We start from the raw sequence: 60,948 nt of genomic DNA, 5'->3' as shown, positions 1-60,948 counted from the left end.
GGCAGCGGGCAGCAGTCGGACAGCGCGTGCGCACTGTACAGCGGCAAGCGGCGATGACTCACAGCGAGTGAGCGAGATGGCAGCAGGATGGCGCGATGGCAGGAGCAGACGTCCGCACAGGTCGGCAGTCGGGCGCAGAGTGAATGTGTCGGGCGCAGAGTGAATGTGTCGGGCGCAGAGTGAATGTGTCGGGCGCAGAGTGAATGTGTCGGGCGCAGAGTGAATGAATGAGAGCAGCTTGGAGTACTGTTCCTTCTACTTCAGCGTATTGAGCGAAGAGTGATTCCATATGTCGAAGACCAGTCACTTTCCGAGTGGCTTTATTCTTTGACGGCGAAGAGATGTGCGGTCCTACTGCATCTTCTTTCTTGTGGTGTTCGAATTAATACCTGGTGCTGAGTTTTATCAGCAGACATCGAGACAGAACACGAAAATCCACCCGTATTACCTTGACGACCGTGGTTCCACAACTGAGCGTTAGTTCGGCGGCTGCACCACTATGTGGAACCAGCTACCCACTGAAGCATTTTCGAACTAATTCGACTTAGGAAGAAGAAAAGAGCGTACACATTTGTAAAAGGCCGGCAACGCACTCGCGAGCCCTCTCGCATTGAGAGTGTCCATGCCTATCACTAGGTCGCTATCACTTAAAATCAGGTGAGCCTTTAGCTTGGGTTAGATATGAGTTCGTATATATATGGTGAACCGATTCAATCTTTACTAGACGGTTTAAAAGTCGTTAGTGAATTCAAGTTAGCCATTTTTTTCTTTAGGTTTTTAACGTTGAGGTATTTGCTACCGCGGCTAATAAATGGTCTACCCAATCAGATTTAATGGCGGATCCACACATGCCGGGCGGCACGGCCGGCGGCCAGGCCGCCGGCCATGCCGCCGGCACATGCATTCTTTACCTGCGGCACGCGCGGCTTTAGGTTGCCGGCGGCAGTTTGCTTGCGGCTTTGATACCGAGTGGTAGTGTTGTTCATTTCATAAAAATAACGAAATGACAGAATTTAACTGGGATGATAGTGCAGTACTTTTATTAATAGAAAAGTATCAAGAAAATAAACTATTGTGGAACCCAAGGCACATGGATTTCAAGAATCGCAACAAAAGAAATGATGCTATTAGGGATATTGCTTCTGTGTTTTACATAGCATCATCAGAAATTGAGAGAAAACTGAAGAATTTATCCAGCCATTATTTTCGAGAAAAACGCAAATATGAAGAATCTAAAAGGAGTGGATCTGGACGGGATGATGTTCAATTGCCGAAATGGTTTGCTTATAAGGCGTTATCATTTCTTAATGACAAGAATGCACCGGTACCAACAGCCACACACCTAGTGTAAGTACCCATCAAATTCTTATTATAATTAAGTACACTAGTTGGTCGAAATTCGACCATAATTAATTTAAAATAAGTACCTACATATTTCATTAAGTAATATTTTCGTTACAAAGTTTTAGCTTCGCGTATTAATATTAGATACCTACAACCCGGTAACCATACATAATACCACGGAGCGCGGGCGAGCATACTCTCGTATTTGAACCTTATGTAGTCGGCATAACGCTCATAGTACGAGATCCCGCTACGTTTATAACCAATTTTTATTAATTATATGTCAAATTGAAGCTATTTTTTTTCTATTAATTATCATATTATAAAGTTGCTTAATTAAATCTAGCCGCAAATAAGGGTTACTGGCTGTTAAAGATAATAAATATTTAAGGTAGAGTGAAAGAGTCTACCGTCTACAGTCTGTCAGACGAGGACAGCGATTGCCGGCTGTGCGACGCTTTTAAGCCATTGCGCATGCGTCGAATGTTAGCAGCATTTTTATTCTAACATAAAAACCACGCTGTTTTGGAGTTCGTAATAAACAACGTTTTATATTTACATTGTTATTTTATTTGTGCATCTAAAAATTATTATATTAATTAACGTAAAATAAAATTGATAAAGATGAAGTCGTGTTTTTGTGTAACGAAAAAAGCAATGTACTCGACTTTAATAATGCACCCTAGTAAATATATATTCTCTTAATTATAAATAAATTTAAAAATTTGGTTTTAAACAAAAAGTCGATGAGCACACCAATCCTGCAGTGGGATCTTAGACTATCACCAAATGCGTAGTATTCGGGAATAAGCGCTCGGGAATAAGTTATAACAAACGGTTGCTAAGCAACGGAAACCAAAGATTAAGTAATATAATAATATGGAAGTAGAATTATTACATTATAAGACACAGGTTTATTTACAGCGGGTAGGTAGCATAGTCTATATACAATAAAAATCAATTGCTGTTCGTTAGTCTCGCTCAAACTCGAGAACGGCTGTACCGATTTGGCTAATTTTCATCTCGAAATATTTGTAGAAGTTCAGGGAAGGTTTAAACAATGAGAAACATAAATAATAAGTAGCGGAAAATATATATATACAGTAGGGATTTACATACTGATTAGATATATTCAAAGTATAATGTTGAAGCTTGTTTGCAATTATTTATAAGATTTCCTTTTTATTTTCAGTCTTCTCAAGATAATATCACTCCCCAGACTAAAAGGACTTCACGAAAGGAAATTTAGAGAGAGAACCTGAAGTTGATGAAGCTTTGCAATTACTGAGGGAGATTACGTCTAATGCAAGGCCACGCGATGATGCTGCTATATTTGCAGACTATATAAGTAGCAAGTTGAGGAAGATGGGTCAATACACGATGTGTACAGTACAACATCAAATCCAGAATATTGTCTATGAAGCAGAAATGAGAATGGGTTCGATGAATTTTGATACCAATAATACTACTCAGCCTCTTCGTTATCAAAATGTTCGTGAAGGATACTTCACAGGCCAACCTACAACGCCATCAATGTCACCATCGCCTTCAACTTCGCGCTCTTACTCTGTTCAATCAGACTATGAAATGCAAAATAGCCTAGATGTCAACACAAGTGACAGTCTGTTACAAGTCTTGAAAAATAATTTAACCGAAAATAGTGTAATAGAAAAAGGAAAATTAATTATTGATAAATGTTCATGATTCCTAAATAAAACAATTATTTGAATAATCATATTTTATTTCCTTCAAACATTATATTTCATATTGCCAAGGAAGCTGACCTTGTTCCGATAGATAATAACATTTTAGCTCATTTCTAATTACACTTGGTTCTACATTTAGAGCGATCTGGGGAATATTTTGTTGTTCTTCGTTCAAAACTTCACCGGTAATTCTTTCATTTCTCCTTATAAAATTATGCAGATGCACACAAGCCATCACGACAATTTTTGCTTTCTCATTTTGTAAATCAATGCGTGAATGCAAAATTCTGAATTTATTAGATAAAATGCCAAACGCGTCTTCTACAACCATGCGCCCGCGACTAATTCTATAATTAAAAACCCTCTCAGGTGATCCTTTTGCATGATATCCAGAAAATGGTTTTATTATATTCTGTGAGATGGGGAAAGCATCGTCACCGATGAAATAAAAAGGTACAGGTGTATTTCTCCCTTGTAATGGAATCGCTTGTGGCAGATTTAAAGTTCCATCTCGTATCATATCAAATAAAGTTGAATTTCGTAGTACTCCACCATCAGATATTCTGCCCTGACATCCAATGTCCACGTATAAAAATTTATAATTGGCATCGATTAAAGCTAGCAAAACAATACTGAAATATGACTTATAATTAAAAAACTCAGAACCGCTATTATTTGGACATAGTATACGTATATGTTTCCCATCGAGGGCACCTACGCAATTAGGTACATTCCATTTCTGCATGAAACTCCGAGCCACTGATAGCCATTCTCCCTGTGTATTCGGCATCTGTAAAATAATTTTTTTTATGATATTTGTGTGTGTAGTTCTAGTTGAATGTATGTAAAATATGTGTGATATTCCAGGTACAGTATTAAATCATAGATATTATAATAAATTCTACTAGGAATAGATACGTCACTTTGGAAATCGTTGTCCTGGGAACTCTCCTGGCAAGAATCTTTTTGTTCAAATGTTTGTGTCTTGTAGGTACATGCCATAACTGTGTGAATTTATGTGGTCTGTTTTGTTTTCTAATATAGGCGTTCAGTTTTTAAGTACCTAATATGTTACGGATATTTGTATAATAATAATAATATAATAATAAGCCTCTTATCCTGAACTGTTTCTTTGACTTTGTGGTTGACTCTTATCTTGAAGTTATAAAATATCTGTGAGTTCAGTGTGCCTCTTGGCAAAGGCCTCCTCTAACAATTTCCATTGTACTCTGTCTCTTGCAACCCTTCTCCATTTTGAGCCTGCTGTTAATTTTAATTCGTCTTCCCATCTCTTGCTTTGTCTTCCTCTGTTCCTTTTCCCATCTCTAGGGTACCAGTCAGTTATGATGTTGCTCCACTTTTCTTGTTTATCACGTATCATGTGCCCAGTCCATCTCCACTTCAAACTATCTATTCTAGTGAGTATGTCTGTGACTTTTGTCTTACTACTTATGACAGTGTTTCGTATCTTATCTTGTTTCTTAATACCTATATTATTATATACGGATATTTGTACTTACCCTTAAATAATTGGATAATGTAGATACCAAAGCTTGACAAACCTCTGGAATTATTAAAGAAATAGCTTGTGGAGACACTTTAAACAGTGCACCGAGTGAAAAATAAGAGTCTCCTGTAGCCAGGTATCTCAAAGTAATTGCTAGTCGATCGGAAGCTGACACAGCATTTCTCCAGCGGGTGTCAGTTTTTGATATCATGGGTCCAATTAAATTCAGTAATATTTCAAATTCTTCACTAGATATCCTTAGAAAAGTGTTAAATTTCGAACGAATATTTCTTCGGTTTATGTCGTCCTTTCTTAAATCTTCAAGTATCGGGGACACATTAGGCCTATTTCGTAGACTGGTCTGACCCAATATCTTCGTTTGATTTTGCGGTTCTTTTTACGAATAACATACAACACTACACTTACGATACACGCAACTATATCATAGTCCAACATCTTCCAATCCTACGGACACTACTGACTTCGACGAAAGTCACAACACTACTGCGAAAATTTGCAACCGCATCTGCAGGCCGGCGGTAAAGCCGGCGGCAAATTCAGCGGCAAGGCGGTCTGTAAGCCGGCGGCATAAGCCGGCGGCATGTGTGGATACACCATAAGATTGCCTAACGCCAACCAACATATACAGCAAATTAAAAAACTACTTTTATATGCATTTGTCGCGCTCCTTAACAAGACTGCTATAGTTACATTAATACAAACCACGGCGGTATTCTAATGTAACTTATTATGATTGTATTATTTTTTTTTTGTAAAATAAAGAAATTTAAAAAAAAACCTGTAATAAATTATGCTATCGTAAATGCATTACGGTATCATGTTTTTCAATTTTAATTATAGATACACATGCTTCATGTTGGTGGCATGAATATGATCGATTTAGTTTACTAAAATTCTTAAAGATAAAGGTTTTACACGTCGGGTCATCGTGATTAATAACATAATCCTCACATATAGTATAGATAGTGATTATGGACGAAATGGTTATGTAATGCACATATGTGTTTCGTTTTATAATAAAATAATCTCTGAAAATTAGGTTTAACATGAACACAAATATCTGCGATTTTCCGATATAATAAAAATTCGTAGATTTTATTGGTATAATTGAAAAGTTTAAATACTAACGGGTGGCGCAAAAGTAATGGCACTAAAGAAAATTTGTTTATTTTTTTTATATGACGATAGTTTTCATTCTGTTGTTGAAAATTGTGTAGTGAACAAATGTAAAATACACTGAAAATAAACATGGACCGTTTTACTACCCAAGAACGTGGAATAATCGTGTCAATGTTCTTACGGAATAATTCATCAGTGATAAAAACACAACGTGAATTTCGTCGACGATTTCCTGCAAAATCACCCGATCTGACGAGTCCAGACTTCTTTCTTTGGGGTTTTTTGAAATCTCGGGTGTATGTGAACAAGCCACAGACTCTCGCAGATCTAAAAGAAAACATTCATCAAGAAATAAGGAACATATCGCAGGAAGTATTACGGCAAGTTATGCAAAATGTCATAAATAGGGCTCAAATGTGCATCAACTCTGGAGGTCACCATTTAAAAGACATCATCTTTAAATCCTAATGGTACGAAATTGAATGGCACAAATATACATTTTAAAAAACCTAAATCTAATTTTCTACTTTAGAAAAAAAAATTATAGCTGAACCAAATAGGGTCTTTACTTTTGCGCCACCCAGTTTAATATACCTACTGGGACGTATATTTTTTAAACGTTGCGGCAATATGTCCTAAAGAAATTATTCATAAATCCTATTATCGCCCATTCTCTATGTTCTATTCTTATATACAATAACATAATATTTCGCAATAACTTACTCATATCAGTAAGCGATTTAGAAGACAGTTATAATTAATTGTCAATAGATTGACTTTCGCTTATCAAACATTTCCAATGCATTCTGTTGTGTCTATTGCATAAATATTTACTACTTTGAGAGCGGAGAATTCCACGATAAGCGGAGAAAAGGCACGTGTTCAAAGATAGCATTCATCAATAACACTTTAAAAATAGTTCTAGTAGTCTCGTGCGTGATAGAGGTTATCAATTATTGTGGGAAGATTCCACTGCAAACAAGGCTAAATAATTATTAACGATGTTATAATAACAATGTACAAGTTTTTGTTATGTTTTATATAAAAAAACGAAAGAATAATTATATCTATTTATATCTTCTTAGTATTAGATACAAAATTCAATCTGAGTCAATGATTGATAATTGTGCAATAATACTTCAGTATTTTATCGTAATAAATTGTTCTGACGATTCACGTACCAAAAAACAGCGGAACAGTTTATAATGTGTTACAGATTTTAATATTAATTATGACGTTTTTAGCTCAATTAAATTTAATAAGAGTTTGTAATGAAGTAGTGTGTGACATATTGATCGAGAAATGTGATTGAGCTTGTTAAACATTATAACGAATAATTTGTAATTTTGAGTTTTTTCTAGTGTAAGAGTTGTTTTGACTTCTCACATATAAATTTCCACATAGGAAATATAAAGTGTTTACTTGCTCCAGTTCACCTTTGACTTACTGTTATGATCACGGGTTTTCTTATCATGTTGTTAATGTGCACTAAACGTGCACTGATACAGTATTTCTTTTTTTTTAATTTTTGTTCTTTTGATTACTTTTTTGAAGTTAACCCTGCTCAGTGTCTGGGTTTGTTCTGCTCAGGCCCTTAGAGGCCCTAATACCGTCTACGTTAAGTATTCGAATGTCATCAAATGAAATCTATTTGCGAAAATCTTGGTAGGCTTACGTATTTAAGAATAGGAAAGACATTTCCCAATATTTGGTATCGAATATTCATATACGATTAAACTTAAATTATTAAATAAAATATGTCGAAAAATATGCAATATTATTTTTTCTTTAATATGGGGAAAATAAAAAGGCTTTACAGACATGGAAGAATAAACTACGAATTCAAATTTGATGTGTTAAGTAGTTATTAAAGTATATTTCATTCGAAAACAGAATGGTTTCCTTACTTTTGATTATTAATTAATTTTAAACATTGGAGATAAAGAAGAATTGCTATGATTTCGCTGATATAAGGTCAAAAGGGTGCTTGACAACATTATTTCTGTTACCGTTACATATTACATGAATCGTAAACGATGATATGATAAAAATTCAAGTTCACTTATTTGCGTGTTGCTGGGCGAGACAATACTTAAAAAATTACTTCGGAGACTTAACTCGTGCAACATTTTAATAATAACATATAAATATTTTTAAATGTTGCAAGTAAATAAAAGAAATATAAAAAAACTTTATCCTTTTTTTTCTTTACTACATTAGATTACATTAAGTCCATGTCATTATGTTTATTAGTACTTGACCTCCGACGGAGTGAAGGCCTCCTCCAAATTCTTCCACATGTCTCTCTTCCTCTCCACAATTTTCCAATCATTCCCCGCTATCCCTTTTATTCCATCTTGCCTGGTTTTTCGTGGATGTTCTCTCTTTTTTCTTCCATTGGGCCATTCCAACTGAAGGTCTTTTTGACCCATCTGTCATCAATCGTGAAACATTTTATTTTAGCAATAAAATATAAGTATAAATGTTGTAAGTACTAATATATTGTGTAAATGTTGTAAGTACTAATATAATGTATATATTAATAATAATAAAAAATCCTTGAAAGATAAATATAAGATATAAGTAGGTATATAACGTTTGAATATAATAGATTCGTTCTACTGATTCATAGCCTAAATAACGGTTAGATTTTTCCAGTGAATTAAGTATATTATTATTTAACTATTGACTCAGATGAATATTTCGAAATACGCTTAAATGGGCAATATAAAGGTTGACAGTTGTATGAGAATTCCACAGTTTTAATGTTAAAATGTGACATTATAATTAAAAAATAAATAAGTATTTGTTTCTGATTTTTTAATAACAAAAAAATACGTTTTTACATTGATGGCGGACGAAATGTTCTATTGCTGTATTTTTGACTACTTGTTATTGTTTATCTACGAGTACATGTCTAAAATCCACAATGGAAGATATTTCGTAGGCATTTGAATCTAAATTCGACTTAATAATTCGACTAATTTGCAAATAAAATATTACGTCAATTGTTTTCTCACAATCATTCGGCTCAATTTGATGAGACAGAGCCCAGAGGTCATTTGTTGTTAGGAATAATTTATATTTCCACCAATAATAAAAGAATATTAATAGCACTCGTCATGATACCGTAAAGTAAACCGATTCAGGTAAAAAAAGTTGTTTCATTATTTACGTGAGTATATTTTAACATTTTAAATATATTGTTTGATACAGTAAAAAGCCAAGTCGGGCTAATCGAAAGGTTCGAACTTTGCATTAACTCAAGGCAGAATTTTAACTGCATCAATCAATTCTATAATAATATGTAGTTTTTATTATTTAACCGTGAAAATACGTATACAGTTTTAACTTGAGAACTTGGAATTTTTACATTTTTATCAGGCGCAAAGGGCTGATCACCTACTTGCCTATTACAGATTACTAAGGAAAAGAACACGAATCTGAGGCCCAGACTTAGAAGTTTGTAGCGCCACTGTATTTTTACAGAATGTTAAAGGAAATAATGGAATGAAGCAATGATATTTTATAAAATCATCTAACTAACAGATTGCGCTATTATTTTGCTTTAATTAAATAAGAAATGAACAAAAACAATCGTTGTTATTTTTTACTTACTATTTTTATTAAGAATGTTCTTGTTTATGGTCAAATAGTGACTAACAAGAAACAATTTAACAATCAAGTTGAATGGTTTCGAATTCAGAGCGAAGCTTATCGTTACGTCTGGACTGAATAAGACCTTCGTGTTGAAATAGTTTTACTAAGCCAAAAGTGGTGTAAATAATTTACCCACTAACCTATTAAATACTCTAATATAATTTCTATATAGGAAATCCAATAGATATAAAGGTATTAATATATAAGTAGTGTTCGTGATAATATTTTCAAGATTAATATATAATACGATTAATCTTATTTGTGTAAAATTATCAGCTTTTAAGGTGTGCACACCTTCACATTCAATGATAACTTATCAAATGTATTAGGGAATCCAAAACTTTTTATTTATCTATTATAATGCAGTAAAACTAGATAGATAGCTGAATGTTGCTTACAGTAATAACATCATGAAGGTTAGAAAAGGATTTTTTTTTCTTAATAGAAAAGTGTTAAGACAATGTCACTTCTGCGTGACACATATTGTCGGTTTTTATGTCTAAGGCATTTCATCACACGCGAGTGTTTATTTTAAGAACAAAAATAAATTCTGATAAGACTCCTACAATAACTTATCTTTATCCAATATCATTGTAACATCAGAATATAGCACGTGGAGCATTTACCTGATAAGGGCCGAAACACTCCCTCTTCAGGACGTCAACACACTGTTTTTAAGTGCCTCATTGACGTTTGTCGAAGAAAATCGATAATTTTGCGGCACTAACGCACGTAACCGTGTTCACAGACTTTTCAACGGCAGGTTGTTTAAATAATTAAACAACTGATTAGGTGTCTATGGGCGGCGGTATCACTTAACATCAGGTGAGCCAAATGCCCGTTTGCCCCTTGTTACATAAAAAAAAAACATATATAAGCTTTGCTCATCGAATTAGTAATCCTTATCATGGTTTTTTACAACAGAAAATGTTTCACCAACCAAACAATATACAATCGACTAAAGGCTTTGTGTCAATGAATCAGTCAGAACAGTATAGGAGTAATAAAGTCAGTGAACTTGGATGAATTATCAAAATCGCATGATTGTTAATCGCATAATCAGACATCAGATTTAATACTGCGAATTTATGTTTAATTTTTCGTTTGTGTAATAATACACAAGCTATTATAACCTTTTTAGCTAATAAAAATAAATGTTGAATTTGTAACCTGATTTTGGGTTTTTAACATGGTTAAAACAATAGCAATATCATCTAAAACTATTCATTTGTGTAATACATACTAATGGCGCTATAAGCTTTTGGTCATGGCCTGAGATCTTGGTTTACCTTTTTCTTTGATTATACTCTGTACAGACAAGGAGTTGATCTGCATTCTGTGCCTACACAGTCTAAATTTTGTGGTTCTCCCCATCTCCAAAATGTGTCGGCTTTCTCACGACGTTCATCGTATGAGCAAACATCAAGTTCTTGTTCAAATAAATGATTCTCCATAGATTATACTACTGTGCTACTCTATGGTTTAAGTTATATAATAATGACGACGGCTTTGTAAATTAAAGGAAGCAATGAATAATTATTAATCACCCTTATTTGTTTAATTTATATTCGCAGTATACAATGTAAAAGGTAAACGTTAGTACATGCATTGTCAACATCTTGTATATATAACCACAGTATTGCGTCTGTCATCTTTCCAATTGACCAATCCTAATCAAACGAAGCGCGCCATCGTTTTAATTGGTTATCATGTTCTCTACTATAGACAATAATTTTAGCAAATTGATGCGATTGTATCGAAAAAATACCATTGTATAATTAATTAACCGATCATTTATTGAACAGTGAACTGATTTATGACGTGTGCTAATGAGTCTTTAGTAGGTAATTAAAGTTTTATCTTCATGAGGAACTTTCCATCATCGCTGTATTTTTCTTTAAAGTAAACATTCTTATCGAATAAGGAATACGATGTAAAATTAAACATGATTTAATTTTGCGTTTATAAACGGTACAAATAATAAAATATTAAAATAAATTCGATATTTGAGCGAGTATTACATAATTAGAGGAAACAATTGTTTTGTAGTGTTGGTGTAGTGGCTTCAGCGTGCGACTCTCATCCCTGAGGTCGAGGTAAGACAATCTATCGGAATTTTTTTCTTAATTACTTTTATCTAGGTAAATAATATTTAGTAAAGTTGTGGTAAAATTAGGCAAGTATAGAGATTTTATTATTTAAAAACTGCTTGTTAATTACAATACATACATAAGAAACCAATAATCAAATACAAATTAAGTCAAGAAAACACATAAAAATGTTTTTTGGCTCTCTATTACCTATATGTAGAATGTGAATTCATTTAACAGGGCCAGTTTTTTCGTTGCAACATATTTGGTTGGTTGGTTGGTTTGTGGACTCGTTTTTCGCACTTAGACGCTCACTAGGTCCCTTGTACGTGAGCCCTGGCTAACTAAGCCAGCCTAACTCCTTCCAGAAGCACAGAAGCTTCCTGGGTACTTCGCAGGCTTCACGGAGCGACGTCACTGTTCCGAGGATTTCTGTACGTTGTTTAGCCACAGCCTCGCATTCCAGGACTACGTGGGTGACTTTTTCCTCTGTTGCAACATATTGCAAAATTGTTTAAATTAACAACAATAACTCCTGTTAGATTAACACAAGTTATTATTGAGTTTTAGGCTCCTATGAAATTATCGTCACTATAATAAGATATGTATTCCGGTTTAAATTACTAATAATTGTACTAATCATATACATAATTGGTTTATTCAGAGTTTACATTTGTCAACTAATTCTATATCAACATTTCGACCTCTGGCCACGTCATTGTGATGCAAGAGGAAGAATTTATTAATAAGCCGATAAGGGGAATATAAACAAAATAATACGTTATTATAAGCAGTTATGAAATTTTGAATTCTAATGTGTTTATCGAATCGAAAATGAATGTTAACTCTTTATAATTTACGTACCGTTCGTTGGAGATCGTAGATTCGATTTCGAGAAAATATCCAATACTTTACTTTGTTTTTAAAAATAGTTATTTAATTATCTGCACATAATATTATATTATAAAAACAACGGTTTTGCAAAAACGATTCTTGAAACGTTCTAACACGCAGCATAAGAGGTTTTTAAACCTTAGTGATACCATAGCTTATAGACAGATGTCACTTTACTCAGAGCTTTTCAAAAGCTCTCAAGTTATATGTTATGGTGGCAGAGAGGGCGCCACTATGATGACAAGTTGACAAGTTTCCAAATAAAAATATTTAAATATCCCAATTGAATGTTACCAAAAGTAGTCTTTTAAAATGAATATACTATTAGTAAGTAAAAAAAACAAGATTTATATTCTAAATTTTCGCTATGTTCTATACAAAATTAATACATATTAATACATACAAAATAAATTTTTCATTTGTGATTTTCAAAACCTTATAACAACACAACAACTAGACCCTTTCACGGCGAGATATATACATAGTATTTATTAATTAAATACGCCAATTAATCTATTCCATATTATAATATAATATAAATTTAAGGCTGACATTTGTTTCACTAACTACTCGTAAACTAATGTTGCTAATATATGTATGTCACAGATAACAATCACTTATGCAATGATAACAAATATTTCTTATTGACTGTCGTCATCGTGTCTTTACTATGTATGTTCTAGTTGCGCTTCTCGTAATGTTTGTTTGAATATAAACAGGAAAGTTACCGAGCACGCGTCAAGCCACTATGTCAGAGGTCTGAGCCCTTAACCTCTTTAAAAATTATCAGTCTTGTGCCTGTTGTTTATTCATAGTTCCGTAGCCTCTAATCTTAGCTTTAATTTAGCCTTGTTATTTAATCGGAGTGTTTTTTACAAAAACATGAGAAACTTGACTAATAAGTAATGACGCACGTTAAACTGTTTTTTTGCGAGCGAGAATTTTTCATGCTACGTAAACACTTTGAAATAATTTTGGCGCTAAGCTAAGTTTCTGATTAAGTTATTAGGTGTTTTAAAAAAATTTTAATGCTTAAGTTCTAGGTTATTCGGGGATAGAAGTAAAATGCAGAAATATAATTGAAAAATATTTTTTATTAAATTGTTTCTTCATTGTTCACGTTTCTGTGAAATCTTTTTAACGATAATAAAATAACAATCCGAACCCACTCTAAGTCTGTCGGGCTCGATACATCTATACAATAAAATTAAACTTTAATATCACAATATTCTTAAAAACTATTCTGTTTAAAGCTTTGAGTTCAACTTACGAACTAAAAGGTTTTAAAACCTACACTAATAAGATGTGAGATCTAAGTTATCAAGTCACGTAGCACTAAGTCGTCGGATGAAGGCGGACACTTGCAGGGCTGGCGACTCCGAACGGCGTTGAACAGATATACCGTGGAGTCGGGTCCGCCCGCTCCTGCCACTGCGCTTTACCAGGGCCTCCACACTGAGCTCTTGGAGAAGCTGTTTGTGGTGCAGTCCAGGGGAACGGCGGTGTGCACTGGCATTGGAGAGGCTGGTGGTGAAGGTGAAACGTAGCCAGAAGAGGAAGACACCGTGGATAGAGCAGGGCTGGGCGGGCTGGCAGGAGGCGTGTCAGTGCCTGCCGCGCGCTGGATGTCGTTGAGTCTGTGGCCCAAGTGAGTCATCAGCTGAGTTCCCAGCCTCACGTCAACACCAGGGACTGAGGCCAAGCAGCGGGAAACTTCATTTGCAGCATGAGTAAATCCAGCTCTGAAGCGGTCGGCGTCCACAGAAGGGTTCAGTGACAGGCGACGCTGACGGCGAAGCTTGTGAAGATGACGGACGGTCAATTCCAAAATATCGGCCTTTTCCAACTTGGCGACATTTTCGCCCTCCGACTGAAGTGCGCTGACCATTAACTCCTTTAATTCGTCAAGACAGCGGTTGATGCGAGCGCGTCTCTTGCGCTCAAGCATCGGTTTCATCACTTTGCGATATTGATAAGTGCGCGAGACCGGTTGCGGATCTTCCGAGATCGGATACGCGATATCGTAAGACATGGTAGACATTGTGTAAGCGAGTAGATAGATGTGTTTGGGTTGAGCGTTGAACGCGGAATGCGGTAAGCCGGTCGGGCGGGGGCTTATATAGGGAGCGGAGGGCGCGCGATCGTGGGAACGCGCAGAGCTGTCGAGTTCCCACACGCGCCACCTGTGCGGAGCAGCTGCCGCCGGGGCGCGGGGGGACACGCGCCCGCCGCCGCGCGTGCGCGCCGTAAACAATTGCCGGCGCACGCCGCGACGTCACACCTCGCTACGGTGATTGCTGGCCGCGGATGCCTATGCACTATTGCTTCTAACATTTGACCCCCATCCGTGTTACCCATACTCCTATATGTAGGTCTTATCCATATCAGTAAATAATCAATAGGGTGCAGTGCACATACGACAGGTTGTCGTTCTCGAGGTAGTTTTTCTAAACCGTTTTACTTGTAACTAAATAAATTGATATTATTTTTGTGATTAAATATAATGTTTAATTTTTTTATCACATAAATACTTGTTTTTAACTATTCTTACAGTTACTTCACTTCGGAATACAGTAGCATGATTATAAATGGCCAGTCGTTACAACTCTACTCGGCGCTTACGCAAATCGCTTGTAATTAAAGTGAATCTAATGAGTATCGCAATGTCGGGATAATCGTCGGACTATCAATCAAGCCTGGCGCCGACCACAATGGCTACGTCAATTACAGCTACTGTCCGCGGACATCAATCATGGACGCGTAATGACTATTGACAGAATACGATGTGCTCCGAAGAGTCTAATGAATATTGCCAAATGGCGCTGTCATTATGCTATTTCCTGTTGTAGCTTGATATTAACTAAAAAAAATATTATTTTGTATAGTTTTAATGATAAATAAAAATTATTCTGTGAGTCAGTTGTAAAAATTGCATTTATCTCTGATTTAAAGAATGCTGTTAAATATTTTTGTTGTGCATAAGCACCCCACCTACCATAAGGTAGGAAGTAAAAATACAATAGTGTCCAGTTTCATATAAACAGGTTTTTGTATCGGCGTTTAAAGCTAGTACTAAAGTACTATTCTTAAAATATTTCCAGTTATTTTTATACAGTTATTTAACAGTTGAGGGTGAAGTTGTTTCATTTAACGACCTTGATATATAAATGACAACAAATGACTGTTATTTTATTAAATTTGTTTACCGTTTGTATAAACAAGGATGAGGTGACATTTCAAATTACTCACACGACTGGATGTGCCCACGCGCAGTCTTTATACCATGTATTATCATACGCCCACTTTCCCTCGTATCAAGTGTTTTGAATATTTAAGGTTTGTTTGGGGTAAATATTTAACGTGACTCAATGATTGATGACTGCTTGAACTTTACAAAATTTTAACTTGACCATTAAATCTCATTTATTTTTATGATGTTACCTGACATTTTTGGTTTCTATACTATTATTATAAAGAGAATATCTTTCTAATGAATATGTTGATTATAAATTTGACGAATACTTAAATGATCCTAATCCTTGGGATTGATTTGCTCCAGTTCAAACAATTTGTATTACTCAATACTTGGCGATTAAAAAGAGTGGCGCAAAGTTTCTTGCCAGTTCTTCTTACCCGCTCTTGACTTGAGAGCTGGTAGTAAATGTAAATTTATAATTAATTTAACTTCTTTTGACGTTCATAAGTGTACCTACTTGTTTACATGAAATGAAAATGAAAAATAAATGAAAATGTTTATTTGTATCTCAATGAAAATGAAAATGATAAAAGATGAAGAAAGAATGAATAAAGATCTTTTGAGTTTGATATAAAATCTTAGTAGGTAATGACTAAATGATAAATTTATTTCCAAAATATAATGGTGAAGTTGAGTAGTATCTAGTAGCATGCCATGCCATAGTAATATCTAGTAGGTGATTTGTACTATCGTGAGTAGCATGCCAACCCAAAAGCTGACGGCGTATCAGCCTCAGAAGGCTGATCACTTGTCTATTATGAAATATATATGATCACGAAACAGAATGAGGCCAAGACCAAGGGTTTTAGCGCCACTTTACATAAACAATATCTAATCCTTTGATATCGCTTAGTTCATATGTTATTTTGACATGTTTTACGTCAATGGATCACTATCACTATGATGAACTTCATGGCTGTGCTTCGTGAACGAGTGATAAAAGTTTTTATCGTTATCGTGGACACGATCATTATGCCGTTAATCGAAAACATTAAAGAACTCTCGAATAACGCAATGATTGATCGCACCGCAATTTTCGGAATAGCATGGATTTCGCATACTAATTTCGTATGTGGATGTATTTATATTTGTTTTATATATTTTTCATTACTTTTGCTATCAATTTGGTCTTATTTTATTAGTAGCGCTCTGTGCGTATCTCTTACTGCTACACACATTATATAAAATTAGGAAGTGACTTAGTGTGCTCTTAAACATTTTAAAACTACATATATATAAACTCTGGCCTAGTGGCTCCAGCGTGCGACTCTCATCCCTGAGGTCGTAGGTTCGATCCCCGGCTGTGGACCAATGGACTTTCTTTCTATGTGCGCATTTAACATTCGCTCGAACAGTGAATAAAAACATCGTGAGGAAACCGACATGTCTAAGACCCAAAAAGTCGACGGCGTGTGTCAGGCAATGGAGGCCGATCACCTACTTGCCTATTAGATTAAAAAAATATCATGAAACAAAAATTATCAAACAGATTTAGAAATCTGAGGCCCAGACCTAAAGTAGCGCCACTGATTTATTTATTTTATATCAGGTTCAGTTCCGTCTATTTCATTTTGAGTTATCTGTGACTCCTTGCACTATCCTATGTCTTGGTAAATGCATAAAATGCCCGGGTGCATGTACAGATATCGTGTATAAAGAGATGCCTTAATTTAAGATATACTTATATTCTTATACATACCATAAGATAATATATATATAAGAAAATAAGTTTGAATATGTAATATAAACTTTAGATACGTTTTTTTTGAATCTCCGCATCCGAAGTGTATGTACATTTCTGCGCGTGTTGGTTTTCTATATACCTAAGCACATCGGTGACAGCGTAATCTGGGACTTGTAGATATAGTCAACGCGATTTAATAAAGAAGCATTTTTTGCTTAGCAATAAAATTAACATACAATGAGTGTGTATTATGTTTCACATGTATCTAAAACCGGACAATGTAGGTAATGTATAAGAACTTTATTCTAGAATTTAACTGCACCATTGCATCATCGCCCGTCGCTATCGGACAGTTTTATTATTTATTCATCACGTAAAACATAAGATACTATTGGTCTCGGTACCCTTTAAGTAACATTGAACCTGTATTTTCATTCATGCACCTTGCTCTGCCATGACACTATGCATTTCATTAAATTCATTGATACGCTCATTACCATACTCATTCACCGATTTAAATCCAGTTCGTCAAATGTAATTTAGAAATATTCCACTATCTGTGTTTGAGTGGAAAAATGTCAATTATATATCATCGTACGCGTAGCGACATGCGTCACCGAACATTGCGTGCGTATCATTTAATATATATATTTTAAAAAATTAATGAATAATATACACATATATCGGCTATAAACGATCGTGTCTGGGTGTAACTTCTACATTAATATTTCATTATAAGTTATTGAGGTGAAAACTTATTAAAAAATGTTAAACTCGCGTCAGGACATGTGAACTGATCGAAAATTCGTAAGACGGATGGAGAGCTGGCGCGGCGTGTTTAATGTAATATAAATAGTCATGTTTGTGTACGATAGCACAATAAATAAATAATGTATTCTACCACATAAATGATTTATACTGAGGTTCTTTTATACTGATTATTAAAGCAATTCAAAATATCAAAAATGCACAACGTTAATATTCAAGTTTTCACTTCTGCCGGCACTCCCGGAGTGCAACCCGTCGTTTTTTTTTCAGCCGGTTAACCCACAATGTTTTCCTTCACCGTACAAGCAAGTGTTAAAGCGTAAATAATAAAATGTAGTAGGTATAGCCAGCGTTTCAACACTATCTCATGGTTAAAAACGAACGCTTAACCAGGCTAACATTACACTATAAATGTTCAAAATTTTCTCCAAAGAGTTCCTTTGAATTTGTCGAACTATACAAGTTACTTTGTAAATTTTCAAAATATATTTCTTGAGTACTATTAAATTAAAATTAGATATACAGTCTGGAAAACAAACATACTTAACGAATATGACTACTTATTGTTGAGCTAGTTATTAATTCGAAACTAAATATTTTTGTTTAAATTTCGATTGTCTTACAAAACACTTAGCTAACTCTAAACCTAGACGTATTGACGCTGCTATCAACCGCAAAAATTGAGTAATTAGTTATCTTTTATAACTTATCATAATTATATGGGGTAATGATAAAGTCTTGAATCCAATTTATATGAGTCATTCATTTAAGAAACGTGAACATTTAATACTGTATGATTTAAAAAATTAAATATCATATTACCATAGGAAAACATTTAACAATCTAAATGTACTAAGCGTAAGGTATGAAGATATATCAATATAAAGATGAATGGGCGTTATATTTAACATTTTCTATTATATAAACTTCCGCTTTTCAACCGACTTTTTCGATTATATTAAAAGATATTCAATACTTCAGGTTAGGTCGTTTATTGTTATATGCTATTTGCGATTGATTATGTAGGTATCTAGTAATTATCGTCCCGAAAAATCAATATATTGGATGGAAATAAAACATTAATTAGAATACTCTAATTAATATATTAAATATATTGTGGAATAATAAATCCACAAGCACTCAAGTTGTTAGAAATGCAAATTTTTGTAGGTATTTCTTATCTGACGCATCAAGATAATTCTTAGTATTATTTGATAATTGGACAATTTCTACGTAAAGTTTTGCTAAATTTTCCCCTGTTTAATGAATGAGGATATTTAAAAGACATTTGCGAGTGTGTTATCGCCCTATTGGGGTTAATAGTCAGTGATTGCAGCCGAGTGTAGGAATTTTCCTATAAATTACCTACATGTTCGAGCACGTGTTTGTTACTTGCAATTATTCTATTTATGTCATTATCAGCTAGTATCCAATAATAGATAATTAGTTCCTATTCGTGACGTCAACTGCAAATTGCTTATGCGTTATTAATAAGTTTGAGATAATGCAAGACCTTGTAATTTTCCATAATTTACAAAAGGTAATCGTGTCTCTCGAACGTGAAAATGATAACGTTACAAACGTTCTAAAAATAACGTATTTACGTAACTATATACGTACGTACGAATATTTAACTAACAAAAAAGGAATTACTTAGACATACAAAAATAGAATATGTTTTTATGTCAACTAAAGCAAGATTACGGTTTTTATACCTAAACCTATTGTCGTATTAATTAATAAACAATGTTTTATTTTTAAATCTCAAGTATTTTAATTGTTGCTGTGCTATATTTCTCCTTGTAATGTTTTTGTATTGATATCGCAAACAGAGAATTTCCGCACTTTGCAACATAACACATAACAATGTTCGATCACCTTCGTTCGTCCTCTATACGAAATCATGGCATCAAATTCGTCGCAATAACATGACGCGTGAAAAATCACGTAGTTAAGTTAAATCAGTAAACAGTACGTGAAGGCTTAGAAGGTTACACACGCGCTCGCTGACGTCATTGTCACGAGTCGTGACTCAACGACCTTACCGCGCGTGCTCACGCGCACGGTCTATACAAATATATTATCCTTATTCTCACAGTGTTCTTAGAAATCTTAAATGTCTACAAAATATGTCGGAATTTTTGACGGAGCCGGATATTTTAACTGAGGCTTTTAAATTAACTGATAGTCCTGCGCGTTGATGGGGAATAGATAAAAAACCATATTTCATCATCAGATGAAATATCTTTCTTTTCCATTTATATTATTATTTAATATTTGTAAGAAAATAATGGCATTATTATCTTAATAGTTGATAGGTTATTATTTTAAGTTTTCTTCTAATAATATAATTACTTATCGTCGTAATTAGCCGTTACAATAAAAATTATAAGATATTTATCGCAACAAAGATAGGATAAACGTAGATACTTCTTTTGATATACCTAGATTAAATAAAATTTATATATAAACTGTAGAGTTAAAGTAAATACCTTTATTTTCAATGTAAAAATAACGAGAACGGCAAACATAGCATAGACATTTTTACAATTTCTTGCGCGCAAAGATTTCATAAATGTACAGAAAAAACTCTATTAAGAAGTCACGGACCGAGTCACGGATTTTAGCAAGTTCTTATACACTTCGCAGAATAGTGTTTTGGGAAACCATTTGGTAATTCCTAAATATATAAGGCCCCCGTTTCGTCTTTTTCACGTATAAATAATAATTATGATGCCGGTGCTAAAACCAGGAACTGAGATCCGCATGACGTCATTTGACAATCTCACGTGAATCGATGACGCTTTGTGAGTCAACATTTTCATTTGTTTTTAATACGTCAGGATTGGTGACGTCATGACATTTTATCGTCGGTAAAATCTGTTTTCTTATAAACAACTTTTACCACTTTTATGACACATACTCGTCTCTAGATTATTCTTTCTGCTTATTGAGGAAAAATACGGTGATTAATTTATAAGACAGACATTTTTGTGTTTTAATTAATGTACTAAGAAAATAAAATTGCCGTTTAAGGATAGATCTCAATTAGTACGAAAAATTGTACACACAATATGTACATATAATGTAAAAACAGATTTAAAAATAGTTTTATAATAGAAATCTGTTTATCATTCTGTGTTAAATATTATCTTTTTCTATTTTAAATAATAATAAAGTCTAAAATCTTTACAAATGTTGATAAAATACAGATTAAATGACTATTAATACACATTTATTGTTACTCGATATCCGAACTTCCTTCAGTACCATTGATCAGAACCCTCCAGCTTTTACCAAATTTATCTATCCATGGCTTTCTTTCTCCATTCGTTTTCAATTCATTCTTTCCCATCCGACTAACGCTTCTATTTCTTCCAGCTTTTTTGAAGACACCCTCTTCTCCTTCTTCCCTTCTATTTATTTATTTATTTGCTTAATGGTATTCCTACAGCTACTTACGAGTACTATACAATATTCAAAAAATTACACTATACACAAGAGCCAAAAACGGAATACACATTTAAACATACACAAAGCACAGTTACACCTATACAAATACAAAAAATACAAAAAAAAAATACAAAGAATATATGTATTTATAATAAACTCTAAATTCTAAAATTCATAGTTCATTACAACATATTTAGTATACAGGAGGAATAACAAAGCCATTCCATCTAATAAAGTTATTTTATAAATACATTTAATTTTTAAATGTCTGAAATTTAAAATAAATAATCCAAAGTAGCTAGGTATATATTAAAGGCGACAAATTTCTCATGCTTCTGTGAAAACCGGCAGCTGATATGAATTTTTAACCCGTTAGTCAATGTTTACTTTGGATACCTAATCCTACGGTCATTTGTGTTAATATGCCGTCTCTTGAGATGTTATTTTAGCTGCCTAAAAGCCCCTCCTGCGGCTTCTTGAAAGACATTTTTCTTGAGACGTCGGCGCCGCGATTTGCAAGCCTCGCCAAATATTTGAAGTTAAAATGCCGACCCTAACTAATGACTTGCATGTGCACATATTTTTTCATGCATTCCCGTATTTTTTTAGTTTTTGTAACCATTACGATTTAGAGATTTAAATAATTGGTTTAAAAATGCAGTCTTACTAAAACCCTGAAGATTTCGATGCTTTCGGGTCGTTGATGATACAAAATCGGCGAATGCTTGATCTAATCTTAATATATATATTTCTTGTGTGCGTGTGTATGTGACTGAACTCCTCCTAAACGACTGGACCGATTTTGATGAAATTTTTTGTGTGTGTTCAAGGGGATCTGGGAATGGTTTAGATTCACAAATCAGCCCGGCAGGTGGCGCTGCAGTCGGTACTTTCATACTTTAATATCCTAATAGCTTGAAATATCGTGCAGGACAACGTCTGTGGGCTCCACTAGTCTAATATATAAAATTCTCGTGTCGCGGTGTTTGTGGTTAAACTCCTCCGAAACGGCTTGACCGATTCTCATGAAATTTTGTGTGCAAATTGGGTATAACTGAGAATCGGACAACATCTATTTTTCATCCCCCTAAATGTTACGGGTAGTCCACCCCTAATTTTTTTTTTTAATTTTTAGATAATTTTTTTAATTTGAATTTTTTTATGATACAGCATTAAAAAATACATACAACCCCTATTTTTTATTATAAATGATATACATGGCAAAACGACGTTTGCCGGATCAGCTAGTGATCTATAAAATCAGGTACAGCAATATAAAATTGAATGTCATAGAAGCGTGAACAATAGTAATAAAGTAGCCCATTGGACCTTATCACCGGCATCTTCAGAATATTCACGTGTTCGTGGTTAATTTTTCTTTGAAGGAACAATAGTAGCAGGTACTGCAACAAGTGCAGCGAACAATGCTAAAACAACCAACCCCGGGGGTCCTGTGGCGCCAATTTTTTGCCGTTCTTATGGGATTACATTAGACAGTCGCGATGTGTTTGAACAAACGACGTGAAATTTCTGCTTTTTGTAACAAGTGTCAAGAGGATGACAGCACTTGAAAGATTACGGCTAATAACAGTACGAAACGGCAAAGCCACGCCTATTAAAATTACTAAATTATCTTATGTACGTTTCCTTTTTGGTTTTGAAAACAATATTCTAGCTACCAGAACTTTTATGTACCGAAAATATATAAAAACTTTTTTGAAGACTAAAGAAGTACTACTAGTGTTCTTGGGCAAATCACATAGAACCACAATTCATGTACTTAAGGAAAAATACTTAGACACTATAATTTAGGATTTGAAAATGGAATTTCCCTTCTGATCGACCACATCCACTATTTATTATAGGTAGGTAGAAATATATACACACAACGGTCACTTGCGAATATCTTCTTATTTTTTGCTGCAATTTTGAAGGTTATAAAATTTGGAACCCTTTTTAACTTTTAAACGGCCTCAAATTGGCCGACAAAGGCAATAACAATAGGTCCTTCATTTTACACCTTATAATTACCAGTCCTTCAGAAATAGAAAGAATAGACAATGACATACGATTTTATTATGCTCTTCACTTTATGACACTCGTGTTTATGATCATAGATAATAGTGTTCCGTATTTAAAAGGAAAACATTATGTATCACCGTTATTTTATGGTTAAGGTAAATTAAAGCGCTGTTGTAGTTTAAAATTGTTATTTTATGATGTACTTAAATTTGTGTAGCACGTTTATCGTAAACAAATCTATAGAGAAATACCGTTCAAGTCATTCCAAGATTATTTCTATACCTGGAAGAATTATTATTTATTTGCAAATATTTTTCTAGTACTCGAAGGTATCTTGTGGCTTAATGGTTAATACATTTGGCTTTAAGAACGGAAATCTTGGGACCGATATTCAGCGTAACGTAACGTAAAAAAAATCTTAATAAAAAGACACAGAAATGTATCTGCCCCATGACCCTTAATTACGCATTACGCATAATGTAGGCATTACGGTACTTTTTCTTCTCTTGGAAAAGATTTTGTTGTAAATGAAATCTAATGACTGCGGAAGTTGTTAGCATTTATTACCAAAACATAGTTTTTAATTTGAGTGGGCGTCGAAATTCTATTTTCGAATATGTGATCAGAACATAGAGATCGTAATCTTCATTTAATTATTACTTTCGAAAGAGGTTCCATATAAAATAAGACACGTTATTTGCCTTCAGGCGTTGAGCGCACGGTAGCCGAGATGATTACATACTATTTATGTACAGATAACTCGCAGTGGAATTACGGGGTTTGAAATATCGGCAAGAGGAGAAATATCGAACTAATGAAAAGTGTTTTTATTGAATGTATGTGCAAACTGGTAATGATGTAATGGAAGGTGGAACTTAATTGCTTAAACTATAAATTAGGTTTTTATCTATGAACATTCAAATTATTATCTATGAAAATTGGTAAGAGATATATCTTTATTAATACATAACCGAAATAGTTCCATAACACACCCACATAAATCTTTTATTCAGTTATTTCAAAATTAATTAAACATTACAAATTAGTGATACAATTTGCATAGTTAATATTTCGTTATCGTAATTATTTCCGTTATCTTCCTAGAATTTAAATATCGAACACGTCAACAGACACGTCAAACACGAAAAATGCAGTAAAGTTGCAACTGCTTCCTGTTTCCAAGATAATACTAATAAATAACGGCAGTGTACTTTATAACTTATCAATGTATTTAATTAAGAAGAAGCCACCTATATCCATTAATGAAATGAATGAAGCAAAATGTAAATGTTATCAATTTAAATGTTATAAAAACAATATTTTACGTGTTATTCTCTCATAAATGTCAGTATATTTTAAAAAGACAAGTTTTAAATGAATTTTACATGTTAAAAGGGCTATTACTACGTGTTACTGATTCATTACCGTCCCAGATGTCTATGTCCAATAGATCTAATTATTGATAAGAAAATAAAAATACAACTACCTTATATATAATTTTTATCCTTCAATACATTTTATACGCTCTAATTAGAGGACAGGAAGCGTAACTCAATCTTACCAATCAGCCTTATCTGGTACTGGTTTCACGATTTCTTAATTGAAGACAGGTGAAAATAAAGTACTTAGATAATGAAAATTGTATATGAATGACAGTGACGTCACTTCCGTTGAATGAGATTTTAAATAGCTTAATTTAGAAGCTAAGTTAAGTGATAATGTTCAGAAAAATATTGACCTACCTATACGTATTAAAGTAACTTTACTTTAATACCGTTTAATATATTATTCTTGTATCGAGTACACCAAAAAATCGGCGAACCCAAAATATTTAATAATATTTTCGGTTTACATTAAAAGGTACCCGAAATATCCCTCTACCAAATATTAATTAGGGCCTAAATTCTTTCCATCCAACCGAAATAATAACCCTCTTAAGTATCCCGCCGTGCGTCAATGTAACTTAATCCCAATACTAAAACAAAATCCAAAAAGAAACACGCAACGCTGCCCAAAAGTAATCAGGCCGTATATTAAAATCTAAAACAATTATTAAGGAAAGTTAATCCCATGTTAAATCCGTGACGCATGCCCGCCCACACGAAACAAGCCACTATCGACACGCACACAAAACAAAATCCTAAGACGCACGCACACACACGTACCCCATTAGTATGTGTTAGCTGCGCGTGCTCGTCACTCGCTCCACGGCTCCTTATTATTATTATTTATTGTTGAATGGTAATGCGTGGTTGTTCACGATCCCGCATAACACCTGCCGTATTTTCCCACAGTCGAGCTGACGGGCGGGAGTCGCACGCGCAGGAAGTGCGAGCGAGACGAACGATACGCGTGCTTTGCGCGTGCGAGACCGGGCACGCTGTATGTTAGACGTTACGATAGTAGCTTCGTAGCGCGTAGCACTGTAGCGCTACAGAGATCTATTTCACTCTTTTTGAAATTGTATCTTTGAATATTCATTAATGAGATATTACAAAGTAGAAACTAACTAGATTCACTTAAATTCTTTTACATTCGGAAGCCAGCTTAATGATAAGTTCATGTTAATGTTGAAATGTATCAAATTGCATTTTATAGATAAGCTCGTTTATTTATTAGGGTTTTATCTTAAGTTACGAATTGAAACATTTTACTTTAAACGATGGACATTTATTTCTATAAATAAAGAAAACTCTGTACTCTGTAGCACACTATATTGTAATTTTACTGTTCATAATACTATAAAAATACAAAGATCTTATCTTCGTGTTCACCTTAATTATACAGATACAACGAGTACAAATTAAACGCACCATGATTACAGATATAAAATTTTAACAACACGGCTTGGTGTGTTGACGAACCAATATGGCCCATTAAGGCACTATAAGTCAAGGTAATAACTATAAACACGCTTGGACAGCCATAAATGTCGTATAATTCTCTAGAATCTGTCCGGGCTTCATACCGCTATAAATACAGATTTAGTACAAATTTGATATCTAAACTGGCTGAGGTTAGGAGGCATATGCAAATCTAGGTAAAGTTATACCGTTTATTGCATAGGATTCAAATATTTTCAGACTATGACGTGGTTACCGTTGTACCCTATTTATTTATAAAGGTCCTATTGGTAACAGCACAGATAGAAAATATATTATATACAGACATCCAGCAGGTGCAGGTTTTTATATACCTACTATTATGTAAATTGGTGCTTTTTACCCACCGTGAACTCGACGAAAGGCGTAAAAGGTCAGATTTATTAATAGGATCGTTAATGGTATATTTTTGATTAATTTATTACAGTTTATTTTGTATGTTTAATGATAATAAATATTTATTACCATATTAGATATACTATTTAGATAATGATAATTTTAATTCATATAAGACAGAATATATGCGAATATTTGGATAACAAAAACACTAAAACATCCTTTAAGTATCAAATTTCACGTTCTATTGTGTCAGCGTACATCCTTACGCAGATCTTGAAAAGACATGATTTTCCTCTTATACAGATAAAACTGTTTATCAATAGACACCCCGGATGTGCGCAATTTACTTTCGTTCTACCCATTGAACTTCCATAGTTGAATTAACAATGATTCTCATATCTTGTCCTCCACATGTTCTGTTTAAAAATACAACGGGTTATCGCCTTTATTATGTAAAGTTTACGGGTAATTCTTGTTTGGATATATCACGACCATGTAGGTCAGTCTATTAAATCGGGTCCCCGTTGACCGGACGCATCAAGTTACTCAGATTTTACAAACTATTATGTTACGTCATTTGTTTTTGGGGTGATTAATCAGCCCCAACTGTTGTTATTTAAGGCCCGTGTCCTTTTCGCCTTATTTACCAATTTCAACGGCTCGTTGTTTTATAAAATCTGCCTCATTGCTTAGGTTATAATGTTTTATAGCAGAACGTGAGCAACCCCACTGCATTTCTAAGTTCAAGTATTCCTGAGATAGTTGAAGAAGTTTTAACACCTATATATTAATTTTTTCAGTTTTTTTGAATTAATTGATTCCGTGGAAGGCAAGTTGGGTGCAATTATCAGTTTTTAAGGTAAAACAAAAGAAAAAAGAATGTTGGTTGGTTTGCGTTGAAACCCAGATTTCTTCGTGATTCAAACCCAGGAACTTCGTTAAATGATATGTATTCTATTGTATTAGTTTGTAAGTTAGCATTTGATGATTAACAGCTATATTAAAATAATGGTTATCGAAGGTGACACGGAAATAAACATAATATACGTATATTCCCCATTACTAAGTAAAGCAATATTGTATTACTTGAAAATTACTTTTGGCTATAAAACCCAACCACCAGACTAACTAATGTACGAGTAACTAATTGTTGGTATATAGGAATTACTAGGGAATTACCCAGATATCGTTTAAATGATGTCGGTTAAACGTTTTCCTTGAATGTTCTAGATTGTGGTTTCTGCTCGTGAAGTAACAATTACTTATTATGAGGATAATATATGTAATTAAGTACCTTTATTACAGTTCATTTATTGCTCATTGTATTATTGGTACGAGATCCTTAATATCGTAAACTAGAGCTATTCGTCTAGATATGTTCTCTTGAGACTTGATGTTCATGGACTATGCTAACTGATGCTTCAAAAAATGTTAGGAATCAAATACGAGACACTGGTCCTAGAATATTCGACCAAAGCCCTTTTAAATCTAAATCTTATCAAACCTATTACAATGTTTAAACACTTTTTGTAATAAAACCATTGCGGCTTCACGTACCTAACCAGAAAATATGAGAAGTATTGATAGTTATAGAAAATTTACAAGAAGTTGTGCGAGAAGGGAATTTAAAAAGAAATCATTTAGTTTAACGCGTAGCCTTATCGGTGACTTCTCTCAGGCAAAGCTGTTAAGGAAATGCAGTAAGCTAAATAAAACAATAGTAAAATTGAGATATATTTAACATGTATAGCTGTATAGTTCAGTGTAGTTTGACAACGATTAAAACAAATGAATAAATATATTACGCCGGGTGTATAGGTTTTAGAACGTGCTGGAAGTTGAAATAAACATGTCATTCAGCACGCAAACACCTTAGGTTTTCCTCAGTTTCTGTATTATACAAATGCGATGTTTAATAGTTATGACTTTGTATTTTAAGTCCACACGGATCAAGGATATATTTCTTTAATCTTCACTGATGCTTTTAAAGATAAATACTACGTTACTGATGCCATTTTTTAAGATTAAAATAAGTTCATATATCCGTAGCTACTTTACTTTCCCCATATCAGTATTAGTTTTATTATTAAATGACTTAGATGACTTTTACTATTATATATTAATTAGTAATTGTTTCATTTTAATTTTCGTACCTTTACGACCTGTGTTCAGGACTGCAAAAATAAGGTTTACAATTATTCGAATTGTATTATTTTATTTACAATTTAATTTCAGACGTCCCCCACAGTGGGCACTACAAATTGAATGGTTACAGGCACTGTTTTATAATATACAATAATATGTCACTATTTATTCTCATCCACATATAATAAATTATAAAATGCTATGAAATTAAATTGTTTTCTCACTCTCGGGGCATAACTCCGTCAATTAAGGTAATCCCCACACTTATATAAAAAAACTTAGCGAGCAGAAGTTACAGCATTGTACATGTATTATTTTAATGTTTACTAATTCTTAGTAAAGACTAATTAGTTATTAAGTTTGAGACGTAAACTTTTTGTTTTAACCAGTGTGGCCGCCAAATGTTCTTCAGAAATCTGACCCATGGAACTTGAAAGTCGATATCGTCGCAGAGATTCGCATCGTGTATCGCACATGGCTAAAGGTCGACCAAGGAGGTATTTTTTGTGATGCACAAGCGTTCATTGAAGTATTTTATATACGTGAGTACCTTTCTTGTATGAAATTTAAACCGGTTTAAATATTTGCTGAAAAGTTTGTAATTATAACTTAACCTAATAACTTTGTAATTTTAACTTGTGATATTGACCTATTCGCCTCAAGTGTGGTGTCGGCAAGGAGAGCTATGACATCTGAGTTACTCAGTGGAATGAATTATGATCCATAAGTTTTTATAAGTGTACATATAAGTTATACTAAACTGTTTAGCGTAACTTAACCAATTTTTACTTAGTTTATTACGTTCTTTGATATATATTTATTTAGTTGAATGAAATCATTTTATTGTTACCAATACAGTTAATATTATTAGTACCTTACTATTTGTAAAGATTTATTTAATGGCGTAAAAGAATATTGTATTTAGTAAGTAAGTTAGTAATAAGCTGTAAATCTTTCTCAATAAATAAAAAAAATAAAATAAATATGTAGTTACAAAAGCCTTTTTTATGCTTTATACAGTATTCAGTTAAGGTTCAGTTAAGGTATGAATAGTGAGAGACTGTAAACGTACATTTCTGTATTCTTTATTCTTTCTGTATTAGAAAGTTCTAGTAGACTTATCATAATAGCGTTTATCGTATTAAACACGCATCAAACCTGAATTTAATAAATCGCATTCAATTGCAATCACTCATTGCGAAATTAACTCGTAAACAGTAGCGGTAGCCCGGAGATAAATCAACATTACTTTCTAAAGGTCCCTTTCACGGTACATACGAATCCGCTCACAAATTATTGTTGGTCGTTATTGTCGTATTATTTTTTATGCCACTACGTCCCTCTCACTCTCCTTGCGATTAGTATGTGTGTCTCGTTTGCTCTCGTGCCGATTGTAGTAGCGTGTTGAGCACGTGCGACGTTAAAGGCAGAACGTTCCCACGGTCGCAGATCCCGCCCCTCGCCCCGCGCCCCTCTCGTGATTGTACCGACACTCGTGCCAATGAAATAAAGTGCCGGCACACGTTCCGATTGCGAAATTGCTTCGAGAATTTGATGAAAGTTGCAGAAATATTTTATAAGTTGCTGGATGTGTTTTCGAATGCACATTAATATTTATTGGCCAGTACCTTTATAGCACTTACTGGAGCGACTTCCAACAATTATTTAAATGCATTGAATCATAACATAAGATCCAAGTCGGTCTGTCGTTTCGAATTGATAGGTAATAACACAAATATACCCCAAGGTGAGCTACAGGATACAGCCTACAGAATTGTTACCAATATAATCGTAAATAGTGTTATAATTTTAACCTATTGCAAAGAACAGTAAACAACCTACCAGGTGCGGACCTATCAAATGATGAGATGGTCAAAGTACTAACGGCAATAATTTTGATACATAATATAAGAATACAATAACGTCTGTCCATGTGAGACTTTAGAAGTCGTTTCCCACATATAAAAATTATCGTAATCGTTTAATTCAAATCACTAACGCCCACAATAAACATTTAAAATAAAGAACGCTATAAAAATGATGAATCATACGTGGGTGTAAAAGTACGATAAATAAATGATATACCTAACCGATATTTCAATGTTTCATATTTTAACTACCAGACTTTCAATTTCCTATAGAACCAAAAGTAAAGTAAAAAGACAATAAATAAATAATAGAAAGTCCGTTATCCATTTTTTTTTAAATTTGGAATAACTGCAGATATTTTTCGATATATTACCGAACAATATCAATATACGTAGATAGTATTTCGAAAAATATCTTTAAAATTTGAATACAATACTAAAATTCCTGAACGTCGTAATATACCTTAATAAATTTAGAATTTTACTCATTTGTGATGTTAGCATTGATTAAATATGGGACAATAATAGACCTTTGAATATATATTTAATTATATAATTTTAGGAGCATGTTTAGTCTGATGTTCGTTAATAAATAGATAAGAAAAGTACAGTGGTTTACTAAGAACATAACTCGCTTAGTTAGCAGATTGTGATAGTGTCAAATTAAATTGTGTAGCCTTATCAATACATGCTTTAAAGGTAGACGATATAGACTGATATCAATTAATTTATTATGCTATCATCGTACTTATCTTATCTAATTACTATAAATATAAATGGATATGCTACGCTATTTGTCAATAAAGAGTTATAAGATTGTTTGTGGTCATCTATTATTTATTTATTTGTTCAGATAAAATAATACATCATTATGTTAGTATAAACTTACGGACTAGTGTTAGTATATTATTTTTAAAAAACTAAACATAAAAACCCATGAAACATTCTATGCATACACTCGTCGATCTGAACCGACAAATGTACGCACAAAATGCTTCATGACAGGCGAAGACAGGTTATCTGCCACAGTCTTCAAGATGCTGTTCCGACAGCCTCGTACCCGGCTCAACAGAGATCTTGTTTTAATTCTAATGATAGCCCAGAAGTCATTTGTACGGGCTTGTGCGAACATCTCCGAAGCACTGCAGAAACGAGGCAGTCCCAAGAGCATCCTGATAATGTATTATTATTCATAAAACATTATCAGTCCAAATTCAAATATTTAAAATTGGAATTCAAAACTTGTCTTATAAGGAAAATCTATGAGCACGTGTATCCAAAGGTGTATTATCATTTTCATACAATCGCCTTATCTAAAGGTCACGCGTAATACAATTCTGAATGCATTTGTATAGAAGCATCATACATTTAACAGCGCGTGCATTTTATATAATGTGCCAATTTGAATTTTAGCTCCATAAACATTGGGTTGTTATTACCGTGACTAAACAAGATTCGTAGTACTATTAAAGAATATTTGTGGAACATCGAAAGTCAAACCATTTCATTGTATTGACACCTTTATGTAGATGGGGTAAGAGCGAGTTTCGTATTCGGCTATCTGATCGAAAGCCAGGAAGCACATTGTTAGGTCACGTTCTCACAGCTCCCCTTTCTTCGAGGGGAATAAATAATTGTACTTTTTTTCTGTCGCATATGGCCAAGGAAACGTTGGATTGTGCAACGTTCCCACGATTCGCCCCTTGGGCATAATCAGGGTCAAGAAAAAACTACGCGCCGATACAATGCGGGGGTTTCTTCAACGGCAGATGCCTTCTAGGGTTAAATGTGAATTTGTGAAAAAGTATAATGATTGCTACGTTTTTTTCATGTAATGGTTTATACGTTATTGCTGTATCTTGTCATTTCTTCGTAAAGTCTAAAGATAAAACGGAGTATTAGATAACGCTATAATAAATTTGATTACTAGTTTATATATAGCGAAGATTAAGTCTTGTGTTCTGAAGTGACTTTATTAATAAAAACAAATATGTATATGAATGTTGAATCTATTGCAGTGTTATCAATGTGTGTTGGTAATCATTTTGGATTCTTAAACAATAAATACTAAATACATTTCATCACCTTTAAATTTATTAAATGACTTCAATTGAATTGTCCATAATTTGTAGATAAAAATACTTTCTAGATTTTTGTCACAATTTAAATTTTGTTGCGATTTAAGATCGAGTAAACTGAACGATAGTAGGAACTTTATAAGGCTGCCGTCAAAGAAAAAAGAATTGCGTTTTTTTCTATGCTCTTTATAAAAGCTGTGTTCCCACGATCGCTTGCGCCAGTTGCATCTCCCCTTCTTACTTTTTTCTTTGCTATTTCAATATTTATAATCAAAGGTCTTTATTGGAAAACACATTGTGAGAATGTGGATTTGTTTGTTTGAATCTACTTTATTCTCTTATGAAACAAATTATCATAATTAATTGTATTTAATGAGACGAGTTTCGCATTGAACTTGATAAATTATGTAAATAATTTCCAAGTTATTTTCTTAAATCTTCTACTTTAAATATTGTTTTAATTGAACACAGTATTATTATGATAAATATATACATGGCAGAACCTTCTTCCACATCGTTGTCTTGTCTATTCGTACTATACAAAATTACTTGTACATTTTCATCATTTGCTTTCCTTTCGTAAATTATATCTTAGACTAAAACTATGGAAAAATTAATAAAATGGTTCCCTCCCAAATGTTTAGAATATAAAGGAAATGGTTAATAACTGTAAACACTTCGTTACTCCAATAAACAATCTTTTCACGCGTACTTGGGTACTGAGTAATCATAATACATTCAATCAACAGGCATGTGCGGATGAAAGCAGTCCCAAACAATTCACTGTCGATCCAAACACAACTCTATCATAACCCAATAAAGTATAATTTTCAATACAGAACTTTGAACAGATTTGAGTCATGAGTTTTTAGAATATGAACTTTATGTTACACGTATAGAGTTTACAATAGCGTGTCAAAATAGACAAGAGACAGTTGAAAGAAGCACACATTGCGTTTGAGCGGATCGTTCCCACGATCCACGCGCCATATGTCGCGAGCGATGCACTTATGCGTGATCGACGCGCGCGCACAAAAAACTCTTGGACTTAGCGGATCTATGGGATGACGCATTGAAAGATTACGTTAACGGACGTTAAGGCACACAGGGGCTTCTCGATTTATTGGCGGTTATTTGGGACGAATAACATGTAAAAAAATTCGTTTTCGTTGCAGTGTGCTTTTCATAAGCACTTGATAAATAATACTCAGGTATTAATTAGCTCATATTTATTCTTAATCATTTAGATTACCTAGGTCTATACTAACAATATTTGTGAATAAATTTAATAATTTGGCAAATCAAAACACTGAATTAGAAAGTGGAATAAACAAAGTTCTTAAAAGTAGATAATGAATTCAATTCCAAATTTGAATTTCGCTCGCGTCGGGCAGGTGTCGCGAGTAATCGCGCGCAACTGTCGTCGTTTCCCACGACCCAAAGACACCCGCCCGACTCCATTATGCAGTCGTGTTATGATTGCTAATTATATTGTATAAAAAATTATGCAGGTAGCCCCCTTAATTTGGTATGTATGTAGTATGAGCTTTTGAAATTACGTTTCTTGTTTAATCTAATCAGAAACGTCTTGTTTGTAGTTAAATAATTACTAAAATAATCCATAAAAACTTTATGATCCGACGCAGTGTGAGCCAAGTAATAAATTAATCCGGTTGAGATATATTTTGATATTAAAATGTTATTACTATGTACGAGTATATATTAAGAAACCTACAGAAATATTTAAAAAATCACAGCTTTTCATTGTTTTAATTGCATTCGTAAATTTCCTTCAACAAGACACTTGTTGTATTAAAACTTTAACGAAGATCTTACTTACGATATCTGGAGCTATTAAATTAAATCTAGAAAAATCTATCTCTACACTCTGAACAAAAACAAGTATATATATTAGAACAGTTTATCTAACATAAAGATCAATTTAGTTCGCAGTATGAATAACCAACGTATGGTAATATCTCATTCTGAATAATGGGAGCAGCCACGCGCACAACTGTCGCTATTTCCCACGGCCCGAGCCGAGCAGCCGTCCACCGATTATTTAGATAACCAATTTGTACTATAATTTAATTATTGGATCTTTTTGCAAGCATTTTGTGGCATATACGTCGGTTTAAATACTGAATATGATATTACCTTCTGTATTATGTGAGAATTATTTTTATTTACCTACTAAATGTAATCCAATAAATAATACATTACTTAATACACGTAACATTTGAATAATATAAGTAAGTTTAAGCTTTTAAGTCATATCTATGAAAAATATCTACCAATATAATGTGAACACTGAACAATAACTTGCCTAACCAAGCTTGTAAATGTCAAAATCATTAAACAAACATAATCTGCGCACGCTTATCTGTAATTTTGTGTGAAGAGGAAACAATGCCATTATGTCATTGTTCGGGTAATTGTGAGTGAAAAGTCATGCGCTTGCGCACGGGTCACTAACAGGCTTCTATTGTTTCGTTGAAGTAGGATTTTTATAAATAACCTTTTTAATGTGGAGCATGTTTTGTACGTTTAGTAATAATGATTTTTTATGACAAAACTGTGACTAACAAAAATTAGTTCCTTGACTTATTGATTCAAGATGTAATAATGTAAAATTAAACAACCTTAATATGTATAAACGTAAATATGTAAACATTAAACATATCAATAAACGAAAATCTTGTGATAACAAAATTTTCAATACTGCCATCTAACGGCAATTAATTGAACCACTCGTCGTGCGAAGATACGAAGGGGAGTAGGAAGACAATTATTTTGCAAACAATAGATTTTGAGGGTCAAAGTGTAAGATTTTCGGTACCGTGAGAAAGTCTTATACATATAGGGTGATAATTGTATAAATTTAGAGGATTTACCGTTGCCTGATCAGTTATTTTTGCGTCATCAAGCAGGAAGTAACAGTTCTTCGTCATATAAATTATTTAAAATATTTTTTTAAATAAATCAAAAATATTAGTTATATAATACAATAATATATTATTGTGTCAAGTGTTTAGTGAAAAGTGCAATGTGAAAATGTGGTTCGTGAAAAGTTCTAAATAATAATCTTTGTGAATGTGAAATGAAAAGTGTACCACAAATTAACAGCAAATATCCTGCTTCAATGTTAGTGATGTGTTAATTATAGTTCGTTGCTGACTGCGGAGTATACACACTTTTTTTCGTAATACTAACTTATACGACACATATTCAATGTTTTAAATCTATTTATATCATCATATATGTGGACAAATATTCTATGTTTTATTACCACAATTGCATTAATTTATCTGTTTAAATGAAATTTTCTGTTTATCTCCAGAAATTTTACCGATGTGGTAATAAACAAAGCTTAAATTATTAACTTATAATATTTGTAAAGCTGTGTTTATATCTAATAATTAAGAGTACATAGTAGTTTTACACACTAATTAACAGTAGTTACACAGTAGTTTTATACACAAACTAACAGCATGCAAATAACTTTTCCTGATTCCGAGTTACCGAACTGAATACACCTTCAAGTCGTAACGCCAGTTTTTTTATAGCAAGGTTTAAAAGTAAGATAGTTTTGGTACAAATATACTAACAGCATGAAAACTACATGTGATTTATAATGTTTAAGAGATTGTATGATTCAGAGAATAATAAAGCAAGCAACATGATTGCTTTTTTCAATGCCAATTTATATAGCATGGCCTCAAAATAACATTGTTTTCGTACAAATTAACTAACAGCATAAAAACTGAATGTGATTCGTAAAGTAAGACATATGTTTTTAATTCAGGGAATAAGAATAAAAAGACAACGCGATTGTTTTTTTAATGCCAATTTATATAGCATGGCTAAAAATAACATAGTTTTTTTACAAAATAACTAACAGCATGAAAACTGCATGTGATTCGTGTATGGGATGGGATATATTTATAATTCAGGGAATAAGAATAAAAAGACAACACGATTGTTTTTTTAATGCCAATTTATAGTAAGTGTATAGTTTTCGTACAAGTTTACTAACAGCATGAAAACTGAATGTGATTCGTAAAGTAAGAGTATGTTTATAATTCAGGGAAAAAGGATAAAAAGACAACGCGATTGCTTTTTAAATGCCAATTTATACGAGTATAGACTATAGCATGGCTAAAATCTAACATAGTTTTTCTACAAATTAACTAATAGCATGAAAACTGAATATGGTTCGCAAAGTAAGATATATGTCTATAGGTAAATCAGGGAAAAGGGATAAAAAGACAACGCGATTGTTTTTAATTCAAATTTATAGAGCATGGCTAAAATCTAACATAGTTTTCGTACTAATTAACTAACAGCATGTTAATCGCGTTACCAGAGTCATGTGTGAGTTAAAAGAAAAACTACATTTAATTACTGCCAATAAATAAAGCATGTCTTAAAGGTGACTTAGTTCTACATGCTTGCTAACTAACAGCATGACTTCTATCTTTTTTTCTTCTATAAAATAATGGCAAAAGGGCAGGGCGCATATGATATGAAGTGATATCAAGGCACTGTGTCAGAAGGCTGCAAGTGCGTTGCGTGCCTTTAAAGACTATGCTATAAAGATATATATATAGTCAGATATATATATATATCTTTTCTAGAAGAGCCCTCAGTCGAATTGCCAATTTATGGTTAAAAATGCAGTAAGGCACTATCGTTCTAAAAACTATTTTAAATTTTACTTGTTATCTTACAGCTATAAACAGTCATGTATTAAAAATTAATAATCATTTTATTCTTCTTGTTTCTCCAATACTACTAAAATCCGGCAACCATCCTCTAAGATATATCCTTTTTGTGCTATTCCAAACAAGTCCTAATGTAGGTAGATGAAGTTGGTAAACAATTTGAATTCCTAATGCCTATAATTATTATGTCCCATTTCTGAAAAGATCAGCAGATATTTAATGATTAAATGTCAAATACCTCTCTGGTGAAGCCTAAATTGAGTTGTTTAAATGATTACTGCCCTAATAAGCTAGGCAACATGAAACAGACTTGACAAGTATGGAACAAAATAATTCAAAAATTAAAATGAATTTCTAATATAAGATTTTAATCAATAATCTCATATAAAACAAACTAAAAATGTTTAGTTTTCAGTAATTCGACTGACATTTTGAAAACTGGGCATAATTTACCAACGCATAGTTGTATCTTTAGCTTTAATATAGCTGTGTTATAATGATTAACCTACAAAGATCCCTTAATGGACGACTCAGAGAACAGGTATCCTTTGCAATAGTTTTAGATAATACAAAGCATGCATTAAAATTGACGGTTTTAAATGTGACTAATTCTTTTATTTGCACTAAATACTGTTATTGAGTTCATTCAATTTATTATTATCAGTTGTGTAATCTCATTGTTTGCTATATTTCTGAGTCATCGTTTTATTTGTTCTTATTAAGGAGTATACAACTGTATAATATATTTGGAAATAGCATTTTAAACTAACGCGGTGGAACTGTTGCATGCTGATCTTCACTTTTAGTTAACATTTTGTTTATTTTGATTGGAAAGCGATACTTAAGATTAACGGGAATTGAATTTAAATATGCATATGCTTTTTGCATGTTACATACATATTAAACCAGTTATATATAATATAGATAGATTATGTATGTAACAAAATTTATAAAAATACTTTTAATTTATATTAGTATTGATTGAGAGTATAGTCCTGTGAGTTGCTACCTATAGTTACTAATTATTTATTGCTACTATAAAATATTTTAAGTAAGGCGCATTTAGAGTACAAGTGTTACTATTAAATTTACTTCACAAAACAATTAATTCGGCGCTTATCCAAAAATAAATAATTTAAATAACAAACCCTTAAGAAATAATAATTGCGCTGACGCATGCTCAAAGTGTATCAGTGGTAACTGGTAACATCTGAACAAACATAAGATGATCTCACTCTTACATTATTCAGGTGTATTGAACGTAGATGAACTATTCATCAACGACCTTATGGGAGTACCTACTTTGATATAGTATTGTAATCATAGCTTAGATATGGCCTATCTAATTCGCCGATATTTTTCTATTGACGGTTTTTTAATAGAACAGGGGGCAAACGGGCATGGATACTCACATTTCCGAAAGGCTCACAAGTGCGTTGCCGGTCTTTTAAGAATTGGTACGCAATTTTCTTGAAGGACCCTAAATCAAATTGGATCAGAAATATTTCAGAGGTATGATTTGAAATACGAAAGAAATTTATATTATTGTGTGTATAGCATGTAGGCAAAAAAACTTTAAAAGAAAAGTACTATTGAAAAATTCCTAATTTTAATGTCTCTTTGTGTGCCCATGCTGTGATTACAGTGGAAATAATTTTTATGTTAAATTTTTAATCAACGTCAAATAATGTGTTTTGTATTTTTTTTAAATAATCATATCTATAATTACGAAAAATACATTTTATTGGCAAGAACAATTCACGAACAAGACACTCGATACGGTCTCGACTTACTCTAATTAATTGAATCTCCATGTGTGATATCACTAAAAGGCTTCGTAATTGATAAAAAACGAACTGTAATTCATTATGAGCTCTATTAGTTACTTATTGCTGGCTTATTTGCTTTTTATAAAGATAATCGTAATTATACTTCAAAGTTCAAACCGGCTGAAAAACAGGATTGATTCCTCCATTTTAACTGTAAATAAATTAGTACACATTTTACATAGATAGTCTTTATCACTGTTATATGTTAATTATTTATTCATGTAACTTAACAAAAAAATATAGAGTATTTACAATTTTCTTAATCAACATAGTAAAAATAAAACTAATTAAAAATTTAATAAAAAAAAAATTCAAACATATTTAAAAAGTTTGGTCTCTGTGGCAGTGTATCTTTAACGCTGGCAGCATTTCATCGCTGTATTGTTCGTTTATTTCTGTATCTTTTAACTGTTCAAATTAAATTGTCGATTCTATAGATAATTATTGTGGCAACAATTAATATAATATATACTATTGAATATCCTCGAAATTCTGTACACGCGCAAGATTTGCATTCTTAACAATGCCACACGTGCATTCGAAATTGTAAAAAAATTAACCCAAATTTCGCAAGAGTTGCGGAATTTTAAATAAGGGTTGCAAAAAATCCTTTCTAACCCGAGAGTCCAACTGAACACGTGCATGGGTTAAATAACAATGCATCGATGAGTCACGACTCGAAACGTCGAATTATTATGAAAGTCGAAGAAAAAAACACCGTCAAGGAATTGTACATCTGCCCGAAATTCTCACGGATCTTGGCTTGTATTTATACCGGTCCTACCTACGTATTACTTGCGCCTGATTATGACAACTGGGCGCCTAGCGGTATCACTCGACGGCTTTTTAATCAATAGCTCACAATTTACATATCAGGTTCTGATATCGTGGCATAGGACATATGCAAATTTGTTTGTCAATTTAGAATTTCTCGCCTCGTAATTGGTTCACACGAAATTGTGAAACTTGTTTTTTATCGGAAAAGTAAGGATTTCTGCATGATTGCATTGAATTTATTTAATTATAATGTAGATAAATCATATTTTTAGTACCTAATCAATTATAAAACTACTAAATGTGAACCCGTATCAACGTCGATTCAAAGTCTAACTATGCATTACCGAATGTACGATTCAATGGTCTATGCATAGAAAAGTAACAATGACTACTTAGTAAAACACTACGTAGCACGCTGCGCTGCCAACAGTGGTCTATTTTTACATGTATTTCACGGGATTTCATTGAAAATGCACGTGCACGATATTGTTAATAGTACTATTGTATAGTAAAATAACAGAATTGTTTGCGCACGTTTTTCTATATAAAACCATCGACAGGTTGGGACAAGTCAGGACTTGCTTTTTAAGGTTGCACAATTTGCATCGCAATTTTATCGTGAATGATGGGATGCGTTTTTATAAATTACTCGCATGAAAGTAATTAATTGCTGCTACTGTGTTTTTTATCCATTATTTTACAGGTTTTATTGTAAAATATTCAGTTATTGGGACATTAGGCACGAGATTAGGCATGAGATGTAGATGTTTGTAGGTGGGCGAGAATTAGATAGTTGGGGTAAGTTCGCGCTTGTTATTAGGCAAAGACCTTAAAAATGCTTTCGCCGTCTAAAGACTTTGCCTCATTTACCGTGAACTAATAACAACAATAGAGCTGCAAAGATTTCTCCATAATTTGCTTTAAGTTCAAACAATCACCTGTATGAAAAACTAAATCATTGACTAAGTAAATATGTTTCCTAATAATTGAACTTACATTCACCAAAATTATATTTAGATAATTTTTTGCAGGTTTTATCTGCTGTATATTCTTAAATTTAATTAAATCTTTACAAAATAGGTTTAAAATAATGTACAAATAGGACCTTTATTTTATAATCTGCTAGAGATTAATAAAATTAAAATTTTAACTCAATAGAAATAGTAAATTTTAAAATAATTTGTAATATATAATTTTTGTATTTAAATTAAGGCTCTGTAGATAAAAATCAATCATTTCAATACGCAATACAGGAGATAAAGAATCAAACTTAATAATTTTGTCTCGGTACAAAAAGAATATTGAAGATTGAATTCCCTACAAGCTATTAAATATCTAATCATCTCTCGTCAATCAGAAATAGCTATCAAGATTAATGTTAACAAAAAGAAACGGACAGTATAAAAAATGACCATTAAGAATCCAGTAGCTGGTCCACTGCACGTGCTACTATAGAGTTTACAATATAGATTGTATACCTATGTTATCTGTGGCTCGAGCCAACTTCCCGCCACAGCCCGAGCCAAACTTGTCTGACTACTTTGAAACTAATATTCCTTACTTAACGTTAACTTGACTGGTTATTCTTGTATTACTTTAATATTCTTTACGTCTTTGTAGGAAGCATTTGTTTTGAAGGTGGAGAAAGGAAAGAAAGTAATAATTTTCATATCATTTTTATTTTAACCTTCAAAATTTGTATACAGTATAAATAAGTTAACACATTAGACAATTAAAGCTTAAAAGCATGATCACATACAGATCCTACATTACTTTATACAATAAAATATCACAACACAGTGTAATTAAAGCTTTATGGAGTTATCACGCGCTGGAAGCCCATACCTAAATCTAAATTCTATATGGCACCATAGAATTATATTAAAGCTAAGATCACAGACGATTTTGAAACAGCAGCACTGGTTTCGGAAGACACTTGGATTGTTGTTTTGGAAGATGATTAAGCTTGAACCCAACGGTCTTGCATAGCTGGGTATTGCTGTTCGGCGGTTTGGCACTCGGTGTAATAGTGGGCCGCTGCGAAGTCAGAATCCGATTTGGATACTGTGGTCCAAAAGAAGGTGCCGGCGTCAGTGCGGGCAAAGTGCACGGGGATGTAGAAGTCTTCACGAGAAACTGGCACAAGGTCGTAGGACTCGTCCTTGTTGCAGACGAGGAAGGCGGTGGACTGGCAGGCCTCCATGTCATTGAAGATCTTGCGTTCGAGCGCTTCGTTGCACGAGTTTTGCTCAGCCTCGATGCACGTGTCAATCATTTTGGCGGGAGATCGCTTCGTTGTTTTCTTGATGATTCTCATTAAAGGCTTTAATAGCGCTTTGAAGACACTGTTCTTCATTTTTTCACTGTTATATTTGTTCTCGTTGATCGAGTTGTTTGTTGAGATGATGTATTCGTTGTTCGCGTATAGAGACATTTTAGATGTGAGAGCGTGTGTTGCAAGTGAGTAAACGAGCGGGAATGTGGGGCTGATCGGCCGCGCGTCGCATTTATACTCACCGGGCCGCCCCCAACACAAAAGCTGTGTGTATGTGAAAAGCTCCCTCGCGTGTGTGGGTGATATTCGACTATTATGTTTTTCGTAAACATGAAACGCCATATCATTATGGTTTGTGTATTGTAATCTGGATTGAGGTAGAGTGACATTGTTACGTCTGCCTATAGTTACAGTTAGCTCTACGGTATGCTACAATTGTAACTGTTAGTACTATTTAGTGCTACGGCGTAGTACGTACATTGTTTTAACAAAAGTTTTTGCATTGCAAATATTTTGTGTTTAAAAAAAGGATTTTCAGCGTTTGCTTTTTTATGTTCATTACTGCCAGCAATACTTTCAATACCTACTTATGGAAAAGTACAATAGATTAAAAACGTCAAATATTTGCCTTACACTTGTATCTAATAAGAGATTCCTTTCAATGATAACCACATCATTGATAGTCACGCGTTGACCACGAGCCGTGGGCAAACAGCACATGTTCATCATTAACCCGCTCGTGGTTGACAATAGGATTATTATAGTGGGGTCAACAAGTCGCACGGGGTCGAATCGACCCCTCTGTTTAGGGTGCACTTGAGCGTGCAATGTGAAATGCACCCTACCTTATTCATAAAAGGTCAGATGACCTTATTAGATAAAAAAGGTTTGCAAATTTTGTATTATTTTATCAAGATACTAGATTTATGGTTTATTCGTATTACCATTATCAAACATCATAAGATTTATAGAGGTTCAATTTTGGATTCATTATCATACTGTTTATAAAAAGAAAGCATTAAGATAGAATACCACCTACACAAAAATTTCAACTCATTCGAGTCCAAACATGTTAGATTTTTTTGATGTCCGAAGAGTAACCAAAAAAATTAAGTCTAAAAGAAATCAGTGTAGCGGTGATATCGCCGAACCAATGGGGTGCGCGAGAGACGGCAGGTGCTGTGATCGAAACTTGCACACATACGATACCAGTTTAAATATACGATCTTTGAACACGTGCATTCGAAGGGGACCAATATATAAAAATTCAGGTAGTTAAAGCAGGACCGCGTATATTTTTTATCGATATGAATAGATTCACGACTCCTTCATATCCGAAATAGGGTAACGCAAAGGCTAATTTGGTTATTGAAAATTGAGGGGTTGTTCGTGGGAATACTCTCCGCTTCTAGGTTCCCAGGGTTGCTCGCACATTGAGCTTTTTTTCGGCAATTCGAGATTCGGAACGACGACAGATGGCAAGCGTTCGATCGCGTTCTGCTTTTTTATATTAAATCGTATGGGTATTGGAATTAAACATTCCATTTAGATGCATCAGCGCGTTGAGGGTTGAGGGGATGAAGATGTAAACAAGTGTAAAAGGGGTCAGTGGGATTCGACCAAGGTTATAATTAAATATCTATTAGGGCCATTTTGATGTTATTAGTGATGATTGGGGTATTTTTGTTAATTACGCAAATTATGGGCAATCGTGTGTTAGATGAGATCTGATAATTACCATAGAATTGTGAGAGATATGAGGGATTTAAGTTACCTGTATATATCGATATCTAAAAGATCCTATGTCTCAAATGGATGATTGTTATTGATGATGAAATGTGGGCTTCAATAGCAGTAATATTTTTTTCATTTCAGACACGGTTAATCATTTTCATGGGTTCCTCGAGTCCAGTTCTCATGTGAAGAAGATATAAAACGTTTATAACAATGGATTGCTAAGATATGAGGTGTACCTTGCGTCATTTCAAAGTGACATATTGTACCCCTCGGGATGACAAGTGTCTGGGTTTGCCTACGCCGAGGGCAGGGTTAGTGGGCAATTCTCCCCTATTATAAGCTTTGTTTGCGATTCCACTTGTTACGATTTATATAGGGGAACGACAGTTATTGTATTCTGTGATATTAATTTTTATGGGTTAGGAATCGGGATCGACCCTAATGATTTTATATTGAATGTTTAAAAGAGTATAATTTTATAAAATTAAGGAATATATTATTATAGTCGGAATTTATGAATTCGATTCGTTACGTCAGCACTAAAAAAATGTGTGTCCTAACAGTCTTTCAGTTCATATTTTACAACTATGTTATATCTTATTTGTGAATTACCTAAAAGTGATAATTTATTTTATTTCAGTCAAACTGTAATCACATAAAACATGTAATAGAACATATTATTATATTTGCTACTTAGTATCTACTCTAGTAGTAATAGTATAGCCTGAATTTACAGATACGATCGTTAAGGCCAAAAATTTGTGTCCTAAAAGTCTTGTTGTTCATATTTTCCACTTATGTTTGTACGTAATTTGTTAAATTCATAATTTATTTTATAAGAATCAAACTGTAATCACACAAAACATCTTATAGGAGATTTACTTCTAAAGAACTCTGTAATCAAATCTCTGCACCTGATCCTCGACTGTGGGAATTTCAGTTACGTGATGCAACGAGGGTGAAAAATAAAAGCCATGTATAAATCACCCCTAATCGTTTATTTTTTGCTTATACACTTGTTCGTCACCTACACAGCGTATAAAACCAATTTTATCTCAAATCTTATTTCAGGTGCACGATGATTTTGAACCTTATGTATAAGGAATAGAGTTTAAAGTAATTATGTATGGTTTTCATATGAACAAAAAGGTTGTGTTTGAAATAGAGTGGGGTGGTATTTTTAGGGGTTGTTGAACAATTAACCAAGCAGGTAAACTAATTTCAAATTTGAAAGGAAAAAGGTTGTATGATTTTGCATTTGTATTAGATTAGATTATGATGAATTATTGTAAACTTTTTATAATACCATTATTTGAAATATGTATTTAATAAAACTAATATCTTGCAGTAATAACTATTTCTCCCTTATATTGTACCTCTAGTAAATTAAAGTACATAATTTAATAAAAGTAATGTAAACTACTAATAACTTTAATTTTAAACCTTTAGCTGAGGAAATCCAAATGACGTTGACAGTGACTGTTCAAATGTCATTGGCAAGATTATACGCGATTAATTTGCGCGTGTGACTGTTATTAATTTAAGCAGGGAATACCAACTTGCTCTTGCCAACTACAGGGAATTATAGAGTACTATTAGTTAGTCTTAGCCCAGCTTTAGCTAAATAGCTTATCTTCGCATTGAAATGGAATATATTAAAAATTCTAACTGGATTTGTTTCTTACTTAGATGTTAATAAAATACAGATCTATTTTTACACTTGTTTTATTTCGTAATTTTTGTGTCCGTGATATTAACACATTAACTTGTCAACGTTGACACAATATTGACAGGTAAACACAGATATCAGCACCAATTAGATCAGGTCGTTGACAATTGTTTTGGCAAGTCCTGAAGGAGTACCAGGAGCCTTGCTCACCAGAAACCATTATTATTTCGTTGTGACTCGACTCCATGCTTCGAATGTACAACCACGTCGACGACCAATCCCTCTCCGAGCGGCTTGATCCTTTGGCGTTGCGTAGAGATGTGGTGTCACTCTGCACCTTCTACCGCATTTACCATGGAGAGTGTTCAGAGGAGTTGTTCGGATTAATACGGTTAGGACGTCGAGGCAGAATACGAAATTCCACCCGTATCACCTCGACTTCCACCGTTCCACAACTGAGCGTTTTTCAAGGCAGTTTTTGCCGCGCACTGAAGTATTTCCAAACCAATTCGACTTCCAGGGTCCTTCAAGAAAAGAGCGTACCAATTCTTAAAAGGCCGGCAATGCACTCGCGAGCCTCGTGGCATTGAGAGTGTCCATGGGCGGCGGCACATAACATTGGGTGAGCCTACTGCCCGTTTACCCCTGTTCTATAAAAAAAAACCACGGAGGCGAAATATTATTACATAATTAAGAAACTTCTTGGTTTATCTTATAATATGTACCTATATTGAAAACAATTTTAACGTGAGTTTTTCTAGAGTATAAAAAGCGAGCTCAGATATAAACCAGTCCCCATTAAAGAAATTATCTCAAAAATTCTGATGAGCCGAGATCATTAGGAATAAAAAATGATAATAATCCCTATCTCGTTAAAGTCTTATTCTATTTTGAATATATCCATTTCGGGAGAGTAACTTTAAGGATATTATGTTATTTTTAATTAAGGATTCGTCCCGCTCTGCTTGTGGTAATAAAATGTAATTGGTTTTCTATATCTCGACTTTGTAGGGAGCTTAATGGATTTCATATCAGATTTTCTTGATTATATACGATAGCGTACGACTAATCGATTTTACTGTTCGTGAGTTACAATAACAGAATAGAATAACTTATAAAACATAGTTAAGAAAAACAACTCGTCCTTTCTTTTCATATATTAAACACCATTGCTGAAATAGTACGAATCATTCATCTATACAAACATAGCATTATAAATATTCTTAAATTGTATGTAATCCATGATTACCAAGATTTGTAAGGACATAAAAACTTAGAAAGTAATTTATATTGAACGTGTGATAATGGCGGGAAATCTCCCGTCAAATCATGTAAGCTGTTTTGAATGTGGAAACTAATTTCTTCATAGAATCCATAGATAAGTAAGCATTAAAAATACTTTGAAGAAATATATAAATGTTAATTAATATTCGAATTTATAAAAATAACTAAAAGACGCCCTCAGGCGCCTCAGCGTTGCGATAGTCTTTTTAAATATTCATGTACCTACCTACCTACTTTTTATGTATTCATTATTGAACCATGTATATATGAGAACATGGTTCAATAATATATAGTCACACAGATATATTATTGAACCATGTAAAAACATAAAACACTCATTAAATGGAATGCTTATTTTTTAGAGCAATAAACAAAATTGACTAGACGAGGATATTATCCCGAATTTAACGACACCAAAGTTAATCATGCTGTGAGCAATCAAAACGTAATAAAGCGAAATTTACTCTAATTTATATGAAAATTAACACGTCAGTTAAGGGTTGATAATGTGGTAAAAATAACCCCTTTGTTATGGTGATTGTAACTAATTTAACCCTTTCATTGGGAGCTAATTTAACCCTTTTCAGTGAAGTTAACCTGTAATCAATCAAAGTGGTATCGGGTTAACGACTACCGATTGTGCAACGAAGGTAGCTTGAAAATTACACCTTTTTATGGCCATTATTTTGTGAGGGATGCATTTTATACAAAAACCTCTCTCATAAACCTTATATAATTGATAAATGTTTTGTTGGTAATATTAGTGAGCATATAAATAAGATGTAAGAAGATTGCATAGATCAGGTTAAATATTAAAATCTATATTTAAAAATATTCCATAGTAGGTAATTAATAACTACAATGAAATGGTTTAAAAACTCTACTCTAGTTTTTATCTTTTATGATAACTAAAAGTTACTTACAAGTTACAACCATTTTACCTGCGTTGTCAACAAAAAAGTTCAATTACATCATATTAAATATATATTTAGAATCTCAAGACCCCAAGGCTGGTGCTTTCAGGTAGTTTGCCACATAAACTACCTAGGTATCACTGAAAATGTTTAGAAAATGAAAAACGGCTTAATGTAGAAAGTTGCCAATACTTTTATTGTTTTTCGAAGTAATCTCCGTTCCTCTCAACACATCGTCGCATTCGAAGGAACCACTGAGAAAAGCAGTGGGCCCATTCTTCCTTAGGGGTACAAAGGGGTACAAAGCTTCCTGACGCCTAAATGTTACTGTAATATTTTTTGAACTTAATTCATACCAATGCCTGGCCTTGCCCGTGTCTGCTGATAGCTCACTCTCTTATCTTCCTCTATCATGCGTCGCACAGCCTTCAGTATCTTCAGTAGTCGCTGTTAAAGGACGTCCCTCACGCGGATCATCATTGAGATTGCTACGTCCACGCTTAAACTCGTTAAACCAATTCTAAATAGTGGCACGAGATGGGGCTTCATTAAGAAATGCTAATAGCAGCCTATCATAGCTTTGTTGTTGAGTAAGCCCACAACGAAAGCCATAATAAATCATTGACCGAAAATTTTCTCGCGTTAGGTTAATTTTCACGTGTAACAAGAGTTTTAGATTTGCAACCAATTAACAAAAACAAATGACAAACGAATGCAATATACCACATTAGTTCCCAAAGAGTTCTTAATTTGAAATTCAAAAAAAGTTTTCATTAGCAATGTTTCTAACTGGCCAGTCCTAACATTGTCAGTGTTACCCCCGTATTGTTTTTGAATTATTTCCGTGTGTCAGTTTAACTTTAGTGAATGAAACAGTGAAAGTATCATTTTTAAGCTAAGGTAAAGATACTCTTGCAAAAAAATATAAATAATTTTGGCGATCAAAAGCCTTAAAGCCTCCTTGAAATACTTACCCATTTATACGTCAGGTATGAGAATTAAACACCAGATAAATTACCCCAAAAGTACTACTTATCTGCCTGTAAAAGTCAAAATTCATCTCGTTTAGTACTCGTAATTATGCGTCACTAAGCGATGTTTTTCGCAAATAACATGTTTCAACTCATATATGAGGTTTTGATTTCCGCAGTTGTAACACCTTTTTACCTTAATTTGAGGCAGGAACACATAATTGCACATGATTGACGTCGTTCAAGTTAATTTGTCTTAATGATTGTAAATTGCTGTAGTAAAAATGAGCCTCGTGCGGTCCCATTCCGAGTTTTTTAGTTACTCTATTTATTATTAATTGTAAGTGAAGTTTGTTTTAGCCGCATTTAATTGTCAATTCGTTAAACTGAATATTATCTAAAAAAATCCGCTGTATTGGGCGGCAACATCGTACTCTTGTCGGACCGCACAGCTTTGCCATAACCTTTCCACCGTAATTTGGCGTTATATATAATATTTCCTTCGTCGTATATGTAATGTAACAAATAGGAAACATTGTCACTCATAACACACATTGTTTCGAGTAGCGCTTTTATTGTATGTATGTAACATGGTGTAAAGTGTTGTGTTTCTTAACATTTATCTGCTTTCACCTGCGTATCTAAAAAAATTGATAAAGTTAGTTAATAGGGGTCTACACTTTTTTATTATTTCTCTGTCTGCCAAAAGATCATTTTATCGCATACATATATATATTTTCTCTATATTTACAACTAGCTGATCCGGCAAACGTAGTTTTGCCATGTATATCACTTATACATAATAAAAAATAGGAGTTGATCGTAGCGGGGTGAAAGTGGGGGTTGTATGTATTTTTTAATGCTGTTTCATAAAAAAAATAAAAACAGAAAAATATCTAAAAATAAAAAATAAAATTTAGGGGTGGACTACCCTTAACATTTAGGGGGATGAAAAATAGATGTTGTCCGATTCTCAGACATACCCAATATGCATACAAAATTTCATGAGAATCGGTCAATCCGTTCGGATGAGTTTAACCACAAACACCGCGACACGAGAATTTTATATATTAGATTACAATTAACCCCGCCTCGTCGAGTAATGTCGTAATCAAACAATTCACTTCTTAGATCTAGTAGTATTAAAAGTCAGATTCAGTGCTATATGTATGACTCCTGCATGTCAAAAACGCATTGGATTTTGGATCTTTGGACTTTATACGTACGGACGTAAATCGTTTCATTGAGTTCTAAGCCAAAAATTTCCTTTAAAATTTCAGCTATAAATTCGAAAAAAATAAGGATTTTATCACAACCCTAAATAATAGCGATAAAGTGAAAAATAAAAAAGATTACGTTTGATAAGTAAGGATGTCGTGGCGGGTTTTATCGTATGGTAGTAAAAAAACATGATGACACCACTTAGAAAAGGGGATTTCTTATAGTAAAGGTAGGTAGGTAAGGTAGGTAGGTACACATACTATTTGTAGGTAATTCGTCGTTTGTTTTGACGTATAAACATAGTGTTTGTATTGGTTTTTAAAACGTTTATTAAAAATGAGGTTATTATCTACTTCTCGTTACGCAGTTTCTTGTTAAGTAACATTTTGATGATTTTAATTAAGAGCATTATTTTTGACATTTAAATATTTTGGGTCCTTAAGATGCATTCTAAATGTTAATTTTTTGAAATTCCTCTTTAATTATCATAAGGGACGTTATCTTAAAGTTCGGCGGTGGCTGCAATCTTTAAGGTCTTGGGTTTGTTGTTGATAAAGTAAGCCATATCCAAGATTATATTTTTTCAATTCGCTTCTTAGCCGCCTATATCTTAAACTGATAGAGAAGGTCCAAAAAGGTTGCGTTGAAGTTTTTATCTGTGCTAATCGTTTGGTTCAAAAATGCTGACGATTTAAAATGATTTTCGTACAGATACTACCGTGCCCAAACTAAGTTTAAATTTATTTCTAAAAGATGTTGGAACTAGATGAATATCCTCATTCATGAAGGACCTTTATAACTATGCTTCTGCGAAATACCATTTCCAGGATTCCTCATTCAAACATCCGGCGGCTATTTAAGGGCAAAGCCGGGTTCAATCTGTGAAAACAAAGAGTCATCATCGATCATTTTAACGGACCCCGTAGTCGGTAAACCGAAAACCGTGCTCCGAAATTACGGGCCTAAGAAAACAAGAAAAACACCGAAGATTTATTTAAGGGAGCGTAAAGATCTGTTTATGGTATGCGTCAGTAATTAAGGGGCGGCGCACACGTGCGCGCGCGCAAAAAGGAACAAAAAACTATACCTGTTCCCTCTTACGGCGACAGGTCCGCTGACGTGATCACCATTGGTTCTCAAAGATTTACCATTGGGTCAAAAAGATATCTTAACGAAGGTAATATTTGGTAGAGAAGAAACTCAATTAAATATAGAAAATTATTGATTATTAAATAAAACTCCTGATACATAAAATGTAACCATTGTCGGAAATTCTTTATGCAACTTAAGTGTATAGTAAAAATTATTGAACATTTTACATTTCTTAGGTATAGTATACATGTGTAAAACACACGAGTTATTTTGTGTCGCGGAAGATGCAATGTTCGCGCCTAATACTACAGTTTGAGAACATGTGAAGTTGCCTTTCCTAAATGTTATCTTATTATGGCTAAAATGACTTCGGTGTTCAAAGATAATAGTCGGGGTTGCTTACCATTTTTTACCGACTTTGATACATAAAATCTTGCGTGTTGCAGGATCCGATTTTCAAGATCTTGCTTTTTGACACGTTACATATTTTATTTAATTTGATTATAACACGGTTCGTGGAATGTAAATTGTTTAATATTCGCAATTTTATTACGAACATTTTGGTATTCAGTTTTATAAGATCTTTTTAGAAATGTTTTTATTAAGATATTTAATAACATACATTCCTTTTAAGTTGTACGATTTAAACAACTTTAATATTATATTTTCAACAAAATTACATAAAATAGTATCTATGTATTTCATATATCGTTTAGATTCATAAAATTTCTAAAACAACAAATTATTCTTCCGGACGTCTTTACTTAACCTACACATTAAGTAACAAAACGAATTTTGTTTGAATTAACTTAACTATATGACTAATTATAAAGAAATATATGTCAACAGAATTTTATTTAAAGCCAACAAATCCCCGTTGACACAACCATACTTACTTAATTTTAATTTAATAATTTCCGTCTCAAGGGTGTTTTGGCTCCAGGGGGCGAATGATAGATTGCTGTTTTTGTTTTCAAACTAAATAAGTTAAATATTCGTTAACACACTTATAAGCCTATATATAATGTTTGGGATTGAAGACTTAACATATTGTAGAATTTATGATGTACCTAGATCGTCGACTGTTTATGAAAAGTTAGACATAACATTAAATCAAATCAAAACAGATTCAAAAAAGTGTAAATTCGAAAAAGTTTTGTCTTATTTTTTAGTATCTACCTATATACTTTATCCAATAATAATTATTTCTTTAAATAAATTAAATTCCTCTAAGAAACCAAATTATATAGAAACCATAAAAGTTAATCCTTTTAAGTTTAACAAATGAAGGGTCTATTATCGTCAATCTCGTGGTGTTAGTTACAAGGCATTGGAGGTGATAACAATCGCTTTATCAGATCCCCCTTTTGCTATCTCCATCTAAATAGGCTTGGTTTGATCACATTAGCATGGATATTTAGAGATTTTTATATAGGTTTGTTCACATATTCAATGCTCTTACGTTTCGTTTTTGGGGAAATATTTTTTTATTTTATATAGACAATTTACACCAATTGACCTAGTCCCATGCTAAGCTGGTGAAGCTTCTGTTATGGGTACTAGGCAACGGATATACATACATATTATAGATAGATAGACATATAAATACATATTTAAACACCCAAGACCTAAGCACAACGCCAAATGCTCATCACATCGATGTTCGTCGCAGCCGGGGATCGAACCCGGGACCCATGGATTCGTAGTCAGGGGTACTAACCACTAGACCAATGAGTCGTCAATTTATTTATAATGAAAACAGAATTTGTGTTCATCTTAATGTCATCTCTTCTTCTGTACATCTTGGTTAATTCAATTGCACTAATTATTTATTACGTGTCTTAGGCAAGACTGTACTTGAGTTTGAAGTGTAGAGGGATTTTAAAAGTTATACAACGATGCGATTCTTATTTCTACTTAATATAAAAAATATGTAAAATTTCTAGTTTGTATCAAAATATTTTATCTAATCCTCCAACAGCCCCAGCTTAAATATAATATTTGTCCACAGCATCAATTGTATTGTAACATTTGCACAAATTCATAATCTTGTCACGGTACACTTGACACGAATAAGGGTGGGATTACCGCGATTTTTATCAAATATATTTTGCCAAACATATTTATCGACTGTATTTCTAACAATATAGATGTGAGATTAATTCCCTGTGTATCTTATTGTAGTATTCTTTAGATGTGAAGATGTTATGAAATAATTTACGTAAATGCATAAGAAACGTTATAATTATGAAAACAATTAATAAATAGTTACAATTTATACTCTCTTTAACTTATACCACTGCTATACATAATTATTCGTGAGTTATAACCCCTTTCGGACTTCTAGAAAGAGATTTCAGAAGACGTATAGCCTCTTCCAGTTACTGCCATTTAGCATTGTTTTATTAATACTTCAATCCATGCTTTTGACATAGAATGTAATTGTTATGTCATGTTAATAAGAACCCCATATAATACATCACCAACAAAATAATGTCAATAATTCTACGTGTCTTTTAATAAACTGAATTACATTTTAAAGTAATATATAACGCATTGTCCATAGACGATCCTAAATCGCGCTTATCTTATAGACACGATCTCTACTGGTCGGTGTAGAGTTACCATTCAATATAATTCTCAAGCCAACAATGTAAAATTTACGCCTGAATTAATTTTCTTTATTATCACTGTTATATTGTTCGGGTTTGTATTTTCTTTGGATGTTTTAACATTTGTTAGTTCTTTGATAGAAATTGTATGGCATCATTGATCGCTTAAGATTGTTGTATAAATATAATGTTTTATCTGTCTTATCATCTCAGTGTCATAAAAATGATCATTTATAATCTAAGGTCCATTATAATAATTGAGATCCTTAATAAAAACTTTCTCTCAAATTGTGTCATGAAAAGAGATTTATAAATGGGTTTTGGAGGTTGACTTTGTCAAATGCCTGGTGGAAATGAATATATAATATAACGTTTAATTACAAAAATAAATTGTGCGTCATCAACTCCAATACATCTAAAGCCTAGACGATATTCGATTGTAAAATATTTTGGGTCCTTCAAAAACCTTCTCGGACAAAAAATTAAGAAGAAATAAATGTTTAAATGTTATCTGAACATCAATTTGGTGTTCTATGACAAGAATAATATTAATACTCAATAGTGAATTCCGGTATGCGAAACATTTCGGTTACAATACACTGGGAGGGCCAAGGGCTAAAGCGGCATCACTAACAAATATTTTGGAAATATTTCCACAACTTGTCGGCATTTTATCCGCCGCTTCTTTCCGTTTAGTTACCCAACGCATTTTGTCATGAAATTTCGGGGTATTAAACAACGTATTCAGTCACTGCAAAAGCATCTTTAAGATGTAGGTATAAGTAGCACTTTTCCTTACAAATATCGAAGGACTTAGGTTAAAAGGAATTAAATGTTTATTATCGAAGAGCGAAATCTTTACGAAAAACTAAAAATACCCGCAAAAAATTAAGATCGCGCAGTTATGGATTAGGGTTGTCATATAAATCTCAATTTATTAACTAATGCCATAATTTTTAATAAATTGATGGGATCCGTTGGGTAGTAATTATGAACATCCTTTTGTATTTTCAAAATACATATTATAATAAAATGGTTTATTCATGCTCCTTTCTTTAAAAACGTGTTGTTTTTATGCAATACAATAATTGATTACCTATTTAAGTAATCGAATTTGTAGGCTTTTCCACAGATTAAAAATCTTTTTGCAAAATAAATTAAATTTTCTGAAATACTTATATTTTAAGACTATATTGCGTCTTTTCAAAGTTAAAACGTTAGGGGTTAGGTAAGTAGTCTCTTTAGATGTAGCAATGGGATAGATATTTTCGTATTTCATAAAACAATTCAACTTCTAGAACGAAAGGTAAGGTATATAGAAATTAGATAAGGAACTTCGTTCCAAAAAAATAATCAACTTATTTTATTTATTAGTCCATGGTGTCAACCCTACACTTATCTTTCATCTCGTGCCACGTAATTTGACACTTTTCTCTGACAAAGCGCACATTTACTGACACAGACAGACCTATGAACCGCAGCAAAAACCTTTGACGAGCAAAAAGCAATTAGCGTTTTTTCCTATTTCTAACAAAATTATATTTAAAGGAATGTTTTTAGAAAAAATAGTGAGCACGTGTTAAATGGTAACATGTGAACTTAAAGTATTTCTTATTTCTCATAATTAGGCCGAGAAGTTCTAAGATAAGACACTGCGGCGTTGGTATGAGGAAATAGCGTTTTTTTCATTTAAATGTGTAGTAATCGCGTAAACAGGATATATTTTGTATTAATTTTCAGGCTGTAGAATATATGGTAGTCTATATTCAATTGATTAAGAAACTATTTTCACTCATTTTCGATACTCTTTACAAACGTTTTCTTTCTAGGTTACGTGACTGCTACCTCCTCTTTATTTTTGTAAAACTTAAGACCAACTTCATTACCTTATTAATTAATTAAATGAGCTACGAAATATAAGCAGAGGGGAACTGCAATTGCAATTCCTGAAAAAGGACTTCGTAGCGTTGAACTATCTTTTATAAAGTATGATGATACCCAATTTTACATAGCTGTTTTCATAGATCATTTATTTATACATAAAAAGACTTTTTTGTTGTAAAGGATGTACACAAAATGGTAATCAATCACACTTGCGAATCAAATTCGCGAAGATATAAAAGCTCTATGCCCCAAGGCGATATAAGATCCGTATCTATTAATCCGAACAGGAAACTCATTGTGGAAGACCAGATGCGAAATTCCAAATATGAAGATTCTAATTGTTCCGGACTCAATGCACTTGTAGGCGTGGTTGTACGTTGCGTTCTTTTTATCGGGAAATCGTGTCAGACAGTTATGTATTGTGATGTATATATAGCTTTTATTGTATGCCTTACGGTTTTTTTCTTATGTAGGTATGTACAATTTAAGTTTCAGGAGCTTAACATATTCCTACATAGTGAATGTCGTGATTGATAAGTTCATTCTATTTTTAAATTTGCAAAAAGCAAGGTGCGAACTGTCAATTCTTTATTTAAAATAAAAAATTGCAGCGGCATAAAAGGGAACTAAAAAGCAACTCAAGCGGCAAATTGGTATCGAAAAAGGATTTTCTACTGTTTTGAAAATAGAATCGCGTCGCGGCGCACTTTGAAAAGGATTAAGCTCAGGAACCACCTAAAAACCTCTATACGAAACTTTAAAGATTGTTTTTACAGCTTACGGGTTCTTTGTCGGGTACAATGCAAGGGTTTGCTCGCAATGTTAGATTTCTTGTAAATTTTATGCTTCTTGAATGGATTCTTCGTATCCTTTGACGGGGTCTACGTGATTGTGAATACGCTTGTTTCTGTTTCATGGTCTTAGGTTTTCAATGGGGCTGCAAATAAGCACGCTTTGTGAGCTTTCTATTAGTCTCGCTTCCTACTTAGTTTTGTAAGTTGCCGCAAAATCGTGCGTTTAATTTGACGCGGTTTAACAATTGTTGAATAAGGAAGTATCGAAGTACGAAAGACATTTCGAGGATATCAGTTATATAAAGAGAAAACTTGTTTAGACTTTGTATAAAATTGTCATACAATTATTCGATTCATAGATTAATCTATATTTATACAAACATGAAACAAAATCAGTTCTAATGTTAAATTATGAGGAGGCAACGAAACGCTCGTTTTATTAGTGAAAATATTTAAAACAAATAATGCAAGAGCTACCTTTTCGTATAAGTGCGAAATTTTCGGTTAATTTTTACATCCGTCTGGACTATTTATAAGTAACATGCTAATTTAAAACTCTAAAGGCAGGTTTTACCTCAACCAAAGGTTGTCTAGTTAAAATATTCCAAATTATCATATAAAAGGTGAAGTAAATTGTCTTCCCAATTGTAATCGTATGACCTATATTACTGGTCATTTGTTAGAGGTTGCTTATTAGTAAAAACAATGTATTTGGGTTCAGAAACCTCTCTATATTTAGAAATTGTTTCTTGCATTCATATTAATAAGGAGGTACTTCTATGACTGACATAATTATTCTTTAAAAATTATATGATTAAATATTGGCTTTTCTGTGTATAGTACTAGACACTTATGCCTTGCAAAGGTAAACTTATATATTAGTAGGTACTTCATGTTAAGAAGCAGTTTTTATGTTATAATAAAAAAATATACATTATGTAGCTCGTCAATAGACTACTAAAGCTAGTATGACAATGGCTCCGAAGTAACTTCTTAGTGATTAAATATATAGGAAAAGCATTACGGCTGGTTGCAGTGGTTCGTCATACTAATCATCATTGATATGAGAGTTATGTGGCAAAGCCTAATAGGAGGTAAAAACTTATTTAAAAGACACTTCAAGGGTCATTATAGCGTTGAGTTCGACACCGTAAATCCATTTGTCAGGCTCTTCAAATACTCGAGGATGTAATATTTCCAGCTTAGGACAGAAAATATTAAATATAAATCACTACTTTTAGCTACGACAAAAAAGAGGTTTTTAGCATTTTCAATAGCCGGAAGCCATATGCACAAATATGTTTAAAAACGTCAATCCTTTTTTGTATTAATGGTTACTAAGTTATGGTTTGGCCTTTTTCGTGGGCCTGTCAGATTAGCGACCCCATTGTGACGCATTTTTTCGTAACTTTTTTGTGATTTTTTTGACGTTAACAAATAGGAATATTAAAAAGGTTGAAATGTACTATTTTCGACGTCGTAACGGTTGGCTGTATTTTTTTTGTTATAGCGAAGGATCAAGTTAAAGTTATTCCATATTAATATTTTTTTAAAAGCAATGTTTTTTAAATCATATTGGAGTTTTTTTATATAGAATTTGCTCCCTGGCAATTGGGTAGAAGGCTCACACAAGTTATAAGTGATGTAAGCCAATGGACACTCACACTGTCAGAAAGTCCGCAAGTGCGTTGCCAGCCTTTTACAAATTAGCATGTCCCTTTCCAACAATTCCTCAACGGACCCTAGTATCAACCTATCTTCCGAGTAGGTACCTATACGAATAGCTTAAACATCACACACAATTTGCGATACAAAACTGGCAATTTTTGCAAATCAATACAATATAACCGGGCAATTGTAAGGAATTCCTCTGATTGATGATAGAGTCAGGACAATTTCCTTGTGTCGTATTTCGTCTACTTCAACAAAGGTAGTGCCTTCCAAGTGTGCCCTATAAATAATACATTATACACCTCTTTGTATGAATCTCAATGCATAGCTTTAAGGGTGGATGATCTCTTAAAATAACAAGTGTTTGCTTCAATGATTATCGACAATACGTATAAGTTTAGCTGCCTTATGAAAGCCTCTTTTATATTGCAGATTAGCTTACATTCAAATCTAAGCCGTAACTATTAGACACAAAGTTTACTTTCATACTAGCACTCACTGAATATCTTACGTAAATCTGTCATTCGAATAAGGAGTCTATGTCTATAGAGTAAGGTTACTTTTGCACCAACAGATGTTAGTAGAATTGTATTGAAAAGTAAAATGTGCGTGAAACATCACGGCCAAGTCGGTTCACCATAACATAAAGAAACATTCTATTGATACTACTATTTAAATGGTTTACACATTTATAATATGAGTAACGATAAATACGAGGTATTGTGATCGAAGTTTTTTTTTATTGTTCAGGCCTTATTGTTGGAAACTAATGCATTAATTCTATTTTCAATATTTGCTGGTTACAAGGGTCTTTCGAAAATGTAATTATGATATTGTAATTTTGTTTAAGGATTAATATTTACACGGTACACATTTTCGAAGTGATATTAAAGGATAAACTAGAATGAAGATATACTTCCAGGATAATTATTTTGTAAGGACTTTGACTGGTCCTTTTATATTCTACTAATTAACTTATTTGCTACGCCGCTACCTATGTGAAACCAGCTAGCGACTGGCGAGCAAGTCGCAATATTTGAAAATTTCCCTGCAACTTTCATCATTTAAACGAAGATTGACTGCGGTATCGTTAGTTTGCAAAAAATCAATTGAAACGCCATTACTAATTTAAAATACAATTAACACTATAATATCTAAAGCCCGCCCTCGCAAATAACACCTCTACGTTGCACCTGCTTAAGATAATTATCCGAATAACAAATTGAAGGTTTCACGATGTTCCGCCCAGAACTGCCCGCCCTAATCACTCAAGTCAAGATATTTGCAAAATATCGAGTCATTATATTAAACAAGAATTCAATTTTGGGATCAGTAATAATTTAATTTATAATCCAAAATTGCCTCCCTTATGGCATAAAAGCTTATTTCTTTTCTCTTTATTTTAAAAACGAAGGAAACAATAACTTAACTAATTTTTAGTTTCGAGTTTCGATTGATTGGTCGTATATTAAATTGGATTTGTAATTTGAATATAATATATAATTAATATTGTGATGAGCTGACATAAGCATGCACGAGATAGTTTTAATAAATATTGAAATCTAATATATAAAATTCTCGTGACCGATTCTTATGTAATTTTTATGCATATTCAGTAGGTCTGAGAATCGGCTACTATATATACTATATTTCAAACCTCTAAGTGATAAGGGGTGTTCACAAAAATGTTTTTTTTTTATCTTTTAGATTTTTTTGTTGTTTTTATTTTTTTATGATACAACATACAAAAGTACATACAACCCCCAATTTTCACCCCTCTACAAACAACCCCTATTTTTTAATATAGTAGATAAATATTTTTATTGAACTAAAAAAATGTTTCCTAGAAATAATAGATACGCATGGCAAAACAAGGTTTGTCGGGTCAGCTGGTATTTATGTATATAAAATATTTATTTAAATAAATATTTAATAACAGCGTATATTAGAGTCGCTTTAGTATTTTATTATGCTTAGTATTATAACTCATTGTTATCGTGAGCATTTTTACCATTTACGACTCCGAAGTACCTACATAAAGGTTTCACCTTTAGACCACTCGTTTCTTACTAACACACTCTTGAAATGTCCGCCTTGTTATTAATCAAACAAATTGGTTCTATTCCAGGAATGTGTAATACAATCTTCCCCGCCCTATGGTCCTCTACTCCGCCTAATCACGCCTAGAACTCGAACTTTTCAAAACCGTGCCACGCCTTTAGGTTTAACTTTTAACAGATATTTGGTTAAGAAACGACATTTGGTTATTTGGTCAAGAACCTTTATTCAATCAAGGTGTGAATGTTTTGTAATAATAATTTTATAAACCGTTGAGTTTGCCACGTATGCGCTGAAAATAAGTATATAAAAAAATAATTAAAATCAGTTCAGTGACTCATAAAATATTACAATAATTCAATATTTTTTTCATTTATTCGGAATCTCTATTAAAAACAATATTACTATTTCCTTTAACGCAAAGGGTATGCATTATTAAAGGTGATAATCAGTCTTAAAAATTATAATATATTTAGCAAATAGGTACCTACGCAAATTCTTAAGCATTGAATTCAGTTATTTACAATTTTCAAATCATTTATGACTTACATATATTTCAATTTGTTTTTTTAATAATAATTTGGTAAAACAAACAACGCC

The 60,948-nt window shown here is 33.1% G+C and overlaps 3 protein-coding genes, 1 long non-coding RNA gene and 1 pseudogene across 4 annotated transcripts; 2 read left to right on the top strand and 3 right to left on the bottom strand.

Moving 5' to 3' along the window:
* The first annotated feature begins 903 nt into the window (after window positions 1–903).
* LOC125063793 lies at window positions 904–3,120 on the top strand (annotated as a pseudogene).
* On the bottom strand, window positions 3,068–4,768 carry LOC125063792. Its single transcript, XM_047670434.1, has 2 exons — window positions 4,571–4,768; window positions 3,068–3,840 (listed from the first exon to the last, which is right to left on the bottom strand). The coding sequence occupies exons 1-2, from the start codon at window positions 4,766–4,768 to the stop codon at window positions 3,100–3,102; spliced, it is 939 nt and encodes a 312-aa protein (XP_047526390.1). The 3' UTR covers window positions 3,068–3,099.
* A 6,802-nt stretch (window positions 4,769–11,570) lies between these two features.
* LOC125063682 lies at window positions 11,571–12,106 on the top strand. The gene is made up of 2 exons (XR_007119552.1): window positions 11,571–11,723; window positions 11,766–12,106. It is a non-coding gene; the product is annotated as an uncharacterized LOC125063682 (long non-coding RNA).
* Window positions 12,107–13,415: 1,309 nt separating this feature from the next.
* On the bottom strand, window positions 13,416–14,453 carry LOC125063681 (enhancer of split mbeta protein-like). The gene has a single exon (XM_047670250.1). The coding sequence runs from the start codon at window positions 14,380–14,382 to the stop codon at window positions 13,780–13,782; it is 603 nt and encodes a 200-aa protein (XP_047526206.1). The 5' UTR covers window positions 14,383–14,453; the 3' UTR covers window positions 13,416–13,779.
* Window positions 14,454–41,826: 27,373 nt separating this feature from the next.
* On the bottom strand, window positions 41,827–42,647 carry LOC125063755 (enhancer of split m4 protein-like). The gene has a single exon (XM_047670357.1). The coding sequence runs from the start codon at window positions 42,598–42,600 to the stop codon at window positions 42,127–42,129; it is 474 nt and encodes a 157-aa protein (XP_047526313.1). The 5' UTR covers window positions 42,601–42,647; the 3' UTR covers window positions 41,827–42,126.
* Window positions 42,648–60,948: the final 18,301 nt, after the last annotated feature.

Source organism: Pieris napi, chromosome 3 (assembly GCF_905475465.1).
Source record: "Pieris napi chromosome 3, ilPieNapi1.2, whole genome shotgun sequence".
NCBI lineage: Eukaryota > Metazoa > Arthropoda > Insecta > Lepidoptera > Pieridae > Pieris > Pieris napi.
This window is presented reverse-complemented; position numbering and strand designations above follow the sequence as displayed.

Excerpts from the sequence above, each read along its gene's own strand:
- LOC125063681 (XM_047670250.1), bottom strand. The coding sequence starts at position 14,382 with ATGTCTACCATGTCTTACGATATCGCGTATCCGATCTCGGAAGATCCG.
- LOC125063755 (XM_047670357.1), bottom strand. The coding sequence starts at position 42,600 with ATGTCTCTATACGCGAACAACGAATACATCATCTCAACAAACAACTCG.
- LOC125063792 (XM_047670434.1), bottom strand. The coding sequence starts at position 4,768 with ATGATATCAAAAACTGACACCCGCTGGAGAAATGCTGTGTCAGCTTCC. Across the intron at positions 3,841-4,570 it reads CATTATCCAATTATTTAAGG|ATGCCGAATACACAGGGAGA; the intron begins GTAAGTACAAAT and ends ATTATTTTACAG.